This window comes from Microcaecilia unicolor, chromosome 4 (genome assembly GCF_901765095.1).
Source record: "Microcaecilia unicolor chromosome 4, aMicUni1.1, whole genome shotgun sequence".
In the NCBI taxonomy this organism is placed as follows: domain Eukaryota; kingdom Metazoa; phylum Chordata; class Amphibia; order Gymnophiona; family Siphonopidae; genus Microcaecilia; species Microcaecilia unicolor.
Window position 1 is genome coordinate 210894762 of NC_044034.1, and position 72089 is coordinate 210966850.

Consider the following 72089-nt stretch of genomic DNA (forward strand, 5'->3'; position numbering starts at 1 on the left):
GTACTGCAGTGCACTTCAGGCAGGCGGACCCAGCCCCATCCCCCCTACGTGTTATGTTTGTGGAGGAAACAGCAAGCCCTCCAAAACCCACCACAAACCCACTGTACCCATATCTAGGTGCCCCCCTTCACCCATAAGGGCTATGGTAGTGGTGTACAGTTGTAGGGAGTGGGTTTTGGGGGGCTCAGCACACAAGGTAAGGGAGCTATGTTCCTGGGAGCAATTTATGAAATCCACTGCAGTGCCTCCTAGGGTGCCTGGTTGGTGTCCTGGTATGTCAGGGGGACCAGTGCACTACGAATGCTAGCTCCTCCCATGACCAAATGGCTTGGATTTGATCATTTCTGAGATGGATGTCCTTGGTTTCCATTATCGCTGAAAATCAGAAACGACCAAATCCAGGGATGACCAAATTTCATGATTTGGACGTCCCTGATCATATTATCGAAACAAAAGATGGACGGCCATCTTGTTTCGATAATACGGGTTTCCCCGCCCCTGGATTGGGGACGTTCTGCGAGGACGTCCTCAAGAAAACTTGGACGTCCCTTTCGATTGTGCCCCTCTTTGTCTCTTTGCAACAATTACAGGGAATGACCTCTTGTAAAATTCCTTTCTATCAATATTTCCAGCTGCAGGACCAACTCCTAGGATCGGATGCCACATGTTACAAGACGTATGAGGAGAGACTTGCTGAACTAAACATGTATACTCTGGAGGAAAGGAGAAACAGGGGTGATATGATACAGACGTTCAAATATTTGAAAGGTATTAATCCGCAAACGAACCTTTTCCGGAGATGGGAAGGTGGTAGAACGAGAGGACATGAAATGAGATTGAAGGGGGGCAGACTCAAGAAAAATGTCAGGAAGTATTTTTTCACGGAGAGAGTAGTGGATGCTTGGAATGCCCTCCCGCGGGAGGTGGTGGAAATGAAAACGGTAACGGAATTCAAACATGCGTGGGATAAGCATAAAGGAATCCTGTGCCGAAGGAATGGATCCTCAGGAGCTTAGTCAGGATCGGGAGGCGGGGCTGGTGGTTGGGAGGCGGGGATAGTGCTGGACAGACTTGTACGGTCTGTGCCAGGGCCAGTGGTGGGCAGCGGGACTGGTGGTTGGGAGGCGGGGATAGTGCTGGACAGACTTGTACGGTCTGTGCCGGAGCCGGGGTTGGGAGGCGGGGCTGGTGGTTGGGAGGTGGGGATGGTGCTGGGCAGACTTGTGCAGTCTGTGCCGGAGCTGGTGGTTGGGAGGCGGGGATAGTGCTGGGCAGACTTATACGGTCTGTGCCCTGAAGAGCACAGGTACAAATCAAAGTAGGGTATACACAAAAAGCAGCAAATATGAGTTATCTTGTTGGGCAGACTGGATGGACCGTGCAGGTCTTTTTCTGCCGTCATCTACTATGTTACTATGTTACCTACATAGAAAACCTATTAGAGTGGAACTTGCTTTATTTAAAGGTGATCTGCAAAAATGATCCCCTAGGTATACACTGCTTTAGGCGAGAGCAGCGTATTTTTTCTAGCAAAAAAGGTGCCAGTACTCAAATGCCAGTCCACCCTTTAGGGGTGGGGTGTATCACTGAGGGATCCACCCCACAATAGCCAGCCCCCCTGCAACCAGTTATAGAATCTATGACAAGGCAGAACTGGTGTGTAGAGCCTCAGCTCTTTCATTAAAACTTGGGGACTATGGGTCAGTTTTAGCATACAATAGAAAAGGTGCCGGTACTCAGTACCCCCCAAGTACCCCCTCAAAAAAGCCCTAGGTGAGAGTAAGCCCTCACTCTTCACAGGGCATATTTTTTCTTGGGACAAATGGCTAGAAGTCCATGGCGGAGAGTTGTTTTTGGAGAATGCATATGTACATCCACATAAATGATCAGCAGTTACCTTAAACTGTAAGTAAAATGATAATAATAATAAAGGATTTTTTTGTATTAAAGAATTCAAAATATACATAACCATAATATGCAAAGAAAATACACCTTTCTAAGGGGCCCTTTTACTAAAATGCAGTCAAAACAGACCTTAGCATGTGCTTAGTGGGTCATTCCTGGTGGGTCACACCAAGGCCATTTTTACCACATGGATAAAATGGCTGATTTTTCTATTTCTAGCATTAATGGCCATGTGCTAATTTCTTCATTAGCGCACGGCCATTATTATTCATGTGAGCCCTTAACTACACCTATTTTGTGGATGATAAGTGCTCACACACTAATCAGTTAGCATGCGGCAATGTAGCTGCACTATAGGAGTTAGGCGCACTGACTTATAGAATAGCATGCAGCCAAATGGCCAATCACATTAAGCCAGTCATAAGTTTGGTATCCTTATTGCTCAGGACTAAAACAAGTAGGGAAAGCATGCAGAATAGCCTATTACAGGTCTTGACAAATTTAAGCAAGACAGCTGAAGCCTTGTATTTATATCTAACTTTCCGTAGTTTGCTTAGAATGTCCATATTGGAAGGGGATGATTGGTGAGTTTTTTCAAGATTGGATGAATATTGGTCTCAAATAGAGAAAACAATTTCTCTTATACTAAATTTAAAGATTTCTTTAACTTACAAAACGATAATAGCAGGAGATTTCGGCATTAACAATATATTATCACCACATATAATTAAACTACTATGTATATTGATCCAAGTGGCTATAAAATTGATATGTCAAAACTGGAAATATTTTACAAAGTTAACCTATGAAATGTGGTGGAACTCAGTATGTCTAACAGCTAAATACGAAAAAATAGCAGAGAAATGTGGTTCCTTTATGGCATATAATAAAATTTGGTCTCCGGTGATTAAATATTCATCCAGCTAAGTAATTAATGTACAGGTACTTTTCAAACATTGGCATTAATACTATAACATCTGATATGCATGCATACTTCATACGAATATACATATATGTATATATATATAGTCAGAGTACATTGACCTTTCTGTTAACTGTTATTGTCATTGGTACTAAATTTACAATATGTTATAAAATCAATAAAAAACTGATTGAACTAAAAAAAAAAGACAGCTGAAGCCTGGCTTTTAGGCATTAGGTGTGTTTGGCTGTTTTTCACTTCACATGAGTTGTGCCTGCAAATTCGGTGTGTTATTTAATTATTAGAGGGCATTACTGTTTGCTTGAATAGGAAATGTGTATTCATTTTATGATATGTATACCATGGATAATCTTACCAAGGTGACAATATAAAAAAATAATGGTAAATACTCCAGTCAATTTTTTAAATCATGATGTATAAAAAAAGAGGGGAGGGATAGTTTACTGTGTCTTCATACTACCATGACTGTCTTTGACCTCTAGATCATGTTTAGAGAACTATTTAACCATTCCAGAAAGAGAACAGAAGTCTGTCCTGGTGATTCAGTAGCTGTGCCATGAAGAGATATGAAAGCTTAAGTGCCACAATTTTACTCCTTGGTCAGTAACACTGCAGTAGTAGCAGTCAAATCTTGGAAAGGGGAAAGAAGGTCACTGCACAACTGACAATTGCCAGATGTGGAAACCCAGAAGGAACACTATGCACGGCTTCTATCCAACAACCTCACTGGTTGGATTAAAAGGAGAGGGAACGAAATATAAAATCAGGGAGAATTCCCCAGGTAGTTGGAATGAGGGTTTAAGGGACCAAATCTCAGCTTTAATTCTATTTACATGGAAGCTGACAGGTAAATGCAGGAGGCACTAATCTTCGCAACTTATGCTGCTGCAGAATCCCTGGGTACTTTTTACACACATTCAATCAGAATTTCAAAAGGCAAATTTCATATGCTCAAAATGACAGGTGTAAAGCATGGGTATTTTCAATGTAACCAGCACAATAATTTACAGTCCCACCTTCTAAATACCCACATGCAACTGAAAATGTGCATACTATGTTAACACCTTAGGGAAGGACAACTTTCAGCAAGTCACCCTTTTACAGATTAGTAATTTACCTGCATAAATAGCTTTGACTAGTCCTAATGAGAAAGATCTGAATGACCATCTAATCTGCTCAGTCAGGACCCATTTACACGTTATGGATGCAATTCTATAAGTGGGTGTCTCTATTTAAGCACCCCAAGGCTGTGTAATGGAACATAGGTACCTACTAGCATAACTCAGAATCTGCATCTTAAACATTTAGGGGCTGTTTTACTAAGTGGCAGTAAGTCCACCACGGACTTACCATTCAGCAATCCAAACTACTGCAGACCCAACATGGGTGCCTGTGGTAGTTCCACCCCCATCACATGACATTTCTGGTGCTAGCAGAAATCTTTGAAAAACATTTCCGCATGGGGTTACCCAGAGGTAATCGCTGCCCTTAGAACTGGTGTAAGCGCTGGCGCCTCAATGAGGCAGGAATGCAAGTAACTTACAATATTCTATAAGTCACATATAAGTGGGAGCCCCACCTAAGTCCCTCCCCCTTTCAAACATAAGCTATGTAAGTTAAGTGGGTATTTGGAGAACAGCACTTAGGTGCCCCGCTTGCACTTATACAGGTGCTTGCATCCATACACATCATAAGTGTTAATATTTACCTGTGCAATGAGCATGTAGAAAATATAGACTTGCCCTTTAAATATTTTTCTAGTTGAAAAGCCTAACAGTCAATGTGCTCTACCACATGTGAGCAGAGTGGTGTCATACAAAAAGAGCAGGTCTACCATTTCCTGCATTCATTTAGCATGTCCTGCAAGTCACTTAACCCTCCATTGCCCCAGGTACAAATAAGTACCTGTATACAATATGTACGCCGCATTGAGCCTGCCACGAGTGGGAAAGCGGGGGGTACAAATGTAACAAAAATAAAATAAAAAAAATATTATGGACAACAAAACAGCAGATCGATGGTGCAAAGAAGGATCCAAGTTTATTCACCATGTAAAAACAAATAAAATAAATCATTAAAAGCCCAACACGGACATGTTCCACCCTTTCCAAGAGTTGCTGCTTTGGAGTTAAGCTTTTACCAATTAGGTGATACTTTTGGAACACACCAGCTCTTGGGCTTTATAGCCCTTGACGCAGCCCTTGGAAAGGGCGAAACATGGCCGTGTCAGGTTTTTAATTATTTATGTTTTTATATCGGTCTGCTGTTTTGTTGTCCATCTTGGATCTTGTAGATTGCTTGCCTGTCTGATTTTTGGGTACCCTGCAGGTATATTATCCATCTCTTTCCCTAGTCTTTCTTTCCTTGGAACCTGCTTATGAGCAACTACTAGGATATGATACCCCTCACATCCATAATACAATCATAGAATCAAACTCAAATTCATATCCCTTCACCCAATTTAGAGCTATTTAGAGCTATTTAACTGATCTTTGTCAAATAATTTATAAGTAACAATTACTTTTGGGTTGAATAGAAACATTATTGAATAGTCTGCAGACATCTTGATTCTCCTAATAGGGCTCCATCCTGTAAGCCACTTCATCTTGACTCCCATAAATACATTTATCTTATGTTGGTCAAACAATAGTAATTAGATAAAAGTTGTAAACATCTTATGATACATATTAACTATTTTACAGTTGACTTAAAATTGTACTTTGCCTTGATCTCAGGTGGAAAAAAAGGTAATGAATAAAAGATTGAAATAAGCTAGAGGCAGAATATACGAGTGAACATTTATTTCAATTTCAAGTCACCAACAACTTGTACAATAATCCTCCACAAGAAAGCATTGCATGAACATAGGAAGCACCCCCCCCCCCAAAAAAAAGCTAATTATAAGTGTAGGCCATCTAGCAAGGACTTAACACAAGCATGAAAGCAAAGGATGCCAAAGTGTTTGAATGATCCAGTACTAGTGCCACATCAGCTGATACATCACTGCCTCACAGAGAAATGTATATGAAGAACCCAATTCACAAAGCACCTATTCTACTGACAGAATGAGAGAAAAGCTTTAGCTGACACCAGCCTACTCACAGAAGCTGGACATTCAGTATCTAACAAGTTTGTAATTGCTCTGTTGTGGCCATCCTGTGTACCCCTTGTTGGTTTTCTTGTGTAGTAAGTCTGAAATTCTAGCAGCCAGAGGAGGTATGCAGACAGAAGTAACACTGGTTCTCCAGGATCAGAAACACCCTTATACAAAGATTCAAAATGTGAACAGGGCTTCAGGGAACAGTGGACTGAATTGTTGGCTCTTCCATTCATGCCAATGTACAAAAGTCTAGTAGTGCAAAAAGCAACTAAAAAGACTCCTTACATTCAGGTGATCAAGGACAGGCTCACAGCATTAGTACATGGAGCGCCCATGTATGTCTCAATGTTCTTCATAGTAGAGGCAACTGTCCCATTCCAAGGTATTGTACTACTAAATCCTATAGTGCAGTATTTCATTACAACAAGGCATCTCTAAAAGTTATTCTTACAGATGGATGAAACTGAGTGCAACAGGCTTCATGATTGGTTACTTCTCTCCATAACTGCTTCTGTATGTGACATGAACTAAGAGGTTTTCTATATATGGGCCCAGATATTATGTATACAAATGAATAACCATGTGGGGGGTTATGCAAACAGATGTGTTCTGTAGGACAAGTGCCAGATATGATAGGTTGTACAGCTTAAGCATATCTCTGTCGAGAAGTATGTTTACTACAAGCTAGCAGATACAAGACCAAATATTTCCAATGACATGGGAAGTCACTTCAATGTGCTGACATCTGCATTCAGATCTCAGGAGCATGTTACTTTCCATTCCCATATATAAAACTGCTTCTCAAAGAAAAGATTCCAGTGGTAAATAGTATGACGAACAAAATAACGAGGAGCATAGTCAGCACCAGGGCTGCGATGTTCAGCGATCTGGAAGTAGAGGCATAGCCAATCGCACCATTCATATCTCCCACATCTTTACGTTCTCTTGCCTGTGAAAAGGAGAAAGTTAACACATGAATACATATGCTCATTTCACATCTCCCAGCAAAAATACCCAAGGTATGTTTAATTTACAACAGTCCAGTGGCTGACAATACAATTTGTTTGAACACCCAAGTATCAGCTTCCATTCACAAATAAATCCTCCAAGCCATAAACCCACTCAAAAAGGGAACGGGATTTAATATACTGCCTTTCTGTGGTTACAATCATATTATATATAGGTGCTTATTTTGCACTTGGGGGAAATGGAGGGTTAAGTAACTTGCCCAGAATGACAAGAAGCTGCAGTGGAAATTCAACCAAGTTGCCCAGGTTTTCAGGGCACACACTAACCATTAGGCTACTCCTACACAACATTCCCTCCTTGAACCCAAACAGCTCTTCAGTGTCCCCATTCCTTCCTAACATTCAACATCCTGACAACTGAAAACAGAACTAAAACTTGTGTCACAAAAAGGAGTACTATACATGGTTACAAAATTAGCTTGTTTAAAACAGCTTTTATGTAAGCTTACTGCAGAGGCACAGAGCAGGAGAATGCTTTCTAGTTAAAGAACGTGGCCTAACAGAACAGCCACCAATAGAACATTACAACCTTGAAATATATAGAGAGAGAATGGCGCAGGTTTTTGGAGGTAGAAGAGAGAACCAACACAAAGCAGTTGTTAAATGAAGCCAGCTTAATGCCTTTAAATAGTGCCCAATGCTCCAACAACCAAAATCCAGCCAGCCGCATTCTGACCCACCTGCAAACCCTCTACTAGAGCCCCAAGCAGTCCCACATACAGTGTTGATGTAATCAACTCAGACCATTACTGTAGCATGAAATATAGCTAGATCACATTTTTCAGAAAGGTCAAACTTTCACACCAAGCAAAATAGCCAATCACCTTAGCTGTCTACATATATATACCGAAAGCTAAACCCAGACAGACCTTTAGGCTACAAATTGCAGAAGAACCATGGGAGGCTGAAGATGGGGCATCCAAATGGCAGGTGAAAATTAACATGAACAAGTGCAATGTGATGCACATTGGGAAGAAGTACCCAAGTTATAACTACATGATGCTAGGTTCCACATTAGGAGTCACCACCAAAGACAAGAATTTAGGTGTCATTGTGGACACTATCCTGCTTATTTTCGAAGGAGAAGGGCGGCCATCTTCCGACAGAAATCGGGAGATGGCCGGCCTTCTCCTAAAGCCGGCCAAATTGGTATAATCGAAAGCTGATTTTGGCCGGCTTCAACTGCTTTCTGTCGCAGGGCCAGCCAAAGTTCAAGGGGGCGTGTCGGCAGTGTACCGAAGGCGGGACGGGGGCATGGTTAAGAGATGGCCAGCCTAGGCCAATAATGGAAAAAAGAAGGCCGGCTCTGACGAGCATTTGGCCGACTTTACTTGGTCCCTTTTTGTTCATGACCAAGCCTTGAAAAGGTGCCCAAACTGACCAGATGACCACCGGAGGGAATCGGGGATCACCTCCCCTTACTCCCCCAGTGGTCACCAACCCCCCTCCCACCCAAAAAATAAAAAACTTTTGCCAGCCTCTATGCCAGCCTCAAAGGTCATACCCAGCTCCATCACAGCACTATGCAGGTCCCTGGAGCAGTTTTTAGTGGGTACTGCAGTGCACTTCAGGCAGGCGGACCCAGGCCCACCCCACCCTACCTGTTACACTTGTGATGGTAAATGGGAGCCCTCCAAAACCCACCCAAAACCTACTGTACCCACATCTAGGTGCCCCCCGATACCCTTTAAGGGCTATGGTAGTGGTGTACAGTTGTGGGGCGTGGGTTTGGGGTGGGTGGGGGGGGGGGGCTCAGCACACAAGGTAAGGGAGCTATGTACCTGGGAGCAATTTATGAAGTCCACTGCAGTGCCCCCTAGGGTGCCCGGTTGGTGTCCTGGCATGTGAGGGGGACCAGTGCACTACAAATGCTGGCTCCTCCCACAACCAAATGGCTTGGATTTGGCCAGTTTTGAGATGGCTGCCATTAGTTTCCATTATCGGCAAAAACCAATGTTGGCCATCTCGGCCGGCCCAAATGTTGAGATTTGGCAGGCCCCGACCGTATTATTGAAACAAAAGATGGCCGGCCATCTTGTTTTGATAATACGGTCAGGGACGCTGCTTTACAGGGCCGTCCTTAAAGATGGCCGCCCTTATAGATGGGTGTCCCCGTTTGATTATGCCCCTCTACATTGAAATATTTTCAGTGTGTAGCGGCAGCCAAAGATGCAAAAAATATTAGAAATTGTTAGGGAAGGAATAAAGAATAAAACAGAAAATACCATAATGTTTCTTTATTGTTTCCATGGTGAGACCAAATCTTCAATGCTGTGTGTAATTTTGGTCGCCCCCATCTCAAAAAAGATGTAGTGGAACTTGAAAAAGGTACAAAAGGAGGGTGACCAAAATGATTAAGGGGATGGAACGATGCTCATATGAGGAAAGGATAGAGAGGTTAGGGCTCTTCAGTTTAGACAAGCAATGGTTGAGGGGAGATTATAGAGGTCTATAAAATCCTGAATGGAATGGAATGGGTAAACACAAATCGATTATTTACTCTTTCAAAAAAGTATAAAGAATAGGGGACACTTCATGAAATTACACAGTAGAATATTTAAACAAATGGAGAAAATATTTCACTCAATGAATGGTTAAGTACTGGAACTCAAATACTGATACTGGAGCAAGTGGTAAAAGTATTAATATAGCTGGATTAAAAAAATGTTTTGTCAAATTCCTGGAAGAAAGTTCATAAACCATTAAGGTAGACCTGGGGGAAAGTTAATGCTTATCCCTGGGGTTAAGTAGCATGGAATTTTACTACTCTTTGGGGTTCTACATGGAATCTAGCTACTCTTTAGGATTCCGGAATCTTACTACTCTTTGGGACTCTACATGGAATCTAGCTACTCTTTAGGATTCTAGAATCTTACTACTCTTTTTTTTTTGTTACATTTGTACCCCGCGCTTTCCCACTTATGGCAGGCTCAATGCGGCTTACATATTATATACAGGTACTTATTTGTACCTGGGGCAATGGAGGGTTAAGTGATGGAATCTAGCTATTCTTTAGGATTCTGGCATCTTTGGGATTCTACCAGGTACTTGTGACCTGGATTGGCCACTGTTGGAAACAGGATTCTGGGCTAGATGGACCCTTGGTCTTATGTTCTTATTCTATAACTGTGCACATCAAACATATAAATTGCGAGTGACCATACTCACCCGCAAATTCGCAGTAGAGACTTTCCCTCTCTGTCCTGTCCCCACGTCAATACGTGATGACGGGGCGGGACAGAGAGGGAAACCGCGAAGGGGAGGGAGGGAACCGCCGAGGTTGCTACCGCTCCCCCCCCCCCGAGGTCTCCGCTACCGCTCCCCCCACCCGGAGTCGCCGCCGCCGCCCCCCCTCCACCCGACCCGGGCCCTCTCTTCGCAATTGAATTTACAGCACCAAAAACGCAGCAGGCAGATCAGCTGAGCTCCCGTCGGCCTTCCTTCCCTGCCTGTGTCCCGCCCTCGCCGACATTACGTCACACGAGGGCAGGACACAGGCAGGGAAGGAAGGCCGACGGGAGCTCAGCTGATCTGCCTGCTGCGGTTTCGGCGCTCTAAGTTCAGTGGCGAACAGAGCGCCCGGCCCGGGTGGAGGGGGGGCGGTGGTGGCGGCGGCGGCAGTGACGACTCCGGAGGTAGGGGCGGCGGCGACCTGGCGAGGAGGGTAGCTGGAAATCTCGCCCGTTTTAATGGGCATAATGGCTATTATCTCTATATATGTAAAAGGCACCTCCAACGTTCTAATTGAAGCCTCCAGCCGGAAACTTGAGGTGGCATAGATATCCGGTTTAGCAAGTAGCACTAAAACACGCAGAGAGAAATAGCGGAGGGAGATAATTGTTTTCTCAAGCACCTGGAGTGGTTGCACTGGGTGATTAACAAGGTCAGCTGGAGGGCACAGCTCCTTGCAAGTAAACAGCTCCTTGCAAAGCAATTAACTCCTCCCAGAGTCTTGTCCTCAGTGACCACACCCACCGCCCCCCCCCCCTAGGAACGCCACTGCCTGATAGTTAGATTGCAATAGAGACCATAGTAGACCAGATGTCTTTAAATAAAAAGTAGACTGATTTTCGACATTGCAAATTATCACTGTCAACTGCTGAGCAAGATGTAAATAGGAACAACAAAAATAGTTTGAAATGTTTATATACAAATACCAGAAGCCTAAGAAATAAGATGGGAGAGCTAGAATATATTGCACTAAATGAAAAAATAGATATAATAGGCATCTGTGAGACCTGGTGGAAGGAGGATAACCAGTGGGACACTGTCACACCAGGGTACAAATCAGATTTGATATCAGTTCTGGAGTAAGTACAGACAGGAAGTCCAATATGTTCGCATTTAACTTTCAAAAAGGTGACTATGATAAAATGAGAAGAACAGTGAAAAAAGAAACTTAGAGGAGCAGCTGCAAAGGTCAAAAATTTAAATTAGGCATGAACTGTTCAAAAATACCATCCTGGAAGCCCAGGCCAGTTATATTCCATGTATTAAAAAGGAAGGAAAGAAGGCGAAACAGCCAGCATGGTTACGAACTTCCGCTCATTACTGAAGACCCATCTCTTTAATAAAGCGTACCGCAAAGACCAACCAATGTGAATATGCACAACTCGCCCACCTATATTCAGAACTGTCTCTTAATATCTGCCTTTACACTATTACTTTGTTTTATTATCATCATGTCGACCAAAACCCTGCAATACTAAATGTTCATTTAATAACATTCTTCCACTACTTATGATGTATTGTAAGCCACTTTGAGCCTGCAAAGAGGTGGGATAAGGTGGGATACAAATGCAACAAATAAAATAAATAAATAAAAAGTGAAGTGAAGGAAGCTAGTAGAGCTAAAAGAAAATCCTTCAGAAAATGGAAGAAGAAACCAACTGATAATATGAAACAGCAAAAGGAATGGCAATTCAAATGCAAAGTGCTGATAAGGAAGGCAAAGAGACGTTAAAAAAAAATTGCAATAGAGGCAAAAAACATAGCAAAAACTTTTTTTAGGTATATTATTTATTTTATTTTTATTTTTGTTACATTTGTACCCCGCGCTTTCCCACTCATGACAGGCTCAATGCGGCTTACATGGGGCAATGGAGGGTTAAGTGACTTGCCCAGAGTCACAAGGAGCTGCCTGCGCCTGAAGTGAGAATCAAACTCAGTTCCTCAGGACCAAAACAAGAAGCCAGCAAAATGATCAGTTGGACCACTAGATGACCAAGGGGTAAAAGGGGCACTCAAGAGAAAGCCACAGCAGAAGATGAAATGAATTCTTTGCTTCGGTCTTCACCAAGGAGAGATAACGGTGCCAGAAATGGTATTCAAAGCTGATGAGTCAGAGAAACTGAATCAAATCTCTGTAAGCCTGGAAGATGTAATGGGGCAATTTGACAAATTGAAGAGTAGCAAATCTTCTGGTCCAGATGGCATTCATCCCAGAGTACTGATAGAACTGAAAAATTAGCTTGCGGAGTTAGTAATATGTATCCTGTTTCTAACAGTGGCCAACCCAGGTCATGTGGATAAAGGTGAGCCAGTTATTATTGTGTATTTGGATTTTCAAAAGGCATTTGACAAAGTAGCTCATGAAAGACTCCTGAGGAAATTGGAGAGTCATGGGATAGGAGGTAGTGTTCTATTGTGGATTAAAAACTGGTTAAAAGATAGAAAAACAGAGTAGTTTTAAAAGGTCAGTATTCTCAATAGTGGGGTTCTTCAGGGGTCTGTGCTGGGACCACTGCTTTTTAACATATTTATAAATGATCTAGAGATGGGAGTAACTAGTGAGGTAATTAAATTTGCTGACGACACAAAATTATTCAAAGATGTTAAATTGCAAGAGGATTGTGAAAGATTTACAAGAGGTACGAGACTGGGCATTCAAATGGCAGGTGATGTTTAATGTGAGCAAGTGCAAAGTGATGCATGTGGGAATGAGGAACCTGAACTGTAGTTACGTGATGCAAGGTTATATATTAGGAGTCACCGAACAGGAAAAGGGATCTAGATGTCACTCTGCTCAGTGTGCGGTGGCGGCTAAGAAAGCAAATAGAATGTTAGGTATTATTAGGAAAGGACTGGAAAACAAAAATGAGGATGTTATATTGCCTTTGTATCGCTCCATGGTGAGACTACACCTCAAATACTGTGTGTAATTCTGGTTACCACATCTCAAAAAAGATATACTGAAATTAGAAAAGGTACAGAGAAGGGTGATGATAATGAGGATGGGATGACTTCCCTATGAGGAAAGGCTAAGGCAGCTTAGAGAAAAGATGGCTGAGGGGAGATATGATAGAGGTCTATAAAATAATGAGTGGAGTGAACGGGTAAATGTAATTCACTTGTTTACTCTTTCCAAAACACTAAGACTAGGGTACATACAATGAAGCTACAAAGTAGTAAATTTAAAACAAACCAGAGAAAATATTTCTTCACTTAACGTGTAATTAAACTCTGGAATTTGTTGCCAAAGAATGTGGGAAAAGTAGTTGGCCTAGCAGGGTTTAAAAAAGGTTTGGATAATTTCCTAAAGCAAAAGTCCATAGGCCATTATTAAGATGAACTTGGAGAAAATCCACTGCTTATTTCTTGCCAGGTAGTTGTAACCTGGACTGTTGGAAACAGGATGCTGGGCTTGATGGACCTTTGGTCTGTCCCAGTATGGCAATGCTTATATTCTAATATATGACCAGTTCTGCTGTTTTAACACTGCTCCTCATCAGGGCCAGTGTTGAACATACAGGGTCCCAAGGCAGAAATTAAGGAGGGGACCCTCCCAATCCCCTCTCCTCCCTGTCTCCTCCTTTGATCTTCCCACCTGCCTGTACCACCTACATAAAGCAACTTTACAGGACTTCACGCCAAAAACACAGACAGATCTTCACCAAATACAGAACAAGGGATCTCAATTAGGAATAGAAATTTGAAGACCAAAATTGAACTGGAAACCCCAAGCAGTTAAACTCAGCAAGTACTGCAAAACTGGAGAAATAAAAACAGAAGTGCACTTCCTTTGATACAATACATATTCATCTGTGATGCACATTTACTGAAGCTAACATGTTCCAGTTAATAAATTTTATTTAAAATATTTATATTCGTCTTTTAACTTTCTACCTACCCATAAACTTTCCATCTCATCTCACCCCCTAGCTCTCCCATCTCACTCCTTCAACCTCCTATTACCACATTTCTACCCTCTGCACCTGTTGTTCTTTCACTCATCTCCCTCTCCCTCCCAATCCCCTTTATCCTCATGGCTTGACATTCCTGTCCCTTTCACTCCAGCATCTTCTTGTCCCCCCCCCCTCTTTTTCTTCCTGCTCTCCATGGTCCAGCATGTCTGCTCCCCCCCAACAAAAATGGTACAGTATTTCTAACTCTTTCCTGTTGTCCTTCCTCCCCCCAGTCTAGCATCTCTCCCCCTTCCCTTCTTCCTTTCCTCTTTGGTTCAACATCTCTCCCTCTCTTCCTTCCCTCCTTTTGTCCTGCATCTCTCCCTCACTCCCTCATGTTTCTGGGTCCAACATCTCTCCCTCTCTTCCTTCTCCATTCATCCCTGGGTCTAATGTCTCTCCCTCTCTTCCTTCCCTCCTTCCCATTGTCCCCCATCTCTCTCTCCCTCTCCACTCTACTCCTGGATCCAGCAATAGCCCCTTCCCTCCTGTTGTCCAGCATCTCTTCCCCAGCTGTCCAGCATTTTTTTCTACCCCCAGTTCTCCCATTTCCCAGGGTCTGGCATATCTCCGCCTCTCGCCATCCACCTCTGTAAGCCCTATAATAAAGGCATGGTGGGGGAGGAAGTGGGATGTCAAATCACAAGGGTCCAGTTTGCCTTTGACCAATGCCAGTCCTGACAAAAAGGTACACTACTGCTGGGTGGGCCTGAACCCAATGTGGATGGGCCCCTGCTAATCATAGAGCAAAGGATTAAATAAAAAAGACAGAACGTAAATAAGATCATGTAGAACTAATGGAGCACTCTCTAGAACATGACACATCCATATGATCATATACAGATGTGTACAAAAATTTAGGCATCCCTAATCAAAGTATGTTTCAGTGTAGAGGCTGACAGAATTTCTGTTTCAGTTGCCATGCCAAAACTGGCCCAAAATCCTTTTTCTGCCCGTTTCAGTCAAAAAGCTACGGTGATGGTTTCGGCCTAACTGGCTGTGGTTTTTTTTTTTGGTGGAAGTCAAAAATTAGCGCTTTGTCTCCCTCCCTCACCTCCAAACAGAAGTTGCATTTCTCCCCTACCCATTTGTAGGTGTCCCCATCAGGCCTATCTTACAATCCCTGCCAGTCTAGGGGTGTAGTCAGGGCAGGAGTAATCCCCAAGTTGCTCCTGCCCATGCTGGCTCTGCTCTCAAAATGGCTGCCATTACCTCTAGTGGCAATCTCACAAGACTGATGAAAGATATTACAGCAACAATTTAGAGAATAGAGCCAACATGGGCAACAATGAATGGGGATCACTCCTGCCCTGACTACACCACTTGATTGTAAGGTAGTCTAGGGGGAGCTACTTTTTGCAGTCTTTTTTTTTTTTTCTGTAATGCGATTGCAAGATCTTGCATAGTAGTTTATATGGTAAATAGAGTGCTCCAAATAAATGCTTTTGATACAAAAGTTTAGCAGGAATTTAAGTCTCTAAATTTGGGATGATAAACTCCTTAAGAATTAGCCTGTCTGTGGAGATACCACATCATCTGTCACTACTACTACTACTACTTATTTCTAAAGTGCTACTAGACATACACAGCGCTGTACACTTGAACATGAAGAGACAGTCCCTGCTCGACAGAGCTTACCATCTAATTAGGACAGACAAACAGGACAAACAAGAGCTAAGGGAATATTAAAGTGAGGATGATAAATTAAGGGTTCTGAACAAGTGAATACGGGTTAGGAGTTAAAAGCAGCATTAAAAAGGTGATCACTCCAAACATGGCACAAAGTCAGCCATTGTAAAAGCACTGACTTGTTTGTTTTCATTAGCTGAAGTTCACGTGTTTGAAGGTTATTTTTCTTGGAGATAAACCATGGTCTTTCATTATTAATTTGTATATATTGTGGCTTGGATACTATTTAGGTAATTCTAGAGGTTCTATTTGGGTATGGTGAATATGCAGTGTTTTAATCAAACTTGCGACATGCAGAGACTAGATTCTGTGAGAGGAACCTGCAGTGATTGTTTTCAAGCACAAGTACTGGTCAGGTTACAGTGTTAGTATGGAAATATTACAATGAAATGAAGTTTATATATTAGAAAATAATTTGAGAAATGTATTGCTCTTGTTTGTAATTTTTCAGAGCATATAGATCTTGCATTCAGTAACATCAATGGACTTTTTTTTTTAATTCTGGATTGTGCATCAGTCTAGTATAATGTCCGCAGTTGCAGTATAGACTAGTGTCTGGACTCCTTTACCATATCTTACTAAGAATCCATATCATGCTTGTCCTTAATTGGTTTTATAACTGAATACAAAATGGGAAACCACCTCAATGCTACTTTCTCCTGTTACTTGGGCAGTTCGGGTAAGCATAAAAAACTGGTAATCAAGTGGGGTTTTTTTTTTATAAACATGTTCTCACAAAGGTCCTGTCTCAGAGAATATTTAACTACATCTGCATTGACTTGGGAACCCAAACATGCCAGACTTCTTGTGAAGTCCTTATTAAAATGGCTATGCCAGTTGTTAGCCTGTGCATGTAATTCCTGGGACTGAAGGCTGCTAACTGCAAGCTCTGACTATACCCAGTAGGCCTCATTGGTTCACATTCATGCAAATCAAACTTTAGTAATGGGCGAGAGCTATCTCCAAGTCAAGCCTGTGGTCTAGCAGGTTCAAGACTGAAAGCTTGCAGCTGAAACGTGGAAACCGCTTTCTTCTCTGGCCTCTCCAGTGACTTCAGGTCTTAAGCTACATGGAGGGTACTGGCCATCCACAGGGCCGCCGAGAGCGAGAGCCGGGCCTGGGACAAGGCCACCCCTGGGCCCCCCACCACCCGAGGTCGTCGTCATCGCCGGACCCCCCCACCCGAGGTCGCCGCCCCCCCCCTCTACCTGCACTAACCTTAAACGCCTCCTTTCAGCACGTTTGCAGCAAGCAGCAGCTGGGCAGACCTCTCCTTCCTTCTGTGCCCCGCCCTCGCGGATGTTACATCAGGCGAGGGTGGGACACGGAAGGAAGGAGTGGCCTGCCCTGCTGCTGCTTGCTGCAAACGTGCTGAAAGGAGGCGTTTAAGGTTAGTGCTGGGAGCGACGGAGGGAGGGCGGGTCGGACTGCGGTGTCGCCGGGCCCCCTCCAGAGGCCTGGGCCCGGGGACTTTTGTCCCCCCTGTCCCCCCCTCTCGGCAGCCCTGGCCATCCAGGAGGAACACTTGCTCCTGCTGAGAGAAGCTCCATGGGACCTCTATTAGACTTGCTTCATCAAACCAACCCTCGTGTGCCAAGGGCTGGGGCTGCAGAGGGGAACCAATCCCCTCCCTCAAGCTCACTAAGAGCAAAGTTCCTTAGACAGGCTCCTGAGAGAGAGAGAGAAAGATCTAAAAAATGGTCAGGGACTCAATCATGGGGTCCGAAGGAGTCAGACCTCTGCTACAGAATCCTGCTGCACTAATCCAACCTGCACCATCTGCTGGAAGTAGAGAAATACTAATGAGTTCCAGTGCTACAGTACTTTTTATACCGGTGAAATCGGTGTTCTCTGCCTTCATTTGCTTGTTAGGAATAAAACCAGTGGTGTGCTGGAAGCTGGTTGTTAGTTTTTTGGAAATTTTGTGAGCCGATTTTTGAGCCAGGTCAGCTGGGGCAGAGGCGATCCTCCTATGCTTCTGCCTATGCAGTCTCCACTCTGCGTAGCTATTGGGGGCAGGGGCTTGGGAGCCTAGCCCCCCCATTCCAGCCTCAGGACCCCCCCAACCCTGGTGGCCAGTCCACTGCTTATATTTTGAGCACTACTGGCTGCCCTCCCACTCCATGCACCGCTGTCCTTCAATCTTTCGGGCCACCGGCAGCATCAGTGGAAGCTCTCCCTCTGCTACATTTTCCTGTTGGCGGGTCACAACACAGGGAGAATGTCCAGGGCCTCAAAAGGCAGTTGCTTACCTCACTGACGCTGCCGGTGGCCTGGAAAATTGAAGGGCATCAGTGCAGGGAGCGGAAAGGGAGTGAGTAGGAGAGAGCTGACCGAGGTTAGAGTGAGAACAGGAGATGGCATGATGGCTGAAGCCCATGAGGTTAGTCTCCCTTCCCCTCTCCTCTCAGCCATCATCACCCAAAACAAAGCAAGCAAACCTATGTTTCTCTATCCACGTCGTTGTTCTTTATTGTTGGTAGAATTTTCATTTGCTTTCACTTATATATTTTTTAAACATTTTGTAGAAGTCTTTGAGTATTGAGAAACATAACATACAAGAGATACAAATTTATGAAAATGCATGTCAAATTACAAAAGAATGATTTAAGAACATAAACGCACTATTCCTATAACAACCTGAGCGTTTTCTTAGCTAACGTTGTAATACAACCTAACATGTACTTCTAACATTTTTGAAAATGATTTTTTTTCCCCTTTAGTTCCTCCCCACGTGTGGCCTGACTCCACCCACCAACCCTCCCATTTAAAAAAAAGGAAAGGGGGGTTCCGGATAGAGTGCCAAATGCCAGCAGCCCCCTAACAAGAGAAGGGTTCCAAGAAAGGCTCCCAAATTGCTTCCCATTTAGCTTGAGTGTGGCAACATATAGCCCAAAGTTTTTCCAAGCATTCTGCGAAAATCAATTGGCCATTTGGAATTTACAGTAAAGAATATTGTGTTTAAAATTGTAAATTGGTTGCTGCCTGTGCACTTTTCTGGATGGTCTTAGCAGTATAAGAAAACCTTGATAAGCTTAAAACTTTGGAACAGTGTTTTTGAATTGATAGTCAGATCAGATCTGAATTGTTCAACTACAATCACACAAAAGATACTGTAATCCATGGGTCAGGAACCTGTGGCACGCCAAGAGGATTTGTGTGGCATGTATGGTTTGTGTTGCAGACTGAACATGTTCTCTGCCTGAGCCCTCTATGCTGTCTGAGCATCAGGGAAGTCAGCATCATGTTTCCAGCTGTTGATGCTGGACTTCTGCACATGCTCAGTTCATAAACTGATCTTATGTGGGGACTGCCGGTGTCAGCAGCTAGAAGTGCGCCACTGACGCCCCTGCTGCTCAGACAGCAAGGGGGGCTCAGGCAAAGAACATCTTCAGCTGGTGGTTCTTGGAAATCCCCACCAGCCAGGTATTAATTGTAGTGAGATGGCGGTGGCCGACGGGACAAAGAGGAAATGCGTGGTGGCAAGTGATCGTTCATTGTCATTAAATCTGAAAAAAAAGTGTCACACTGTGTACAATAGGTTGCTAACCTGCTCTAACCTTTGTCTTGGCAGGTGAGGGCTGCCAGAGAGTACACAAAAATACGAGGAAACTCAAAAAGAGTTCTAGTGGGCAGTGAGGTGGTGTCCAAGGCCCTCGCCGACTCAAAGGAAGAAAAAAAATTCGAAACATGCTCAGAAAGATTTAAAAAGAAAACAAAATACTCAGTTCACTCCAGGAGAATGTTTTGTTTAAAAAGAGCTTTTTTAAAAAAAAATTTAAGTTTTCGATTCACAATCACAAAAAAAAACAAACCGTACAATTTTCACAATTCTAGGAAAAAAAGCAAAGCAGCACAGGAAAATTCAATCTCACAAATTGTCCACAATGAAAGGAAATAAAGGAGCCAAGAAACAGGAAATTTGAGCTAAACAAAAATCAAATTAAGTAAGAACAAATCCTCCACCGAATCCCCCCAGCCAGCCCTCAACAGCTGATATTAAACCTTATCCTTCAACTCTTCTTTTGCCACTATAAAGTTCAAGAGTGATTTAGGATCTAGAAAGAAATAACTTTTACCCTCAAATAACAAAACCACATTGATTTTAACATAATTCACAACTAGAGCCAAGGCTCTGGGTCATAACGCCAAAACTTTCTGGTGTCTCTTTTGCGTATCTCTAGATAAATTAGGAAAACATGTACTTTGGATCCCAAAAACAACTCATTCATAAAGCAAAAATACAAGCAAAGAATATTATTTCCATCTGGTTCTAAAACAAAAGTCACCAACAAGGTTGTTCTTTGGGTAACAACTTGAGACGAGTCAAGAAACTCCATCAGGTTCATTTGATCTTTCTGACGACTCCCTGCACACTCCTCACTCCCCAGCATTAAGTATCGGGCCTGCACAAGTGGTGGTACTGTGGAGAAATTTTTAGGATCTCAGTAAAGTACTTCTCTACCATATCATATGGTGAGATCAGAGGAGATTTGTGAAAATTCATAAATGCAAGGTTTTTCCTTCTTATTTGATTCTCCAGGTATTCTATCTTCTTAAAAGAGAGCTTTAACAGAGCCAGAAACATGAAGGTCAGCCAACTTGGCCTCCAAAGATCCAGTCTGTTTGGAATGTTGCTCAAGAGTCTTATGAGCAGCAATAGCTCCAAAAGTCTCAATAACCTTAAGAGAAGAATTATTGAGAGTCTGTAAGGCCTCCCAAATGGACTCAGTGGCATTAGGTCTTAACAACTCCAGCAGCTTCGAAGGCATAGGCAGCAATGACTCCCCTACTGGGGGCTGTACCTTCACAGCTTGTTGTATCCATTGCATTTTCTCCTGTCTTGATGGCCAAGCTTGTGAAGTAGAAACCGCCACAGGGGATCCCTCTGAGTCAGGAAAAGGCCCACTTCCAGCCGACACCTGACTGTCCACCAGCATCATGCCTGCATGATGGGGCTCAAAGAAGTTCCGTCACTGCTGTCGCCGCCGAACGAGTCTGGAAGCAGAGCCAAAGGGGGAACTGAAGTGGAAGCCGCTTTAGTGCCAAAGCTCTCCACGTTTGTCTATCACAATCTGGAGGAGGAAGCAGGAGCAGAGGGAACCCATCGCTCAACCACTTTCTTTCTCCCCATACCGCCCAAGCATCCAGGGATCGGAGCACGTCTAGGCACAGAAACAGCCTCGGTATGCAATAGCATCCGGCCGATGTGACTTACACTGCTACCATCTTGGCTCCCAGCCTAAAACACATTTAATAGGTTAACCACCCCCTCCCAATCAAGTATTTACAAGAGAATGAACACACACACACAAAAAGTTGTGTGCTATTAGATATAGTCTTCAACTCTCATTTAGAGGTACTGATTGGATCCTGTCCTTAGGATTCAGTTTTTCTTCTTCAGGGTTCCAGACTGGGTATCTTTGATTTCTCAGACTTCTGATCTCTTGCAAGACACAAACACTTCCTCAAAATCATAATTCCTTCCTTAGCACTTCAAGACATTTACTGTTAGTGTCACTGCTCCTCAATTTGCAGTCAAATACTCAATAAACTCCTTTAGGGCACTACAGGCTAGGGAAAACTTTACTCGTCCCCAAAAGACAGAGTCTCTTATGATTTCCGATCTACTTCCCCCTTGGTATTAGAGATGCACCTTGGTTTAGTCCCTCACTTGGTTGCAAGAGCATGGTTGTGCACATCCCCCTAAAGCTGAGGGCTGTGGGAGAGAGATAAGCAAAGACAGTTCATCTCCGCATTTGCTTTGGATACATGCATCTTGTTCACTTGTCAAGCATTTCTTATATGTTGTAAAACATGTGTCCGGTTAGTGTTCTTTGTTCTTTTCTGGGCAGCAAGGATCTTACAAGTTGTAAGATATGTAGGGAAGTGATTGCTGACTACTTCCTCTCCAGTTATAAAAAAAATGTTGTCACTAAATTCTTTATTCCAAAATAAAAGGAAAAGGAAATCAGCCTTCCTGTACTCCCATGTATTCTACTTATACCTTTTCCTGGCCGAACCACCCCAATTCTAAACAGTGGCAGTTTCCTCCCTTAGTTCCCATCACTACTGGCCCAGACAGTAATGTTACACTCACATGAGTAGAAGTAGCAATGAATTCTGCCACCCTCCCATGGTCCTTATCTACTGCAATACTTCTGGGCAACAGAAATGATAAAGAACAGGTTAGGTTTCTTCAGCTTTGAGACTACCGAGACGGGATACGATGGAGGATTATAAAATCAGGAGCTGGGTAGAGGAGGTTAACAGGAACAGTTATTTACTCTTTCAAGTAGTACTAATACATTCCCATTTAAAATGATTCAAAAATGATTTTTTCCTCTCAGCACACATCAAGCGGTGCAAATAAAGATGTATGCAGGGGATCTAGCATAGCTCGTTTTAAAGGGGGTTTGAACAATTCCCTGGGGCAAGTGTTCATAAACCATTACATAGGTACACACAGTTTGCCTACTTTTTTTGGAGAGGGCTCTTAAAAGGTTACAGAAATCATCCTGGCCTTGGGGGTGGTGGTGGTGGTGGTGGTGGTGGGGGGGGGGGGGGGGGGGGGGGGGGGGGGAAGAGTATTACCATCATTAGCACATTAGTGAGGGTGCTATTCCTATGCCCATACCAAGCTATACCTATGCGCTATCAAGAGTGGAGGAGTGGCCTAGTGGTTAGGGTGGTGGACTTTGGTCCTGAGGAACTGAGTTCAATTCCCACCTCAGGCACAGGCAGCTCCTTGTGACTCTGGGCAAGTCACTTAACCCTCCATTGCCCCATGTAAGCTGCATTGAGCCTGCTATGAGTGGGAAAGCGTGGGGTACAAATGTAACAAAAATAAATATCAGCCAGGTAGACTTGTAGAAAACCACCAAATATCTGGTGGAGTGAGCAACAAGGAATGGATCTAGTTTTTGGGATACGATCAGTGGCGTAGCTAGGTGGGGCGCAGGGGCAGCGGTCGCTCCCCCAAATGGATTTTCTCAATAAATGGTGCCTATGCGCATGTGCGCTGCTGCTGCCTTCCCGCATGGAGTCCGTGAGTGCCTGCTGCTGCTCTGCGCCGTGAACGGGAAGGGAACAGACTTCTGAGGCTGAGCTGCTGCTGCTGCTAAGCCAAGTTACCCGTGCATTCTCATCAGAGCTCTTGACGACATTCCTGTGTGTCCTCTTTTTTCTCTGACGTGACTCCACTGCAGCACAGCACTGTGGGGCAGGCAGAGCCAGAGCCAGGCCCACCGCCTGCCCCAGGGGTCCTCCTCTCCTCCTCAGACACAGTGCTGTGGTCGGCGCGGTGTTAGGCACCAGTGCAGCTGCTGCAGCCCATGCTGGCCACCCATGCCCAGCTGTTCGGCACTTGGATGATGCGGAGCCTCTTGGCCTCGGCTTCAGCTTCAGCTGAGCTCTTCTCTGGGGTAAGTTAAGGCCAAGGGACCACGTGCGCTGTGCTGGCAGTTCGCAGGCTGGCTGACTGACTGTGTGTGTGGGATGGAAATTGGAAGGGTTCCTCGGGCACTAGCTGTTCCAGCTAAAAATGAAATATAATTCTTAGGGCCCTGGGGGGGGGGGGGGGGGGTTGGTTTACGTTACGTTACAGAAGGCGATTGATGGACGGGGGGGTTGGGTTACAGGAGGCAATCAATGGACAGTAGGGGAAAGGGTACACATAGCCTTTTTTTAGCCCATAAAATTAAAAAAAAAGAAAGGGGAGGGATGGGGTGGTGATAGTCAAAACAGGAGGGGTCACCAAGGGAAGCAAGAGGGAGATTTCAGAGGGGGAGGGAGCAAGGGAGATCCAGAGAGGAGGAGGGCCAGGGAAGCAAGGGGTGATGTCCAAGGATATTGAAGAAAACAGGAGATGGGGTGTTCCTATCTAGTCCTTTATACGGACTTTAGTTCACGCAAAACAATAGCAAATGCTAAAGCAATGGCAAAAGATTATTTAAAGCTGTTCCAGTTGGATAGGCAGTGCCTTAAAAGGTGGAGGATAAATGGTTTTGTTTTCTTTTTTACTTATTTGATAGCTTTTTAATTTATTTGAAAGCTTCCCATATCTAGATATAAATATCATGAAATAAAAATTGAACATCACTAAAATAGCTTAAAAATTATTATAGCTGGGTGAAACCGCAGTTATAATCTCTGTATTTTGTGCTCATTTTTCTACACTGTTCTATACAATACAAATGGCAAAATTTCAGTGAGAACATCTTGTTTCTTGACCTTAACTGTTGCTGTAATCTGCCTTTGGGAAGCCTGGTGTTATAATGATGGAATATGCTGAAATTAAATGGAAGTAAAATTAAACTTCTTTCATTGGGACACATGGAACCACATCTGCATCTGATGTCTGTTTTGGTGACCCCTTTACTAGGTGAAAGCATCTCTGCACGAATACAGGAGGGTGAGGGGGAGTCCCTATAGCCAGAGTATTTTGTAGAGTACAGGAGAAAATGCATTTCTGTTTCTCGTGTACTGATACTGCACTGCTTATAGAGCCTAGCTTTCTTGGATAGAGGGGAGGGGGGGGGGGGGGTCACCATTTCAGTTTTTATGAATGTTTTTTGTGGTCTCCCTATTTTGTACCAGGTGTGTTTCTGCATGTGCCTAGACCAGTCATTCTTAACCAAGGAAGTGTGTTGTGGACCAGCAACATGCATTGCTCTCTGTGCCTTCTGAGTTCCGACACAAGCTTCTTGTTGGTGTGGGTATCAGAACTGTAGTGCACATGAGGTCCAAGAAGACCCTGCACTTCTTTTCCCTTGAAGCATATCATATGTGGATTTATTTAAAGAAATTGTTATAGGGATCTGTACTGGTTGGTTTGGGATTCAACTTTATCATTCTTGAGTTTCCTTTTTTAAGGACTTTGAGTCGCACTGTTCTATCTTTTTGGTTAACTATTTTCTGCTATTTTGTTTGGAGATTAGTTCTTCCTTCTCTGCTGTGGGATGCTATGGCCGGCCTACCCTTCTGGTGTCTTTTTAACAAAAGTCTGCTCCCCCAGACGTCAAAACCTAGCTACACCTCTGGATACGATGTGTGCTTTCAAGAGACCTGGCTTGGCAACTGTAGGACAGACTGCTGGGTTCTATAGGTCTGTCTTCAGACACAATATGGCAATACCTTGGCGAGACCAAAAAGAAGTGCAGTGGAACTAACGTGGATCGTGTTTCAGCAACATATCTCTGCTTCAGGGGTCATATGGCGGTCTCAAAGATGCATAAAAGCTTCCAGAGTAATTCAGCAATGACATTCCAAATCAGAACAGAGCAGCCTTTTTTTTAAAGTTTCACTATTGTGATGACAGCAATATTTATATATTCCACATATATATATGGAATAAAAATAACATAGTAACATAGTAAATGACGGCAGATAAAGACCTGAACAGTCCATCCAGTCTGCCCAACAAGATAAACAAGATTTAGTTACTGCATTAAGTTGCAAAATGTGTGTCATACTTGCATTAGGAAGCCATGTGTGAACATTAGCACAGGGCTATAATTCAAGCTTACACTATCAGCCCCTCAGAAGATAAACTCTTTGGGTTAAAGACTAATTGAACCTTTAAAAAAATGCTATGAAGGGATTCCAAGATGGCCGCTGGCTTCTGCGACTAGCTGCACCACTATTCCTTGCTCATGCCTAAAAGAAGAGGAAGGGCTGCTGCCCACGCCCCCCCAGACTCCTTCCCAGATACCTGGACCGATAGATCGGTTTCTTGTGTTGCAGAGGGCTGGTGGAAGTGAACCCGGGACTCCCCCGAACTTAGACGCTGGCGATAGTGAGGAGCCTTCGGCGTCTTACGGGCTCGAAACAACTCTGAGAGAGCTCCGCCCCCGCAACCAGTAGCAACGAGTTCCCCGCTCTTGGGGGCGACAGCGTCCTCCCGCAGGGGTTTTTCGACGTCGGAATCGCCGGGGACCCAAGAACAACTTGCAACAGCAGGAGATAAGAGGTTTATTCCTCTTGAAGATCCTTGTTTGCCTGGAGAGACTTTGCGGGGAATGGAAGCGATGGGCGAGAAGAAAGCTGGACAAGGATTCCCTTTTCCTGCTGACTTGATTACCAAACCGAAGGAGGTAACATTAGATTCATTGTGGGACCTTATGTCCCAGCTGGGACAAATGTTTCTTTCCCATGTAACTACACAAACTCAGCAAATAATAGATATTGAACAGAAGATTGAAAAACATGGAAATGATTTAGAAAAAATCTCTTCTAGACTAGATACAATGGAACAAAAAATTCAAAAGACTGAGAATATACAACTGACTATTGTTAAAGATGTATCTAGCCTAAGAATTAAGACTGAAAATTTTGAAAACTATACCAGGAATCAAAACCTTCGCTTTGTAAATTTCCCTCAAGTACCTATGATAAAGCCTGGGGATATGTTAAGAAGATATTTACTTGAAAATCTTTGTATACCAGAAAATAATCTACCACCATTTTCAAAGGTTTTCTATCTTCCTCAAAAATTGGCTCAACAGAGTTTAAATGTAACAGCTCTTCTTGAGACATCGGATACTCAACAGGCTATGGCGGCAACATTGGTTGCAACCGTGGCCTTAGTTCCTGACAAGGCATGGTTGTTCCAGATGTTTTTTTAAGCATAGGGAGAAACCATTTCTTGGTTTTTGAATTTCCTTATTTCCGGATTTCTCAAGAGAGACTCAAAAGAAAAGGAAACAATTTCTCGCAATGAAAATAGCAGTAACTCAAGCAGGAGGTACCTTTTTTTTTTTTTTTTTAGATACCCCTGCAAGTGTATAATAAGGTTTGATAATGTTAAATATGTGTTCACGGATCCGCCTCAGCTCTCAAAATTTATCGCTTCCAAGATGACATCTGGAGTATTATAAATTTTGAATCACCAATCCCTTTGTGAAAGCTTTTTTCTTTAATTTAAATTTTCCTTTGATTTATCTCCTCTTTTTTCTTAAGATCTTGGAATCTTGTTTGTGGACTTGAGTGATAAAATTGGTAATGATGATTATGTTCTGAATTATGTAAAAAAAATTTTCCTTTAATTCTATCACTTTCTTTTCAAGAGGTTGTACTTGATTATAAATATTGTAAAGCAATAAAATAAAATAAAAAAAAAATGCTATGAATTCCATTTGGGCTAGATTTGGAAGAGCAATCTAGAAATACAAAATTATTATGACTACTGTTTATGCACTAAATATGGCAGAGGCTGGCAAGAGGCATGCTAAGTAAAAGGCAGGGAGAGATGCAAAGAATGAAAATAAAAAAGACTGATGCCTTTAAATCTAAGTATTCCAAGAAAAAAAAAAGGCACCTGCTCCCACAGGAAAGAGGAAACACTGTCTGAAGTAGTCAGCCCTTCTCCGGGATCATTATACCCCAATAGGAAAAGCAAAAACTGGGACTTTTTCCCATTGACTTCTGCAAGTGACACACCTTATTCATTCTGCCCCTCCCCCACCCCGATATTCAAAACTAACTGGCCAGGAACGACTCCTGACTAGCTAAATAGCATTAAAGCACCTCTTCTCAGATATTCAGTAGGAGATAAACTAATCTCCTGCTGAATATTGCATGACACAGCCGGTTAGGTACAGATATTCAGCACCAAACTGGCTATGTTGAGCGCTCAAATTAAGCCACTTAAACAGCAGGCCTCTCGTTGACCATTAAAATAGTTAACTGGATAGTGATGAATATCAACATAGCTGGCTAACGTTTTAGCGGCCAAAATAAACCTGGATATTCAATGTTGGTTGCTGGATATAGCCCAGCATTGAATATCCGGGTTTAACGCCAGCGGCAGACAGCAAACGCGCTGCCCGCCACCGGCTAATATCAGGCCCATCATACTCAGCCAAAGATCCGATGGCTGTTATATAAAGCAATATTTTGTTTAAGCAGCACTTCCTCAAGTAAAATATTTACTGCTTTTGCTACTGTATAACTCTAATGAAAGTCATAACTTACATAAAGCTATTCCAGTGAGTGAAATGACCACATTACATTTTATTTCATACTAGTAAAAAAGGCCTGTATCTGACACAAATGAAACGGGCGCTAGCAAGGTTTTCCTCGGAGTGTGTATGTTTGAGAGAGAGTGTGTGTGTGAGAGAGAGAGTGAATGTGCGAGTGTGTGTGTGTGTGACAGAGAGAGAGAGACTGGTTTGCGAGTGTGTCTGTGAGAGAGAGTGTGTGTGAGAATGAGAGTGTGTGCGACTGCGTAACTGAGACACAGTGAGTGTGAGAGTCCAATAGTCCATGTAAAGAACAGCTTGTATATTTCCCCAGAGTATGCCATTCACTTGTTTTTGTAAGGAACATGTTTTTCATGCATTCATCTAGCACCTCTGGTTGTAGATGGAGGTAAAATTGCTGCTCTTCAGGGTTCCTAGCAGGCTAGAGGTCTCTGTGCAACTAATTGCAAACATAAGGCCCATTTTTCTTTCCCTAACTTCTATACTATCATTTGCCCTACTCTTTCTCCCGACCCTCATCTGTATCGGGCATTGTCACAATGGCTGCCCCTTGGTTATAAGGCACATAAGAGGTCATGGTGCCCTTTACAATCTACTGTGTGAAACTTCCAGAGCAGATGAGCACATTGCAATTGTTCTTGCTTCATCCAAATTAAGGCTCTTGCCCAGGTTTGGCTCAAGGTCTCTAAGAGGCCAATCTCAGTGTTGGTGCCAGTGAGGTATACATTTTATTAATCCCCCTTACCAAACAGAAGGTGATGTATAAAAATCATCTAGACAAATTACATAAAAAAAAATTTAGTATAGCATACACAAGTTAAATATACAGATGCAGCATAACTGAACAATATAAAAGGGACTGAAAGTAATACAGTTGTTACCCAATTTGGCTGGGGAAAGGTGGGGCTCTTATTATCCTTTCCCACCCGGTTTATTTTTCTTTCAAGTATCAGAAAACGCAAAGCTAGGTCCCACGTCATGCATTAAAAAACGCTAACTTGTGCTCCTCTGATCTGGATGCTATCCCGTTTCTCTGCTGATCTCAAGAAAGGAAAACAGACAGCTTAACTTTACTAAATTGCTCGTAATAGTCCATCACAGACATATAGGATTCAGCTCCGTGGGTGCTTGAGTACCACCAATATTGAGCGAACTCTTTGCATCCACGGAGCGGTCATTTGCATTGGGTTTAGCACTCGGGGGGGGGGGGGGGTGTCGTTTACTAAAGTTTAGCTCCAGTTATCTGCAGCAGGGCGCACAGGACTGCTGCAGATAACTTAAGCTAAGCTTTAGTAAACAACCCCCGTTCGTTTAGAAAACTTGTACACACGCACCAGACAAGGCGAGGGAGAGAGCGCGCAAAACAAGCAGATGCTCGAAGGGAACGAGATCGGGGTTAGGGGTGCGGCAGCAAATAAAGAAAAGCAGAACGTCCAGTCTTACCTTTAGAGAGTACAAGAGAGCCACAAATCCCAAGCAGCAAGTGTTCAAGTAGAGGGTGCTGAAGACAGACCAGGGGATGTGGTCCTGGGGCTGGGGGCTGGCAGGTGTTATGGTGATGACGGAGGAATGCATGCCAGCCGGGGCACCGGAGCCGGTCAGAGCTCTCTGATCTACCTCTGCCATTTGGTAGCTGGGGGGTGACTGGTAGGTGTTGGGAGCTGCTGTATGCTGGAATGTAGTTTTATCCATCTAGCACCGCTTTTGTAAAAACCTGCGTTTTGTCACACTTTTTCCCCGAAACCACCTGTGGCACCACTGAAGAGGCTGTTTGTTGAGTAGTAGTAGACTGGCAAACTTTTATAAGTAGGGACAGGGGGTGGAGCTGATTGGTCTTCCTCCTCCCTCTGCTTCTTCTTACGGCAGCGGGGAAATGATTAATGCGTACTATAGCCGACTCATCATCGAACACCTCATCGATTGCCAATAAACCATAGAAACTTAACTAACAATAAAATGGTAGCAGTTTCAGATCGGAAGTTTAGTGGCCTAGTAGCGGACTAGCGGGGCTTGTATCCTCTTCAGCTGTAGCCGGTACTTGACTTACAGCGGAGGATAACTAACGGATAACAACAGTACAACTGGCTGAAAGGGCAGGGCTCCTGCTCAGTGCTGTTACACTGGCCATCTGCCCTTTTGCAGCTATTTATAGTAGAAAGAAGGTAATCAATAGAAATAAAACATGGAAAAGAAAATAAGATGATACCTTTTTTATTGGACATAACTTAATACATTTCTTGATTAGCTTTCCAAGGTTGCCCTTCTTCGTCAGATCGGAAATAAGCAAATGCTGGTATATCTGAGTGAAACATCAAAGCATTTCAGTGACAGTCTAACAGGATGAGGGTGGGTTAGGTGACAGACAGGGAGAGTCGGGTGGATGAGGGACAGGGAGATATGCATGCAGATAAGAGGGTGACAAAGCAGTATAATTTTATGGTTTATAATGGGCTAGAAAACCCAGATCTTTGTTAAGGCCTGTCTAGTGGGTGTCAAAATATTTAAACTAGTAAAAAAGGCCCGTTTCTGACACAAATGAAACGGGCGCTAGCAAGGCTTTCCTCGGCTCCCCTGCGACCCTCCTCTCTCCCCTGCCCCCACTGCAGCCACCCATGTCCAGCAACCCTCCTCTCTCCCCTGCCCCCCTCCAGCCACCCATGTCCAGCGACCCTCCTCTCTTCCCTGCCCCCCCTTCAGCCACCCATGTCCAGCGCCCCTCCTCTCTCCCCTGCCCCCCTCTAGCCACCCATGTCCAACACCCTCCTCTGGACATGGATCAGCTGTGAAGTATGTTTTTTATCCCTCCGGGTTCTGAAGTTGACATCATAATGGCTACGGTGATGTCAGCCTGATCTACAGAGCCATCCTGACCAACTCGGAATGAGCCATGGTCCCAGGCAGCAAGTCAGAACGTTGGAGGTGAGAATTATTATATAGGATTCTGACTTCAAAGGTCTTACAATCTTGTATTGTTTTAAAGTTCCCTTTTAGGATTCTTACCATAAAATCACTGGTACAGTGTTCTGGTTTTGTAAAGTGTTGCCCCACAGAGGTGACATCCTGGTTGGTACTAGCATTTTTCATAGGGTGTCTATGTAAATTAAATCTCTTCTTTAGCATCCGACTTGTTTCTCCAATGTAGCACCCTTCATCACATTTTTTACACTGAATGATATATACCATGTTGGAAAATGAGCATGTGATAGATTCCTTAATGTTGTGTTTTAGGTTGGGTGGCTGTCGGAAGGCCAGCACTGGCGGGGATGGGAATATCTCTTTCAGTAATTAATCCTCCTGGTTGTATATCACTATAAGGGGAATTCTGTCTGCTAAAATTGTGATTTGCATGTCCCAATCCTTAGAGCTGTACACCTGGACATTTTTTATGGTACATTTAAGTGCAGCTCTACAGATAGATTACAGCAGACACATTCCTAAGGTCTTAAGCTTTCCTAGAAAAAAGAAAAAAAAACCTGTATATCTGCTCTGCTAATATTGTGATTTACTTGCTGTGTTTTAAACCAGTGGCGTAGCCAGACAGGCAATTTAGGGCGGGCCTGAGATCAAAGTGGGTGGGCAAAAAATTTCATCACTGCCCCTCCCCCAACTAAAGCAAAACCCTCACTGTGCGTTAACTGTGTAGATGCCCATAATATTCCTATGGGCATCTACATGGTTAGCGTATAGGATTTGTAAAAACATTAGCGTGCCTTTGTAAATGGGGCCCCAAGATTTTAAAATAACTTCAAAAAGATTATTATCTAGTTTCCTGTTTAGCTTCCCAGGATTGAGGGTTCCAACTGATGAGATACAAAAACTAAACTTAAATAAAGCCTTACTTTAGGAATGTTTACAATTAAAAAAAAACGTTTTCAAACTTCTACAAAAAAAAAACCACATAGCTGGTGATTGATCTCATTTCACTGGGTAGAGGATTCCAACTTTTTGCAATCTGGCAGGAAAGTGAATAGTAAACATTAGCTTCCGTTCACACCTCTTAGGGAGAGGGAAAGTGAAACAGCCAATAGTTTTATTGTTTAGAACTGTGCCTTGAGAAGGAAAGGCAATTAATTTATTTAGATAGCCAGGGGTGAGACCAAATGCTGTCCTACCTTTCAGTGTGCAAACCTTGAGCCAAACTTCTGAGCAAAGCTGCACGGCACCGGGTCCGTCCTGCCGCTACGCTGCTGCCCTCCGCTCCATTGTCATTATCTTTGTCTGAAAGAGTTGTTACTAGTTCTTCTGCAGTGGATCCGCGTGCTGCCAGGGCTGTCTGCTGCTGTGACTGCTTCCTCTGCGCTGGCCCCGCCTCTTCAGAAAGCGTATCGGAGGTGAGGCCGGCTGGAAGGAAGCAGTCGCAGCAGCAGACAGCCCTGGCAGCGTGCGGTTCCGCTGCAGAAGAACTAGTAACAACTCTTTCAGACAAAGATGATGACAATGGAGCGGAGGGCAGCAGCATAGCGGCAGGACGGACCCGGTGCCGTGCAGCTTTGCTGTAGGCTCCGGCGCTGCCCGAAGGGGAGGGAGGGCCCGAGGGAAAGAAGCGTGCACCACTGCTGGGTGGGCCTGAGCCCAAAGTGGGTGGGCCCAGGCCCACCCGTGGCTACGCCCCTGTTTTAAACTGGTTTGATATCTGTTTAATCTGAAAACTACCAAAAGAATTAGATCTTTTGTTTGCTCCCTAAAAGTGTACCCTTCCCCCATCTGGCTTGTAAATCTGTAGGTTAAGGTGAGGCTGATAGCTTGTGTTGGAGGAGGAGCAGTTAAACCACATGGTCTTTTACTGACTCCTGCCTAAAGGATACTCACAGATAAGAATTGCTCTGGCTTAATTCTGGCTTAATTCTGCATTTATATCTTTCCTGTTTTTGTTACATACTCTGCTAAAATTGTGATTTGCATGTCCCAGTCCTTAGAGCTGTACACCTGGACATTTCTTCTGGTACATTTAAGTGCAGCTCTATAGATAGGTTACAGCAGACACATTCCTAAATTCTTAAGCTTAAGCCCACCCACCCTGCCCCTCAACCCACCCACCCCAAGACGGACACTTCATAAATAACTTCCCCAAATACACTACTTATCACAAATTAACTCCACCCATATTACAACTGTATCTGAAAAGAAAACCCCTCATTATCACAGGAATCCCCAGTCTTCTACTCACCAGCTAAGGATTACTGCTCTAATAATAAGAATCTCAGCCAACAGATCCATAGGCTGCTGTTCTCACTATATCACACTTGTTCATACCCATTTCAACCAATCAGGATGACTTTTATTTTCTGTAATAATTGTGGTGCTTTAGTTTCAAGACCAATTATCTGTAGACTTAAGGCTTGTCCTATCTGTCTGCAGCTCACTAGATTAAAACACGAGCTCAGTAAAGTAAAACAGGAACTAGATGCACTTAAAGCAGCATCTAGGACCGCACAATATCAAACTGCACAGAATCATACCAAATTATCACCACTACCACAAAGGATAAAACCACCTAAGAATAGATGGATCACTGTAGGCTCAGGTAGACTTCGTTATGTGACAAGAAAGCATCCGACCTCACAAGTGTTGCCCCTACAAAATTCTTTTACTCCATTACAGCACTGTGATGTTCTTGAAAACAGAACGGAAGCCAAAGAAAAAACAATAAAAGTGGAACAAAAAGATATGAAGGTACCCAAAGAGAAAAGAAACCCCCAAATCACTAATGTTGAAACGCATACCAGGAAATGTAGATGGAAAGCGATGACCACAAATGCTCACAGTCTAAGCAATAAAGTTCATGACCTTCAGGCCCTGATGTTGGAGGCAAACTTGGATGTTGTTGCAATCACGGAGACGTGGCTCAATGGTTCCCATGAATGAGATGCAAACATACCAGGCTATAATCTATTTAGGAAGGATAGAGGGGGTCGTAAAGGTGGAGGAGTAGCTCTGTATGTGAGGAATGATATCACTGCGACTGAAATGACAGGGACCTGGGGAAAGGAAGAAGCGATATGGATCACCTTAAAATGAGATGATAGAACCTCTGTCCACATGGGTGTTGTCTACAGACCTCCGACACAATTGGAGGAATTAGATAAAGACCTGATCGCAGATATTCAAAAGTTGGGATGCAAGAGAGAGGTGCTGTTGCTGGGAGATTTCAATCTGCCAGATGTAGATTGGAAGGTTCCGTCTGCAGAATCAGAAAGAAGTAGAGGGATCGTGGATGCTTTCCAAAGTGTTTTGCTCAGACAAATAGTGATGGAACCCACGAGGGAGGGAGCGACACTGGATCTGGTGCTCACAAATGGGGATAGCGTGTCAAATATCCGAGTGGGTGCCCACCTGGGCAGCAGTGACCATCAAACGGTTTGGTTTGATATAACAGCTAAAGTGAAGAGCGGCCACTCAAAACTCAAAGTCCTGGATTTCAAGCGTGCTGACTTTAGTAAAATGGGCTGGGAGGAAGTACGAGAAGTGGAAGGACAGTGGTTCAGGCTGAAAGAACCTATAAATAGGGCCACAAACCTTTATGTAAGGAAAGTAAATAAAAGCAAGAGAAAAAGGAAACTGATATGGTTCACCAAGCAAGTGGTTGAGAAAATAAAGGCTAAAGAGTTGGCGTTCCAGAAATACAGAAAAACTCAAGAAAAGGAACACATGGAGGAATACTGGATGAAACTGAAAGAAGCCAAGAGAGAGATACGACTGGCAAAAGCGCAAGCGGAAGAACAAATGGCTAGAAATGTAAGAAGGGGTGACAAAAATTTCTTCAGGTATATTAGTGAAAGGAGAATGACTAAAAAGGGAATTGTGAGACTAAAAGATACTGCGAACCGCTATGTGGATAATGATGAAGAAAAAGCAAATTTGCTAAATAGATACTTTTGTTCTGTTTTCACAGAAGAAAATCCTGGAGAAGGACCGCGATGGACTGGAAATAGTACAAATGAGAATGAAGTGGATAGAGCACCGTTCACAGAAGAAAGTGTGTATCAACAACTTGAAAAGCTAAAGGTGGACAAAGCCATGGGACCGGACGGGATCCACCCCAGGATATTGAGGGAGCTCAGAGAGGTTTTGGCGGGTCCTCTTAAAGATTTGTTTAATATATCCTTGCAGATGGGAAAGGTTCCGAGGGATAGGAGAACGGCAGAGATGGTCCCTCTTCACAAAAGTGGTGATAGGGAAGAAGCTGGAAACTACAGGCCGGTAAGCTTCACTTCAGTTATTGGAAAAGTAATGGAAGCGATGCTGAAGGAAAGGATAGTGAATTTCCTGGAAGCCAATAAGTTGCAAGATCCGAGACAACATGGTTTTACCAGAGGGAAATTGTGCCAAATGGATCTCATTGAGTTCTTTGATTGGGTGACAGGAGAATTCAGCAAAGCTTTTGACATGGTTCCCCACAGGAGGCTCTTAAATAAACTGGATGGGCTGAAGATAGGACCTGAAGGGGTGAACTGGATTAGGAACTGGTTGACGGACAGACACCAGAGGGTGGTGGTGAATGGAATTCGCTCGGAGGAGGGAAAGGTGAGTAGTGGAGTGCCTCAGGGATCGGTGCTGGGGCCAATTCTGTTCAATATATTTGTGAGTGACATTGCCGAAGGGTTAGAAGGTAAAGTTTGCCTATTTGCGGATGATACTAAGATCTGTAACAGAGTGGACACCCGGGAGGGAGTGGAAAACATGAAAAAGGATCTGAGGAAGCTAGAAGAATGGTCTAAGGTTTGGCAAATAAAATTCAATGCGAAGAAATGCAAAGTGATGCACTTAGGGAATAGAAATCCACGGGAGATGTATGTGTTAGGCGGGGAGAGTCTGATAGTTACGGGCGGAGAGAGGGATCTTGGGGTGATAGTATCTGAGGATTTGAAGGCGACGAAACAGTGTGAGAAGGCGGTGGCCATAGCTAGAAGGTTGTTAGGCTGTATAGAGAGAGGTGTGACCAGCAGAAGAAAGGGGGTGTTGATGCCCCTGTATAAGTCATTGGTGAGGCCCCACCTGGAGTATTGTGTTCAATTTTGGAGGCCGTATCTTGTTAACGATGTAAAAAGAATTGAAGCGGTGCAAAGAAAAGCTACGAGAATGGCATGGGATTTGCATTACAAGACGTATGAGGAGAGACTTGCTGAATTAAACATATATACTCTGGAGGAAAGGAGAAACAGGGGTGATATGATACAGACGTTCAAATATTTGAAAGGTATTAATCCGCAAATGAACCTTTTTCAGAGATGGGAAGGTGGTAGAACGAGAGGACATGAAATGAGATTGAAGGGGGGCAGACTCAAGAAAAATGTCAGGAAGTATTTTTTCACGGAGAGAGTAGTGGATGCTTGGAATGCCCTCCTGCGGGAGGTGGTGGAAATGAAAACGGTAACGGAATTCAAACATGCGTGGGATAAGCATAAAGGAATCCTGTGCAGAAGGAATGGATCCTCAGGAGCTTAGTCAAGATCAGGAGGTGGGGCTGGTGGTTGGGAGGCGGGGAAAGTGCTGGGCAGACTTATACGGTCTGTGCCAGAGCCGGTGGTTGGGAGGCGGGGCTGGTGGTTGGGAGGCGGGGATAGTGCTGGGCAGACTTATACGGTCTGTGCCCTGAAGAGCACAGGTACAAATCAAAGTAGGGTATACACAAAAAGTAGCACATATGAGTTATCTTGTTGGGCAGACTGGATGGACCGTGCAGGTCTTTTTCTGCCGTCATCTACTATGTTACTATGTTTTCTTTTCCTTGTATTGTAGCAGATTTTCCCTGGGTGTTTTGAGGGAGGAGGAAATATTCTTGGAGATTATTTTGGGGTTGTAACCTTTCTGTTCGATGGACGCAGTCAGGATTCCGATCGCTGAAGACTACGTGAGCCCAGCCTGCCACCGCTGCAACCTCAGGTAAGATAGATGGTTTACAGGCAGGGCGGCAGGAAGGACAGAGTCACTGGCCATGGAGTGGAGGGGAGGAGAGAATTGCTGGACATGAATGGGATGGGAGGGCAGGGCACAGGAGAATCGCTGCACATGGATGGGATGGGAGGGCAGGGCAGAAGCTAATCCCTGGATATCGATGGGATGGGAGGCAAGGGGAGAATCGTGGGACACGAATGGGATAGGAAGGCAGGGCAGAGGAGAATCGCTGGACATAGATGGGAGGGGAGGGAAGAATCGGTGGACATGGAAGGGAGGGCAGGGGAGAGAGGAGAAGCAGAGGGACAGAATGTACATCAATCACTGGACATGGATGGGATAGGAGGGCAGGGCACAGGAGAATCGCTGCACATGAATGGGAGGGCAGGGCAGAAACGAATCGCTGGATATTGATGGGTTGGGAGACGAGGGGAGAATCACGGGGATGGGAGGGCAGCACAGAGGAGAATCGGTGGATATGGATGGGATGGGAGGCGACAGGAGAATTGCGGTTCACTTAAAAACATAATTGCCATTAGATGATAGCCTTGCCAGCACCCGTTTCATTTTTTTTGAGAAACGGGCCTTTTTTGCTTGTATTCTATAAGTATATGCCTAGATGCCATGCCACCAGAGGCGTAGCCAGGTTTTGATCTCGGGGGGGGGGGGGGGGGGGGGGAGCAGACTTTTATAAAATAGGTGCCGGTTGGTGTCAGTTACACAGCAGTGTCTGTGTTGTTGCTCAGGGGCTGTAGCGGGCACTGATTAATACAGGCTGTCTCTGTTGCGTCCTGCCTACAAGGAAACAGCAAGTTACATCAAGAGGCAGGACGCAGAAGAGATCCCTGGACTGGCCAGAGCAGGTAACTTGTCTTCTTTACTACAAAGTAAAAATATTTAAATCATGACCATCACCTTAGGAATAGCACACACATTCCTTCCACTGCTAGACACCTTGTTTAAATCAGACGGGAGTTTGTGTGTTGATTCTACAGGATGTGAAGAACACTAGTCCTGAACATTTTTATTTTAGGTGACAAAGGCCCTTGCCCCAGAGCCTGCTTTCAAATAGGGCTAGACATTTTGTGAAATAACACAAACCCCTGCAAAAAGACACCCAAAACCTATACTGAAAACTTACAACACCATAACAGCCCTAATCCACCTACAAAAAGACAGTGCTATAAATATTACAGTGGTACCTAGAGAAATGTTTCCCTATTGGTCCTGGAGTACCCCCTTGCCATTCAGGTTATCCACAATGAATCTGCATGAAAAAGATTTGCATGTAATGGAGGCAATATATACAAATCAATGTCATGCATATTTACTGTGGATATCCTGAAATCCTGACTGGCAAGGGGGTACTCCAGGACCAACTTGGGAAACACTGCTCTAGAACACAAAACTTGCCACACCATAACAGCCCTAACCCACCTTTGAACAGACAGTGCTATATATATTACACTGGGCTCTAGAGCACCAATTAACCTACTATTGGGAAAGTGGAACAAGCTGCACTGTTACACATTCCTACACAGATGCTACGTGCTAGCAGAATCCTTCACCTCAGGCACACAAGCAGAACATGGACAGATCCTCATCTTTATAACATTAAGAGTAGTCATGCTGGGTCAAACCAATGGTCCATCTAGCCGAGTATCCTGTTTCTAACAGTGGCCAACCCAGGTCACAAGCACCTGGCAGAAACCCAAATTGTGACAATATTCCAATCTAATACAGAATAGGGAGCCACAAAAACAAACAAAAAAAACCAAAACAAAAGAAACCACCACCAGCAACAAAAATTGAAATAGAGAACCCCCTCCTCTCTGCCCAAGGAAGCCAGACTCTATAAATAGTAGAATACTGACTTAAGAAAATGCACTCAGACCCCTGCAGGGTTGCTAATTTGAAGGTATCGAAGATGTGCATTTTCAAATACTGTCATATTCCTAATATCAAATTGAAAATAAAATACCTTTTTCTACTGTTTTCTACTCTGTGATCCTGCCTCCTCCCCCTTTCCAGTAGTGCCTTCTCTGTGTCCCTATTACCTCCCCTTTCCAGTAGTGCCCTGTGTCCCTATCTCCTTCCCCCTTTCCAGTAGTGCCCCCTTGTCCCTATCCCCCTCCTTTTCAGTAGAGCACCTATCTCCCCCCTTTTCAGAAGTGCCCCTGTGTCCCCATTTCTTCTTTCTCCAGCACTGCCTCTTTGTGTTTCAATGCCCCTACCCTCTCCCTGTCCAGTATTGACTCTGTGTCCTTCTCCATCCCTGTCCAGCATTTACTATATCCTTCTCTCTCCCCATGTTAACCTTTTTCCCTTTCTCTTTCAGCACTCCCCAGTGTTTCATTTGGAGGGGCTGGTTATAGGGACACTCTAGCACGTGCCTGAAGAGGACAGTACAAATAAAAAAGTAGCACATATGAATTTATCTTCTTGGGCAGACTGGATGGACAGTGCAGGTCTTTTTCTGCCTTCATCTACTATGTTACTATGTTATATTTGTGCAGAGATTTTTTTTTCTCCTGGTCAAGGCCACTAAAACAGACATCATGTTATGAGAATCAGGTGGTCAACATTCAGAGTTTCTCTCTATTTATTTATTACATTTATACTCTGCATTAAACATGAATCTGGTTGAAACAAAACAGAATAATCCATGTGGACGGCGGCCACTCTAAACTCAAAGTCCTCGATTTCAAGCGAGCTGACTTTAACAAAATGGGAGAATACCTAAGGAAGGAGCTGATGGGCTGGGAGGACATACGAGAAGTGGAAGGACAGTGGTCCAGGCTAAAAGAAGTAATAAACAGGGCCACAGACCTTTATGTAAGGAGAGTAAATAAAAGCAGGAGAAAAAGGAAACCGATATGGTTCTCAAAGCAAGTGGCTGAGAAAATAAAGATTAAAGAGTTAGCGTTCCAGAAATATAGAAAATCTCAAGAGGAGGAACACAGGGAGGAATACCGGATGAAACTGAAAGAAGCCAAGAGAGAGGTACGTCTGGCGAAGGCGCAAGCGGAAGAACAAATGGCTAGAAATGTAAGGAGGGGAGACAAAAACTTCTTCAGGTATATTAGTGTAAGGAGAAAGACTATAAAGGGAATTGTGAGACTAAAAGATACAACAAAACGCTATGTAGAAAATGATGAAGAAAAAGCCAATTTGCTAAATAGATACTTTTGTTCTGTTTTCACTGAAGAAAACCCTGGGGAAGGACCGAGATGGACTGGCAAAAGTACACCTGAAAATGAGGTAGATAGAGCGCCGTTCAAGGAAGAGAGTGTGTATCAACAACTTGGAAAGCTAAAGGTGGACAAAGCCATGGGGCCGGACGGGATCCACCCCAGAATACTGAGGGAGCTCAGAGAGGTTCTGGCGGGTCCTCTTAAAGACTTGTTTAATAAATCCTTGGAGACGGGAGAGGTTCCGAGGGATTGGAGAATGGCGGAGGTGGTCCCTCTTCACAAAAGTGGGGATAGGGAAGAAGCTGGAAACTACAGGCCGGTAAGCCTCACTTCGGTTATTGGAAAAGTAATGGAAGCCATGCTGAAGGAAAGGATAGTGAATTTCCTGGAAGCCAATAAGTTGCAAGATCTGAGACAACATGGTTTCACCAAAGGGAAATCGTGCCAAATGAATCTCATTGAATTCTTTGACTGGGTGACGGGAGAATTAAATCAAGGACGTGCTATGGACGTCATCTACTTAGATTTCAGCAAGGCTTTCGACACGGTTCCCCACAGGAGGCTCTTAAATAAACTAGACGGCCTGAAAATAGGACCCGAAGTGGTGAACTGGATTAGGAACTGGTTGACGGACAGACGCCAGAGGGTGGTGGTGAATGGAGTTCGCTTGGAGGAAGGAAAGGTGAGTAGTGGAGTGCCTCAGGGATCGGTGCTGGGGCCGATTCTGTTCAATATATTTGTGAGTGACATTGCCGAAGGGTTACAAGGTAAAGTTTGCCTTTTTGCGGATGACACCAAGATTTCCAACAGAGTGGACACCCCGGAGGGTGTGGAAAACATGAAAAAAGATCTGAAGAAGCTAGAAGAATGGTCTAACGTTTGGCAATTAAAATTCAATGCGAAGAAATGCAAAATGATGCACTTAGGGAGTAGAAATCCAAGGGAGACGTATGTGTTAGGTGGGGAGAGTCTGATAGGCACGGACGGGGAGAGGGATCTTGGGGTGATAGTATCTGAGGACCTGAAGGCGACGAAACAGTGCGACAAGGCGGTGGCAGTAGCTAGAAGATTGCTAGGCTGTATAGAGAGAGGAGTGACCAGCAGAAGAAAGGAGGTTTTAATGCCCCTGTATAAGACGTTGGTGAGGCCCCACCTGGAGTATTGTGTTCAGTTTTGGAGGCCGTATCTTGCGAAGGATGTTAAAAAAATGGAAGCGGTGCAAAGAAAAGCTACGAGGATGGTATGGGATTTACATTCCAAGATGTATGAAGAGAGGCTTGCTGACCTGAACATGTACACCCTGGAGGAAAGGAGGAACAGGGGTGATATGATACAGACGTTCAAATATTTGAAAGGTATTAATCCGCAAACGAATCTTTCCGGAGATGGGAAGGCGGTAGAACGAGAGGACATGAAATGAGATTGAAGGGGGGGCAGACTCAGGAAAGATGTCAGGAAGTATTTTTTCACGGAGAGGGTGGTGGACGCTTGGAATGCCCTCCCGCGGGAGGTGGTGGAGATGAAAACGGTAACGGAGTTCAAACATGCGTGGGATATGCATAGAGGAATCCTGTGCAAAAGGAATGGATCCTCAGAAGCTTAGCTGAAATTGGGTGGCGGAGCAGTTGGGGGGAAGAGGGGGTGGTGGTTGGGAGGCGAGGATAGGGGAGGGCGGACTTATACGGTCTGTAACAGAGCCGGTGATGGGAGGCGGGACTGGTGGTTGGGAGGCGGGAAATACTGCTGGGCAGACTTATATGGTCTGTGCCCTGAAAAGGACAGGTACAAATTCAAGGTAAGGTATACACATATGAGTTTGTCATGGGCAGACTGGATGGACCGTGCAGGTCTTTTTCTGCCATCATCTACTATGTTACTATATTTGTGTACCTAAAAGGTAAACTACAAAATAGATGAAAATGTGATTTCATGTGCCCCAATGAAAGGAGAGTTTAATTCTACCTCCATTTAATTTCAATATATTCTATCTTACCATGGCAGATTACAACAACAGTTAAGATAATGAACCCATCAGAAAACAGAATATCCTCACTGAAATCTGGATATCTGTATTGCATAGAAGCACAGTAAAGAAAAATCAAACTATACAGTTTATAATTGCAGTTTCTACCAGCTACTATAATTTTTGAAGCTGTTTTAGTGCTTTTAAGGCACTGCCTATCCAACTAAAACAACTTTAGACTTGTTACAGACATGGACCAACAATAAAGAACGACCACATAGTAACATAGTAGATGACGGCAGAAAAAGACCTGCACGGTCCATCCAGTCTGCCCAACAAGACAATTCATGTGTGCTACTTTTGTGTATACCCTACTTTGATTTGTACCTGTGCTCTTCAGGGCACAGACCGTATAAGTCTGCCCAGCACTATCCCCGCCTCCCAACCACCGGCTCTGGCACAGACCGTATAAGTCTGCCCAGCACTATCCCCGCCTCCCACCACCGGCTCTGGCACAGACCGTATAAGTCTGCCCCGCACTATCCTCGCCTCCCAACCTCCAGCCCCGCCTCCCACTACTGGCTCTGCTATCCAATCTCGGTTGGATACACTGCTGCTCATACCTTTGTGAACGGCAGTGAAGGCTGAGCGGGGGAGTATAAACAAACCAAACTGGGTTCCATGCTTACAGTGGACTAGATGACTCACTTCCACTGCTATTAAGCTTTTTCTAACTTCTCCACCCCCTATCTCCCTCTCTTCAGCCAGCTCTCTCCTGTCTGCATAGTTATTTTTACTTCCCTGAAGCCTTTTCCCTCCTGCTGCACCGGCGATTCTCAGTCAGCTGTTTGCCAGCGTAGGGGCTTCTCCTCAGACGCGTCCCCGCCTACTCTAAGCAAGGTCCTGTTTTCCGCAGAGGTGGGACGCGTTTGAGAAGCCCCGACGCTGGCAAACAGCTGACTGAGAATCACCGGTGCAGCAGGAAGGAAAAGGCTTCAGGGAAGTAAAAACGACTACGGACGGGAGAGAGCGGGCAGGAGAAGAGACAAGAGAACAGATGACTCGTGCGGGAGATTTTCCATGTGGTGTGTAGGCGCCATTTTTTCAAAATATCTGTTTAGGGGAGCGACCGCTCCCCCTTCACCCCACCTAGCTACGCCACTGCATGCCACGTATCTTTTGAGTAGGCATTCACATGAGTGCTCCCCTCCTCCCAAAATGGCCAAGTAAGCAAATGGTTCAGTTACCACATAGCCATTTCTATTCCAGAAAAAGACAGCCTTTTACCCGCTGCAATAAAAGGGGGCCTCAGCGTGTGTAAAAAACGCACACTAATGCTAGTTCCAGCCCCCTTTTACCGCACTTAGTAAAAGGAACCCTGGATGTTGCAAGTTTGTTAGAAACTTCAGATTCTGAACAAACTATTTCAGCAACTTTAATAGTGATGCTGGCCTTATTTTCTGACAGAAAACAGCTACTAAGTTGATTTTCAAAAATCATTAAAAAGTTATTCTTGAACTTTATAATTCCAATGTTTCTGGATGTGGCATAAGAGACTCAGATGAGGCAGAAACACTTTCTTTTATTGCAACCTGGGGTTTTGCAATTTCCTTTTAAATGTATTATTAATTAACAATTGCAAAATATGTCTTTTTTTATCCTACTCATTTACCTGCCCATGTAGTTCTCCTTATCTAAATGAATGCTTTGGTTTATGATTTATGTTCTATGCGTGAGCAATGTATCTTAGGGCCTCTTTTATCTTTCTTTTTAATATATTTGCTTTTTTATATAATGTATTCATTCATTTCAGTATTTGTGTACCACTCAGACCTAAGTGGTTTACAGTTTAATTTTACAGGTACTGGGTCTGTCCCTAATGGGCTCACAATCTAAGTAGTACATTGTACTACTGTTGTACCTGAAGCAACAGGAGGTTAAGTGACTTGCCCAAGGTCACATGGAGCTGCAGAGGGAATTGAAGCTCCCCAGGGTCTCAGCCCACTGCAGACCATCAGGCAGCAGTGGGAATTGAACCCAGCTCTCTAGGTTCATAACCTGCTGCACTAACCATTAGGCCACTCCTCCACTCCAAATAGTTTCTGTACAAGTTGTTTGCTTGATTGTTTATTTGTAATTGTTAAAAAAAAACAAAAAAGGTGAGTAGCAGAGTATCTCATAGATTTGTACTGGGACCAGGGCCGCCGAGAGACAGGGCCGGGCCTAGGACAAGGCCGCCCCCGGGCCCCTGGGCCCCGCCCCCACTGCCACCCCCCCAGGTTGTCGACGCCCCCCCTGAGGGGGGCCCAGCGCCACAGTCCCACCCGCCTCCGCCACCGGGCCCCTTCCACCCGAACCCCCGCCAGCAGAAGTGCTGTCTTCTGACTCCGGTGTGCGCAGCCCACTCAGACGCGCTCCTCTCAGCTGATCTTTGCTGATCTTTGCCGGATTGGAAGGTTAAGAAGAACACGAAGGTTTGAAGCATTACCGCGGAGTGTTCGTTTGTACTGCCCTGCCTGTACCGCCTTTGGACTTTCCTGTGAACATTAGTGGGACCAAGAGTGATAACGTTCCTACACTGCGGTAAGTGGAGTTTTTTTCCTATGATGGTGAGCTGTGCCCATACCTTAAAAGCATTGCAAGTGGGGTCGCTTTACTGAGGTTTTTCTCCACGGATAGGTGTGTAGTGAACTTCTGGGGTGTCCCAGTGCCTTGAAACCCAACAATATAATTTTGTGAATTTTTGAGATTTTCTTGTATTTAAACTTTTGAGCTTGAGTGTTATTTTTGCCTTTTTACTTAAGCCATAGTAAAATGTGGCCTGAGCTAGTTTTGGCATGTGAAATTGGTGCATCCTGGGCCATTTTTTACTGCGGTGGGGAAAAGGCCTTTTTAAAAATGGGGCAGTAAATGGCCGTGCACTAATATTAAAATTAGCACAAAGCTATTTACTTCCTGAGCCCTTACCGCCTCCTATTTAGAAGGTGGTAAGGGCTCACGCACTACTTGTGTGGTAATCAGGTGGCGTGTGTCAATGTGGCCGCGCTGCCAATTACCGCCAGTATGTCCCCCACAGTAGACAATAGAAAATGATTTTCTACTGCGGGAAACTGTGTGCGCCAACTTCAGAACTACTGCCAAGTGCCCACGATACCCCAGTGGTAGGGACGATTTGGTGCGTGCTACCCACGTGGTAGCTCTACTGCAGCTTAGTAAAAGGGCCCCTATATTTATGCTTCCAAATCTTTTTTATTCAGTTTTTAATAGGTACAGCTCTCTGAGACAAGAACATTACATAACATAAACTGTAAAAAGAACAGAAAATGAGATTATATCTAAAAGGAAAGAAGGCAGAAATCAGATCCAAAATAAGAGCTACATATTTGTTGTTCCGATTTATGTCGAAAGATGGGCGTCCTTCTCTTTCGAAAATGAGCCCAATAGCCTATGGAACTGTGTAAGTCTAAATGCTTTGAAAATGAGCCCCTTAGTAACATAAGGCTCAAATTAGATGGTACAGTGATTCTTGTAATTTGTGTAAAAAGGACTGAATTTGCTTCCATAAATGTTGAATAGGACATTCCCACCAAAGATGTGAAAAGGTCCAAATAGTTCATAGTTCATCCAGCTAAGGTCAGAATCTTCTAAGTCCCAATAATTAAGACATTTAGGGGTGATATAATCCCTAAACAAAAGTTGTACCTGTGTAGTTAAAAAAGCGGTGGCGATTCAGCATTTAAGAAGAAGAAGAAGAAACAAAACAGCAAAGATGACCAACAAAAGCAAAAAACAAAAAATATAAAAATAAAAATAAAAAATATATATATATAAAAACGTCAAAATTTAAAATTAATCATAAAATATGTATTTAAAAGATGAATCCATCAAAATCAAAAAATTACATAAAAAAGACGACACTTTGGATGTAAAAATGAAGAATCAACTTTATTAGCCAAACTGTTGCAGGGAGAAAGGGACTCGACACAGCTGTGTTTCAGCCGTAATGGCCTGCGTCAGGAGTCAATAAACTGAAGCTATAGTGCTCAATTGTACTGGAAACAAAGTTGTTTAAAGAAACATAGAACAATGTTATGGACCAAGAAATGGATCTGGGAGTCATTGTGGATAGGACGTTGAAATCTTCAGCTCAATGTGCTGCGGCGACTAATAAGGCGAACCGAATGTTGAGTATTATTAGAAAAGGGATGGAAAACAAACATGAGGATGTTATAATGCCGTTATATCGCTCCATGGTGCGACCGCACCTGGAGTATTGTGTTCAGTTCTGGTTGCCTCATCTCAAAAAAGATATAAATGAACTGGAGAAGGTGCAGAGAAGGGCGACAAAAATGATAAAAGGGATGGGACGACTACCCTATGAGGAGAGGTTAAGACGGCTAGGACTCTTTAGCCTGGAAAAAAGGCGGCTGAGGGGTGATATGATAGAGGTTTACAAGATAATGAGTGGGGTGGAGCGGACAGATGTGAAGCGTTTGTTTACACTTTCTAACAATAATAGAACCAGGGGACACAAGATGAAATTAGAATGTGGTAGGTTTAAAACAAATTGGAGAAAGTTTTTCTTTACTCAGCGCGTAGTTAGACTCTGGAACTCATTGCCGGAGAAGGTAGTGACGGCAACTGGCCTTGCTGAGTTTAAAGGGGGTCTGGATAGATTCCTGAAGGAAAAGTCCATTGATCGTTATTAAATTTTGGATTTTTGCCAGGTTCTTGGGGCCTGGATTGGCCGCTGTCGGAGACGGAGTGCTGGGCTTGATGGACCTTTGGTCTTTTCCCAACGTGGGGGTGCTTATGTGCTTATGGCCTATTCTTGCATATCAGTTTCTATATCTCTAGTATTTCTGTATACAAAAGTCTGACTTCTTGAGGTTTCCAGTTCATTTTTTTTTTTGCCTTCCTATCTCTATCATTGATGTTTGGTTCCTTGTTTCTTATTTGTTCAGGGTCTGTTAGTGTTTGCGCATGTGACAAAGGTGCGGTATTCTACTAGCATGTAGTTTCTGTGAGGTATTCTGCTTTGTAGGGATCTGTAGCAGTGTGACTTGGACTGGAAGTATACTGGTATTCAAGGGTGCTGTCTTCATAGGCACAATTGGTGATATTTGACTCCTGGACATTAGTGTGCTTTATTATGACAGGTGTTTCTATATAGTTTAGAATTTGTTTTGTTTTGCAGGATTTGGTTACTGGAGCTGTTTCTATTATGTAAATTTTGTGAAATAATCATATAACATACATACATATGTCAGTTCTTTCTCCTGAAATGGCAATTTTAGTGCAGCTAGTTAATTATACAGGAGTGGGGTGGTGAAGGGTCCAACATTAGACGTGGGGCATGGGGTGGGTCTTGGGATGGGACAAGGGAGGGGCATGGAGCAGGGCAGGTATTGGGGTTTTCTTCATCAGAAAGTTGGCAACCCTACCACCATGTAAAATTCTGGCATTTGCTGTCAGTTCTTTTCCTTGGCTGACAGCAGACCCATCACACTTCCCTGTTCTTCAGTCTTACTCTTTTTCAACCATCTCATTCCCCCCACCCACCCAGAATGCTCACTAGTTCCACTGATTTTCTCAAAGACCCTCTGCAGAGCTCAGCTTCTTCCACTGCTTTTGCAGTTTAGTCACTCCTTCCTATGACTAGAAGCTTTTCCACTGGCTGGATCCGACCATAATCTGCACTGGAAGGGGGAGAATTGGCTGTAGTGGGTTAAACTCTGAAAAAGATCCACATGCTTAGCCATCCTTCTGGCTTTGAGACAGGTATTGTATAAATTGTTAGAATCCTGAAAAAATCCAGATAATGGGCAATCCTGAATCCTGAGCACATCTGACATTGCCCCATTAAACTTTTGGGCACAAGTGCATGCCTAGTTTTAATCCGACTCTGCTTGCTTAGTCATTTCCTGGTGAAAAATACTGCAGGAATGAACCAACATTTATTTATTTATTAGGATTTATTTACTGCCTTTTTGAAGGAATTCACACAAGGCGGTGTACAGTAAGAATAGATCAAACATGAGCAGTAGGCAATTCGAGCAGTAAAAATATTCGAACAACAATACAAAGTATGGCATGGTATACTGCTTACAATGACAACAAAATCCTGCTTATAATCGAAAGAGAAAAACGCCTATAGTGCGACCCAAATCAGGAGATAAGATGTTTATCTCACAAAAACGAATAAGTCAGTATAATGGAAACAAAACTTTCAGTGCGTCCTTTTTGCTCGTACGCTCAGATACAAACACACAAATAAGGGGCGTGTTAGCGGCGGTGTTACGAGGTGGTCATCTACAATGTATAACGGATAGCGAAATGGCTCTGGTTGGGCGGGAACATAGGCATCATTGGTTGGACCCGAAATAAAAGCGTCCACAGCAAGGGGGAAATCGTCTTTAGACCCAGTAGCGATTGTGTGGAGTTGGAGAGTGGCGAGATCGGTGTTGGGAGAGCTGAGTTGTTGGTTGCAGAGAAAGCTGAGTGTGTTGAGTACCTGTTACGTTCGTCTGTCTGCCCTAGTCGGAACGTTTTCACCCTCACCTGCCTCTTTTGTGTCTTACCTTTTGACCTTTCCCTACTCCTTGCTCTATCGGTCCCGTCCCCTTCCCCTCCCCCTATCCCTCTCCATTCACTGTTCCCACATGTATATTGTATTCCCTGACCTCTGTTTGTCTCTGTGTTGCCTGTACTGTTTGGCGAGTGAGTGGCCAGAGGGCGTGGTGGCTGGCAGTGAGAGATCTGTGTGCTGTTCTTGTTTTACTACTAGTACTAATACTTGCACTGGTGGGGATATGGATGCAGTTAATGCACTGGTGTCTGGCATGGTAGAGGAAGAGGCCACACACCGCAGGAGGTATTGACGGCCCCGAGTGTTCAGGCCCTGCACCACCTTCCTACACCTCACTGACCAGCAGTGTCTAACAAGTTCAGGTTTGATAAGGCGACCATTGTGCAGCTTTGTGAGCAGCTGAAACCCCTCCTTCAGCCCCAGACCCGTAGGAATAACCCCATCCCTGTCCACCTCAAAATCACTGCCTCTCTCTCTGTCCTGGCCACTGGGAGTTTTCAATCTGTATTAGCTGCTAACACAGGGCTCACCCAGGCTTCTATTTCACACTGCCTCACCCAGTTCCTGGATGCCTTTCTAAATCACACATCTCACTACATCACTTTCCCCACCACCCCCCTGGCCCTGCACAACAACATGGCTGCCTTCTATGCTGTTGCTAGATTCCCCTCGGTCATAGGTGTGATTGACTGCACACACGTCCCACTCAGACCCCCCCCCCCCCCCCCCCCGGGCACACGAAGCCACCTACAGAAACAGGAAGGCATTTCATTCTATGAACATGCAAGTTGTGTGTGATGCTCAGGGTGAGATATTAGACGTGTGTGCCAGGTACCCCAGTTCCACCCAAGATGCCTACATCCTACAGCACTCGGGCATCTTCCGCAGGTTTGAGCGACGGGAGTTCACTGGTGGATGGCTACTAGGTAAGTGCAACATGGATGGACCCTTACTATACCTCCTCCACTGGGCAACCCTCCTCCCTGGCTTCCTTCACCTCACTCCACAACCCACTATCCTAATCCCCCCCCCCCCCCCCCCCCCCGGACCTGCTCCAAGCAATACACACTCATCTATCTCATTCTGCTTTTCTCCAAAGGTGACCGAGGGTACCCGCAGAGGATGTGGCTCATGACCCCCGTGGTGCACCCACAACCAGGGGCACAAGAAACCTACAACAGGAGGCATCGGAGCACCCGGGGGGATCATTGAGCGGACCTTTGGCTTGTTGAAAAAATGGTTCCGCTGTCTGGACAGGTCTGGAGGAGAGCTGCTCTACAGTCCAGAAAAGGTGGCCAAGATCTTTGTGGCGTGCTGCATGTTGCACAATTTGGCCCAGCGCAGAGGACAGGCCCTCCCAGAGGAGCCACAGCCACCAGAGGAGGCCCCAGATGAGCAGGAAGAGGAGCCCCCTCCACCCCCAACCCACAGAGCAGAGCTCACTGCTTACCAGCTTGGTGTCAGATCCAGACAACGACTCATTGAAACAAGTTTTGTGTGAAAGTAAGTGCACATTTGTATTAATTGCATAAGTGTTAACATCACACCCATCACCACCACCCACCAACCCTCACCCTCCAGCATGTGCCATCACTTTTCCTGTCCCCTCCCCCGTCCCCTCTTACCCCTCCCACGGAGTTCCTTTGCAGCTGGTGCTGCAGGGGAAGTCTGTTCAGACTCTTCTGATAGGCTGCTCCCACTGTCCTCCTCCGTATCCACACAGCAGCCTGCGGCTTCGGCTGAGCTGTGGAAATCCGGCCACCTTGTTGGCTGTAGCCTGGCCACAGGACCCAGAAGGGGAGCTGGTTTGGTGGGTGCTGCACTAGTGGCTGCAGAGGCGGACGATCTCAACGCCCACCTCTTAGCTGGTGGTTGCTGCCCACTGGAGGAGATGGATGGCAGGTCTTGCTGCACTAGCACCGCTGGAGTAGGTGCTGTGACCTGAGGGCGCAGGCCTTCAATGCTGTGCTGCAGCTGTTGGAGTTGCTGGAGCACCTCTTGGTGGGCTTGGCGCTGCACCTGGAGCAGTTCCTGGTGGGCTTGGCGATGCGCCTGCAGTGCTTCCCGCTGCAGCTCTAATTTTTGCTGCCGGTACTCCTCCAAGCGCACATTGTGCCGCAGCAAATCAGTAGCCAGCCACAGTAGTTGCCTCCTTTGGCTGGATGGCCTCTGGCGAGGAGCTGGCCCCCTATATGCATCCTCCGCATCAGAAAACTCAACCGGTGGTGGAGGTCCCGCCTCTGCCGGTGGTGCTGGTAGAGGTTGGGTTTCTAGTACTGGTTCTGCTGCTGCAGGTGGTGGAGGTAGAGGCTGGACTGCTGCTGCAGGTGGTGGTGGTAGAGGCTGGACTGCTGCTGCAGGTGGTGGAGGTTGAGGCTGTACTGCTGGTGTAGGCCTTTGTTGGAGGCCACTAGGGCCAACCTCATCAGAGTCATCACCTGTATAGCACAAGGGTGAGGAAGTGTGTTGGTGAAAATAACCCACTTTTGTCTTTCAGCATTCATATACATTGCCCCACACTTGATGACCCAGCAAAGAGAGATGGTGAGGAGGAATGGAATTGACAGCGATGTGAAAGAGAGCACCACACATAGGCGCCCCGTATAAGAGGTTTGGGGAGGCTAAGCCTCTCCAGCCCAATCGTGGACTTAGAGGCGTAGCTAGGTGGGGCGCAGGGGGAGCGGTTGCTCCCCCAAACAGATCTTTAGAAGAGATGCTGCAGTGACCAGTCTCTTGCCTCCTCCCCCCCCCATGAGTCTTGCACCTCCCCCACCCCCCCCGCCCACTCTCACCCATCCGCGTGGTGGTCACTCTGGCCAGCTGAGGCGTTCTCCCTCCGATGCCGGCAATTCACATAGCCAGCCTTAATCTGCCTGCGTCGGAGCCTCTCCCTCAGACATGTCCCGCCTACTCTAATGCAACTTCCTGTCTTACACAGAGGTGGGACGCGTCTGAGGGAGAGGCACCGACGCAAGCAGATTAAGGCTGGCTATGTGAATCGCCGGCGTTGGAGGGAGTACGTCTGAAGCACTCGTGCAACCCAAAGAAGAATGAGAAACCACCGTGGAAGGGGGGCTCCCTGAAGAAGAGCTCAAACTCAGCCGGCTCCCGCTGCCGTCCACCTTTCCAATAGCTGTGTAGGCCATGGTGAACTGCTAGAGATCGGTAAGTACTAAGCAGCGTTGGGACACCCCGCTCCATGCTACCAGTTCCAACTTCCAACGCCACCTTTCTTGGTGTGGAAAAACCTGCTCATAAGGTTTACTTAAGTTAAATCTTTTTTGTTAAAATAAAAAATAGGAAACAAAATTTTGTACAACTGTCATTTGTATATTACAAATGTAGATAACTACACTAGCTGCAAATAATACAGAACAATATCAACGATCTCCCCCTCATCTCCCCTCCATTCTTCCCCCCTCCCCCTATACTCTCTGACCCACCAGGCTCTTAAAGTTTACTTCAAAATAAGTTACAATCCGTTTACTCGAGATCCGGCACAGAGGCAGGAAGAAGAAAAATTAAATCTTGTTGGTTCCTAGATTGGAGGGTATAGGGAAAAGAGGGAGGATCTGGGAGCCCAAGGGAGTAGAGCCTGAGACAATTCAGTTCTGTGGTTCATTTTCTGCCCAGTCATAAGTACATAAGTAGTGCCATACAGGGATAGACCAAAGGTCTATCAAGCCCAGCATCCTGTTTCCAGTGGTGGCCAATCCAGGTCACAAATACCTGGCAAGATCCCAAAAAAGTACAAACATCTTATGCTGCTTATCTCAGAACTCCATTCACTGGGTAAATCTCTCTTATCTGCACCCTTAGCCTCCACTGCTAACTCCAGACTCTGTTTCTTTTATCTTGCTGCACCATATGCCTGGAATAGATGTCCTGAGCCGGTAGGTCAAGCTCCATCTCTGGCTGTCTTCAAATCAAAGCTAAAAGCCCACCTTTTTGATGCTGCTTTTAACTCCTAACCCTTATTCACTTGTTCAGAACCCTTATTTTATCATCCTCACTTTAATATTCCTTTATCTCTTGTTTGTCTGTCCTAATTAGATTGTAAGCTCTGTTGAGCAGGGACTGTCTCTTCATGTTCAAGTGTACAGTGCTGCGTATGTCTAGTACCACTATAGAAATGATAAGTAGTAGTAGTAGTAGAGAAGGAGCCAATGCCAGGTGTCAATCCTGTCTTTGAAGCGCTGCCCATCGACGCAGGGAGGAGGACTTGGTGTTTGTGGAAAATGGAGCTCGGCTCGCTGGTTGCTGCAGGAAAGGTTTTAGAAGAGCGGCTAGTTTTAACCCTGTGACTGGGATTTTTAATAAAGCACAAAAATGTATGTGCGATTAACGGGTGACAGTAGGGAGCTTTCTGTCTGATGTAAGCTTAGGAGCTGGGCAGGATTAGGCATCTAGTAGAGCCTAGGCAAGTTAGCCTTCGGGTCCCCTACCTATAGTGCTTTTTTTGTGCCGGTACGCGACGGTACGGCGTAACGGCACCTTTTTTCTGGGGCTCACCTGCTCGCTCCCTGCTGTTTGCACCCGGCCGATCCCTGCCTCTTAAAACTTTTATTTTTTCGCGAACTGGCAGACTGAAGAAAGAAAACAAACAGCATACAGGCTTGTCTCCTTCCATCGCGTCAGCCGCTTCGTTTCCCTGCATTCTCAGCGCGTCCCGCCCTCCTCTGATGCCATTTCCTTTCCTCGAGGGCGGGACGCGCTGAGAACGCAGGGAAACGAAGCGGCCGACGCGATGGAAGGAGGCAAGCCTGTCTGCTGTTTGTTTTCTTTCTTCAGTCTGCCGGTTCGTGAAAAAATAAAAGTTTTACGAGGCATGGATCGGCCGGGTGCAAACAGCAGGGAGCGAGCAGGGGTGTGTGGGCAAGTGGGGCTAGGGATGTGTGTGGGTAAGTGGGGCTGGGGGTGTGTGTGGGCAAGTAGGGCTGGGGGTATGTGTGTATGGGCAAGTAGGGCTGGGGGTATGTGTGTATGGGCAAGTGGGGCTGGGGGTGTGTATGGGCAAGTGGGGCTGGGGGTGTGTGTGGGCAAGTAGGGCTGGGGGTATGTGTGTATGAGCAAGTGGGGCTGGGGGGGTGTGGGCAAGTAGAGCTGGGGGTGTGTGTGTGTGGGCAAGTAGGGCTGGGGGTATGTGTATATGGGCAAGTGGGGCTGGGGTGTGTGTGTATGGGCAAATGGGATTGGGGGTGTGTGGGCAAGTGGGGTTGGGGGGGTGTGGGCAAGTGGGGCTGGGGGGTGTGTGGGCAAGTGGGGCTGGTGGTGTGTGTGTGTGGGCAAGTAGGGCTGGGGGTATGTGTGTATAGCAAGTGGGGCTGGGGGCTGGGCAAATGGGGCTGGGGTTTGAATGATCTCGGGGGCAAGTGGAGGCTCGGGCAAGTCACTGGACATTGAAGGGAGGGGGAGGATAGTGGCAAAAGAGAATCGCTGGACATGGAGGGGATGGGATAGTAGGGCAGGGGAGAGAGGAGAATGGAGAATTGCTGGACATGGATGGAAGGGGAAGGCAGGGAAGAGAGAATTGCTGGACTTGGATAGGAGAGGAGGGCAGGGGAGAGAGGAGAATCACTGGACATGGGAGGGGAGGGCAGGGCAGGAGAGAGAGGAGACATGCTGGACATGGATGGAGGGGAGGGAAGATAGGAAGGAGATCCACATGGATGGGGTGGCAGGGGAGGAAGGAGAAATGCTGGAAATGGATGGAGAGGAGAGCAGAGCAGGAGATAGAGGAGAATTGCTGGACATGGTTGGATGGAGGGGTTGGCGGGGAGAGAGGAGAAATGCTGGACATGAAAGAAGAAAGGAGGAAAGTAAAGAAATAAATGGAAAGGAAGCCCTGGAAACGGAGTTAAGAGAACCGATAGAGAGCAGCAGAAGCAGACACTTGGAGCAGTATGGTTAGAAAACAGTCACCAGACAACAAAGGTAGAACAAAATTATTTTATTTTCATTTTAGTGTTTGGAATTTGTCCAATTTGAGAATTTACATCTGTTGTCTTATTTTGCACTGGGTATACTGGAGCTGTAACATCTTACAGAAATGATTTATAATGAAAAAAACCCACAAGTTATTGTTTTTCTCCTATACTAGTATATTTTCAATGATGTCTGTTTATATGCGCCATGGCTGATATAAGGGGTGTGGCTAATGTGGGTGTGGCTATCACAGGGGTAGAGCCATATGTGGTGACCCCGCCCATAATGAGTACCGGCACCTTTTTTTCTACAAAAAATGCACTGCCTACCTAATGTAAATATATTTTAAAGCTCCCAGCCCCAGGGCCTTGCTTGATTCTGATTGCAGAAGAGCTTTGCCCAGGCTGTAGTAGACTTTTTACAAGGCAGTGTATGGATGGATGGGGGGAGGGCAGGGGAGAAGAGAGTTGTTGGATATGGGTGGATGGAGGGGAGAGGAGGGTTGCTGGACATGGGTGGATGGAGGGGAAGGCAGGGGGGAGAGGAGGGTTGCTGGACATGGGTGAAGGGGAGGGCAGGGGGGAGAGGAGGGTTGCTGGACATGGGTAGAGGGGAGGGCAGGGGGAGAGGAGGGTTGCTGGACATGGGTGGATGGAGGGGAGGGTTGCTGGGTGGGTGGGTGGGTGGATGGAGGGGAGGGCAGGGAAGAGAAGGGATGCTGGACATGGGTGGGTGGATGGAGAGGAGGGTTGCTGGACATGGATGGAGGAGAGGGAAGGGAGAGAAGAAATGCTGGACATGGATGGAGGGTGAGGGAGGAGTGAGGAAGGAGATGAGATGAGGGAAAAGGAAGAGAGTAGAAAAACTGCACATGGATGAAGAAAATAGGCAGAAGCTGGATCCACTGGACAGTCAAGTCTGCAGAGGACCCAGCTTTTACTTGCGGATGTAGGACAAGAAATGAAGAAGGCGGAAAGTAAAGAAATAAATGGAAAGGAAGCCCTGGAAACGGAGTTAAGAGGACAGATAGCAGCAGAATCGTATACTGGGCCAGCATGATCAGAAAAAGAAAGGTAGAAAAGATCATTTTATTTTCATTATAGTGTTTGGAATATGTCCACTTTGAGAATCAGGTGCTCAACATTAAAAGTTTATATTTATGTACTTATTTATGGCATTTTAGCCCACATTAACCATGAATTAGGGTGTTTTGTGGCTCTACATGAGAATTGTGAAATTATGATCCCTTGTTTCATATTGTTGACGGTCTGCATTTTCCGTATGGGTGGTACATTGGTGTATTAGGTTCTGCCCAGTGTAATATTTATGGTACAGTAAGGTTCAGAGTGTGTTTTTGCACAAAGTTGTGCATAGTGTTTTGCAGTTGAGCGATTGTGGTTAGTATATGCTTTGAGCAACCACTTTATTCTTTGACATATGATACATATCTAATATCTAAATTTAATAAAAGGTATTAATTGTGACTTTTTATTTATTTATTTTTTCTGTGTTATCAGACAATTATGGATTTAAGCTCCACCCCTGGCCCCACCCTAACCCCGCCCCCTTACCCTCCCCAAACAGTTGGGCCACCGACCGCCTATGGCACCACAGGCAGCTGGGTACAGGTGGTGGACGGACAGCCAAGAGAAGGACACCGCTCACAACTTTGTGGACAAGCTGTTTGTTGTATATTAGTTAAAGTCAAGGACATTTGAGCACGTCTTGTGTTACTACTGACTTGGTAGACTGCCTAGAACTGCTTTATGACCCCGATTACAGGCTCCTTAAGTTGCATGCATGTGGCCCACACGGACTAGAGCACAGAGGTGACAGAAGGAAATAGGCACAGTTTGATGATGGGAAAATAGGAGGGAGTAGGGAAGGAAGGGCCCCAAAGTTGTGCCACAGTAGTAACCTACACACACCCATAGGAGCCAAGTGTAAAGTATTATTGGGGGTGCTAAGCCCAGTGCAAATAACCTCTCCCTGGACACCTACATGATATTTCCTGAATATTGGGGGTGCTCAAACACCCACTGAGTCTGCTCTTATGACACACATTAATACTACCACTACTCAAATAGAGCTTACAATTTAATTAAGATGCACACACAGGACAAGTAAGAGGGAAGCCAGTGACTACGGTAGGGATAGGGAGTAAGGGTACAGAGCAACTGAGTAGAGGTTAGGAGGTCAGGACACCATCATAAAGGTGGGCGTTTATTCCATATATGAAGACAGCCTGAGACACACCCTGGTGAAACTCGTCCCCCACCTCCCTCCCCCTGGCCCCAACTTGTATAACACAGTGTAGTGCAGCACAACAGATACCCCAACTTCATAATGGACAACCTACCTGAGCCCTCAGGCTGGGCCGAGGTGTCAAGGGACCCGATCCCGTGGATGCCCTCCTGGGGTAGGAGGGCATGAACCATCAGCTCCATGGGGGTGAGGTTGGCGGTGTCATGTGATGCGGAATTGGCCCCAGCCTTCCTCCTCAGCTTGCGCCACTTGCGCTTACAGTCCTCAATGTCTCTCGCACAGTGGAAGACTGCATTCAGCCTGTCACGTACCGCCTCCCATTCCCGCTGCTTTGTGGTCGCAGCCAGCCTCTGCCCTGTGGGAGCAAACAGGTTGGTGTGCCATTGCTCTATCTCCTGGACCAGGAGCTCCACCTCAACATCAGAAAAATTACCCTTCCGGGTTGGGGGCTGGCGTGGCGGCATTGTACCAATGGAGTTTCAAAAATACGGAGTGGGCGTTTAAATACTCGCCAGGAACGCCCATGTTGGACGGGGAATAGGCGTGCCGGATATGTGCGCATTTATTTTGATTATACACAAAATTCCTAAACGTGCCCAGCTGAGGTAGCGATTTGGAGCGCATGATTTCGATTATGGGTAGATAACTATGGGCGTTCCCACCTGCCTTCCCCTTCTTGATTGCCATTTAACCCGCAATTTTATGCGCTGGGACTTTTGCAGTTCTGATTCACTTGAGTTCACATGTCTTACCCTCATTTATATTAAGGTTTGTGTTTGGCAATGTATGCTTCGGTATACCTGTGTATTTGGGGGGGGGGGGGGGGTTGTTATTTGTGGTTTCCCTCAGCCAACAACGCTTCCGTTTCCATCCTTTGAGCCTCCCTTACTGTCTCCCATTCTCTCTGCCTGGTTGTAGCAGGCAGTCTGTGGGAGCTAAGAAATTGCTACAATCGCACCAAATCAAGCACCCCTCGGTAAGGGTCATTTCACTGAGACAGACGTCCAGCTAATGCTCCAGAAGATAGAAGGCGCACTACACATTCTTGAAACAGACGTTCATGGTAAGCTCTTGTTTCTCTGTCACCTCTTCTCTTTCTGCTCATCATCAAGGAGTGTCCATGCACTGTATGTAGTCTGCAGTCATGTCTTAGCTGTCTGTTCACCACAGGTTCCTGTGCACTGGTTGGAGGCCATCAGCCCCGTACTGTGTGGTTCTGCCAGGGCCTCAATGCTGTGGGCCAGCTGTTGCAGCTGCTGTATTGGTTCCTGGTAGGTTCAATCCTTGTTTATGTGCTGAACACCAGTCCCCATTTATGAAATGGCCACCCATTCTCACTTTTGATAGGAGAGGGAGAGGGAACAATATAGGCAATTCATGTTTTTAGCACAGTATTGAACACAGTCCTACAATCCTCCATAGTTCTGGAACAACAACATTTCTAACATGTAGGCTGCAAACTAGTTTCAAGGTGGCCACAGGTACTGCCTACTGAGCCCTTAAGACATGGTGAGGGAGAGGGTTTGTGGTTACAGGTCCAAACCCAAATTACCTGCAGGTAGCTACAACCTGGTGGCTGCCGTGGCCTAGTGGTTAGATCACCAGCCTTGTAATCACAAGGTTGCCAGTTCAATTCCCACTGCTGTGCCTTGTGATCTAGAGCAAGCCACTGCCTCAGGTACAAACTTACAGTCCTCCTGGGACAGGGAAAGACCTACTACTGAAAAAGGTGTGAGCAAACACCATATTTATTTGTGCCCTTCTGTAACTCTTGTATTATATTGCAACTGTGATGCAGTAAGCCTCCACCTAATGGTTTTCCCATTGTTTTCCCTTTTCTCCTCAGCACTATATACCATTGCAGATGCATTGAATGTGAAAAGATGAGACAGCTGTTTGTAGCTCCTTGGTGGGCCCCCCCACCAATTAGGTATGGTTGTGGGTAAGGGTGTCTGGTGATCACACTGAGACCACATCATATATGTGCTACCTGGGGTTATGTGCAAGAGTGTACTTGGCAGATCACAAGTGCTAGACAACAAATCTATTATTTATGCCACTCTGTGCTGTGGGGCTGTATGGTAAGGGGGAGGGAGAGAGCCTGGATGGCCATTTGTGTTCCTCAACAGTAATAGCCCTCTAGCCTCTGCGGCCCACCCCCCCTGCACATACGGCCATGCAGGTTGGAATGAACAGGCGGGCTTCTGTATGGGCAACATTATCACAGACATGCATCAACTTTCTCATTCACACTTCAAATTTCATGCAATGCATATTGCTGCCTCCTCTGACATCAACACCACCATTTGGTTATATGTAATGCACAAGGTAGAGACACACACCCCCCCTGTTAGATTAAATGAAGAAAATATATTTATGTACAAACCCCAACATATTCCCCCCCCCACCCCCACCCCACCTCTACAAATCCCCCCCACACACACAACAAATCCCCAGCACCCCTACATATCCCCCCAACCCCCCCCCAATCACAACAAATCCCCACAACCCGTACATATCCCCCCAATACCCCCCACACAAAATTCAACAATTCACCCAACCCCCCCAACTCCCCCCAACCCCTACATATCCCCCCCCCCCCCCAAAGTAGGTCAAGGCCGGCCACGGCCTCTGACCAGCGCCCTCTGTAGCAGGGTAATGAGCAGCAGCAACACCACCCTCAGTGGGCAGTGGAGCTGCTCATTACCCTGGCTTAGGGCTCTGACCTCCTGCAGCAGCTGGTTCTGGCCATCTACCACCTGCTGCAGGAGGCGCAGGACTGCAGCTTTCCCAAGGGCTGGAGGTGGCCCAGGGGATGGAGGTGGCCCAAGGGCTGGAGGTGGCCCAGGGGATGGAGGTGGGCCAGGCGATGGAGCTGCCTCAGGTGATGGAGCTGCCTCAGAGGATGGTGATGGCCGAGGGGAGGGAGATGGCTCAGATGGAGCTGCAGGTGGGAAGGGGTCCTCCAGAATGTCCTCATCAATGATGAGGACCCCCTCCTCCGAGTCCGACTCCTTCTCCTCGGCCGGCTTCTCCTCCTCCTCCTGCTGGTGGCCCTCCTGAGCTGGCTCCTCCTCCTCCAGGTGCCCCTCCTCGTCTGCCTGCTCCTCCTGCTGGTGCTGGAGCCCTGTGTATGTAAAAGGAGTGTGGTTGAGATCAGCACATGCAACATGGCTTGCATACTGCAGTAGCTGGGTGGCCTGAGGCGGGGGAAAGGTGTGGTGAGGCGTGGCCTATACCCATGGGGACCGAGATGCATCAGATGACATGACAGGGAACCCTGGAAGCTGCTCTGACAGAGCACACACACAGGATATGTTGGCAGACCACACTCATTGCTGACCAGCATGTTTGCATTGTGAGATGCGACGAAGGTTTGCTGACCTGTTTTTGTTGTTTTTATTGGGGGGGGGGGGGGGGGGCGGTGGGAAGGGTGTTTAGCACATAACTTTTATGTGAGGGAGGCCATGACATCCAGTAAAAGTAGCGCCTCAGGCAGGTCTACCAGGACACACTATCCACCCACCCCAGAAAGGGGGAGAGTAAAGTGAGGCATGTCATTTCATTCATCTCGGGGGGGATGGTCGTTGGAAGTTGCAGCCACAGTCATGGGAGGGCACCTGCAACTTGCGTCCTTGATCTGGGACAGATATGTTATTACTTACTAGTTGGCTATTAGCCACATGGAAATTTATATTGTACAGGACATTTGCATTATTCAATAAATATATTTACAAATCAGCACGGGTGTCCTGTTTTGAATACTTACGGCGAGCCCTGAGGTGCCGTCACACTGCCCTGATGAGCTCTGGGCTCTCCTGCCTCACACGGCGGAACCTCCTCCTCAGGGACTCGAGGTCCCTGTGAACCCCGAAGCGTCTGTAAGATATAAGTTTGTAGAGCAGGAGTCAGGGGATGGTCCTTCTTGCCCTCTGCACACACATTCATTTGTCAATCAAATAGCAGAGAGGGTCAACACTGTTGGGGGGGGGGGGGGGGAAACCACTTCCATTGGTACAGATTCATAGGAGCCATCTTTTTGAATTTTTTGAGGGTGCTAACCCCAGTGGAGATCACCCCTCCCTGGACACATACAAAGAATTTATTCAATATTGGGGGTGCTCAAGCACCCACAGCAGCCACCGAGTTGGCTCCTATGCAGATGATGCCATAGAGGTGGCCATGAGGCCAGAAAGTACCGTTTGTATGCATTATAATTTATGCTTGTTAAACTACTTTAAATGTGTTATCATTACCATGTTATCAAGTATGCTATACATTTATTTTGTAAAATGTTTCCACTATTCATGATTGTAAGCCACATAGAGCCTGCAAAGAGGGGTGGGAAAATGTGGGATACAAATGCAAGAAATAATTAAATAACGAAATACATTATTGTAGAGATGTGGGAATGGTTGTCCTTTCAAGTACATACATTTTATTAGTGATTGTGCTTGTACCCATATTACTCATTATCCTTGCATGCACACTCCAGTTACTGGTTACATTGATGACGGAGCTGTTATATGTGTAGTTACAGGAGGGGGGGGGGGGGGCAAACACTTCTCCAGCCTCTCCCTGATGCGGGACCAGGCTCTCATGGCCTGGAGCCTGGGGGGCAGGTGGTGGTGGTGGATGAACAGCCTGTGCCGGTGCCTAAGGCACAGCCGCACCAGCAGCAGGCTCTCCTCTTCACTGAAATTAGGCTCCCTTCTCAGGTGCGCCATTTTTTCAGTGAGAATAGGTGTTGGAAAACAAGTGCCTTATATGGATGCCCTTGCGTGACGGACGTCGTTTCGTGCACAGCTCCATATATGGATTACCATCCCATATATGGCCCTATCAGCACGTGGACGCCGGCGTAATCATAGATGTCTTTGACGTGCATGAATGGTTGTTATGCGTGTGCAGACCCTTCCTGCGTGCAAAACTTGCCTTATGTAGATGAGTATGAAGCACGCGACCCTTTTCACATATACACAATATGCATATAGCTGCATGTTCAGTAGATACAGTGCATGCAGTTCCGGACATCCAGATAGGGCATATATGAGGAATATTGGGTGGAGCAGCATGATCTTCCTGTATTTGACGCGTATGAACGTCCCTCATATTTCCCGTACCTGGATGTCCAGAACAGCATGCACTGTACTTGCAGTACAACTATGTACATTCTTTTACACACTTTCTGATTTGGTCGTTTTCAGCTGCGATAATCGAACGTGTTAGGGCGCCCTATTTAGTCACATTTATGCGCTTCTCATTTGCTCGTTTTGCAACAGGGATAATCGATTGTTGGAAAACGCTCATACTATTTTTCGATTATGCATGCCTGATTTTTGATGTTTTCTTAAGCACGTCCTAATTCGTACTTGGACGACCTTTCGATTATGCCCCTCAATATGTGCTAGAACATTATAATTGGTAGTGATGGGTAAGGCAAAGTTGTAACATATAGATGAGTAAGAAAGTAGGAAGAATTAGAAAGTAAGGTGATTGATTTGCAGAAAGTTGCACGTGAGGTCAGAGAGATGGTTAAATATTATCTCAGCTAGGGTAGGAGTGGATAAACATGTCCCGCTGCAGTATGTGCATTACAATTTTACAACAAGCAAACATATAAAAAAGAACAATTTAGTCTTGAGTAATGTCACAAAGATCTGTGCCAAGCCCATATATATGGCACTTATCTTATCGTTAGCTGTGCTGATTTACATGCATCTCTTTCCCTCATGATGACTCAAACCATAAAAAACATCACCTTCACACCTTGCACAACATGGCGTTAATATCCTGCTACTTTAGCTTACCATAGGAAAAATAGAAACAACATAGAAACAGAAACCTCAGTAAAGAGAGCTTTTGGTAGCATCCCATACTCCTGGATGATACACTGCCTTGAAATATACCAAGTGAACCATGGATTGATTGAGTACATCAAGTTTACTATGAAAATGTGGCAAACTACATCATATAGTCCAACCCCAGCCTAAATTGCCAGAGATCCTACAATCCAAGGACTCAAAACTGGGAATCTTTTCAACCACTAACAGTTGAGGATGTAAGATCACTGCTTTTGAAATGCTCTTGAGCCAACTGCTCCCTGGATCAATGCCCAAATACCTACTCAAATCCATCCCTGAGCTGGTACGTCATGCTCCATCTCTGGCTGTGTTCAAATCTAGGCTAAAAGCCCCCTTTTTGATGCTGCTTTAAACTCCTAACCCTTACTCATTTGTTCAGTACCCATATTTTATCACATTCCCACCTTAATTATTCCCGTATCTCTTATTTGTCCTGTTTGTCTATCCTAATTAGATTGTAAGCTCTGTCGAGCAGGGACTGTCTCTTTATGTTCAAGTGTACAGCACTGCATATGTCTTGTAGCACTATAGAAATGATAAGTAGTAGTAGTAGTAGTAAGCAGTAAACTGGTTACTCGATGATCTCAATGAGCTGTTAAAATTATGGCTCTCTTCCTCCTGATATGGGCAATATTGTTCTTACTCTGCTCTTGAAGAGATCTGGGCCATATGTAACATCGCCTGCAAACTACTGTCCAGTGGCAAGCATACCCGTTTTTACTAAAGTATTAGAAACCTACATCAGTAAACAAGAAAATTTTCTGTATTACACTGGTTACAATTTGGCTTCAGATCGTCACATAGTATGGAAACTTTGCTGCTAGTTCTAACTACATATGTCATAAGTACATAAGTAATGCCACATTGGGATAAGACCAAGGGTCCATCGAGCCCAGCATCCTGTCCATGACAGCGGCCAATCCAGGCCAAGGGCATCTGGCAAGCTTCCCAAACGTACAAACATTCTATACATGTTATTCCTGGAATTGTGGATTTTTCCCAAGTCCATTTAGTAGTGGTTTATGGACTTGTCCTTTGGGAAACCATCTAACCCCTTTTTAAACTCTGCTAAGCTAACTGCCTTCACCACGTTCTCCGGCAACGAATTCCAGAGTATAATTATGCGTTGGGTGAAGAAACATTTTCTCTGATTTGTTTTAAATTTACTACACTGTAGTTTCATCGCATGCCCCCTAGTCCTAGTATTTTTGGAAAGCGTAAACAGACGCTTCACATCCACCTGTTCCACTCCACTCATTATTTTATATACCTCTATCATGTCTCCTCTCAGCCGTCTCTTCTCCAAGCTGAAAAGTCCTAGCCTCCTTAGTCTTTCTTCATAGGGAAGTCGTCCCATCCCCACTATCATTTTAGTCGCCCTTCGCTGCACCTTTTCCAATTCTACTATATCTTTCTTGAGATGCGGCGACCAGAATTGAACACAATACTCAAGGTGCGGTCGCACCACGGAGCGATACAATGGCATTATAACATCCTCACACCTGCTTTCCATACCTTACCTAATAATACCCAACATTCTATTCACTTTCCTAGCCGCAGCTGCACACTGAGCAGAAGGTTTCAGTGTATTATCGACAACGACACCCAGATCCCTTTCTTGGTCTGTAACTCCTAACAACCTTGCATGACGTAGCTATAATTCGGGTTCTTTTTTCCCAAGTAATTCTTCTCCAATTCGATATATTGGTGGTGTTCAATGCGGTTGACCACACATTGCTACTTGAACGCCTGGATCAGATAGGAATAACAGGGACTGTGATCAAATGGTTCAGTGAATTCCTTTCAAATTGAAGCTATTCTGTCAAGCAAAAGAATCAACTTTCCAACTACTGGTCTTCTATGCGTGATCCTGCAGGGATCTCCCCTCTCACCTATCCTGTTCAATCTCTTTATGTCATCCCTTGCCGCAATACACCTGGATCTTAATGAACTACTATTATCCTACATGGATGACATCCTGCTTCTCTTACCAGTGACAGCATCAAACAAAGATATAACTCAGTCTATAGTGAATGGTATGACTGCTGTTAGCATCTGGGCTCTAACCAATAAACTGAAATTGAATGCGCAAAAAACCAAGGTCCTGTGGTTCTGAAATCAGGGAGTTGAGGTCCCATCATCAATATCTTTGTCCAGTGATCAAAGCTTTACAGTCGCATCTGAAACCAGAGTACTAGTGGTCTTGCTTGATTCTTCACTCACCTTCTCTTCCCATATTAACCAGCTATGGAAGAAAACACTATTTAAAATGAGACATTTACATCTAATCAGATCATTCTTCGACCAAAAAGCCTTTGCAATACTAGTCCAAATATTAGTCCTACCTCACTTGGATTACTGTAGCGTTATATTTCTTGGTATTGTCAATATCAGAAAAAAACTGCAAATCATATAGAATACAGCTGCCTGACTAATATACAGATTGAATAGATATACTAGTGCTTCAACTCATCTAAACAAACTGCACTGGCTTTCCATAGCAGAAAGACTCAGGTTCAAAGCTACTTGTGTAGTTTTTCAAATCTTACAGGGTTTCACCTCTGAACTGCTGACTAAGGCAGCTTCACTATGTTTGGTCCAGTCTAACAGACTGAAAGAACAACTGATGCTAGTGCCAGTGTTTCAAAAGATAAATCAGAATCAGATGTTCTTTATTCCCTGGAGTTAAAATATGGAACTCTCTTACCTATTGCCCTCAGAACAGAAAACAGCTCCCTTAGCTTCAGGAAGAGGTTAAAAACCTTTCTCTTCTCAAAGACTGCTTCATCAGTGGTGCTCCTTGGTTGGCTGCCACCTGGGGTGGATCACCGCTGCGTCCTCCCTCCCCCCGGGTGCAGCATGACCCCCCCGGGGTGCAGCACATTACCCCCCGGCACATCAGTGTCCCCCCCTCCCGGCGTTTCACCTACAAGCCCCCCACCAGTGCATTCTTACCTGCTGGGGTGCTGGGAGAAGCCGTGCGGCTGTAGGCTCCGCTGGTTCCCTGCTCCCTCTGCCCTGGAACAGAAAGTAACAGCAGAGGGAGCAGGGAACCAGCGGAGCCTACAGCCACACAGCTGCTCCCTGCACCTCTCCAGCAGCGTACACCCGGGGTGGACCACCCCCACCGCCCCGCCCTTGGTACTCCTTTGTGATTCATAATAATCCATTGACGTCTACCTCCTAGTGAAAAATAGATTTACTTTCACTTGTTGTACTCCACTCAGGATTTTGTAGACCTCAATCATATTACCTCTCAGTCACCACTTTCCCAAGATGAAGAGGCCTAACTTCTTTAGCCTTTCCTCATATGGGAGAAGTTCCTTCCCCTTTATCATTTTGGTAACTCCTCTTTGAACCTTTTCTAATTCCACTTTATTTTTTCTGAAATATGGTGACTAGAACTGAACGCAATACTCAAGGTGAGGTTGCACCATGGAGCAATACAGAGGCATTAAAATATTCTTGGTCTTATTTTGCATCCCTTTCCTAATAATTCCTAGCAACCTGTTAGCTTTTCCCAATGTACATCACTTTGCATTTGTCCACATTAAATTTAATCTGCCATTTGGATTCCAGTCTTCCAGCTTCCTAAGGTCTTCCTGCAATTTTTCACAATCCACATGTGTTTTGACAACTTTGAATAGTTTTATGTCATCTGCAAATTTAATCACTTTTATAAAATACTGAATGGAGTGGAATGGGTAGATGTGAATTAGTTGTTCATTCTTTCCAAAATTACAAGGACTAGTGAAGCTATTAAGTAGTAAATTTGAAACAAACCAGAGAAAATATTTTTTTCACTCAACGTGTAATTGCTTATTTATAGGATAAGCAGCAAAAAAAATTTGTTTTACTGTTTTGAGATCTTGCCAGATACTTGTGTCCTGGATTGGCCATTGTTGAAAACAGGATACTGGGCTTCACAGATGTTCAATCTGTCCCAGTATAGCAACACTTATGTTCTTATGAGATAGCCGGTTATCTCCGTTGAATATTAGCAATAAGCAGCTAGCTGATACCCAGCTATGTCGCACAACTTAGCCAGCTATCTGTGAATATCCAAGCTCTGACCGACTAAGTGTAGTGGGCAAATTGGACCACATAATTAGCAGTTCTATCTTTGATCGCTTTACCCCCCCCCCCCCCCCCTCCCCGATATTCAGCCGGCAGCAGGCAGTGTGGTTAACTGCCTCCAGATATTCAATGCCGGGCCATATCCGGCGACCAGCATTGAATATCCAGTTTCAGTTTTGGCCACGGCAATTTAACCAGGTAAGCAAATATTCAGTACTAGCCAGTTAAGTTAATAGTGGTTAAAGATAGGCTTGCTATTTCAGCGGCTCAACTTAGCCAGTTTAGTGCTGAATATTTGCACTTACCTGGCTAAGTTGTATAATATGGTTAGCAGCTAGCTACTAAGAACAGATATTCAGCAGAGATAACCAGCTATCTTGCGCTGAATATTAATTGATCATGAACTAGACAAAACCGAATTCTTATCACTTGACTGACCTACCTCACTGGAATTAACGAACAAGCATTACCACTTTAATCCTATGACGAAAATGATTTCTCTATAATTAATGACCTAACATATGTTAAAATCCAATCTATCACTCAGGAACCTATAGACAATACCATAATGTTTTCTTCTTTACCATGTTTGAATGTACCTTAATGCAATACCACCTTCATCCTTATGTCGAAAAATATTTCTCTATAATTGATGTATTCTGCTTTACCATGTATGTATGCACCTTAATGCAATACCATTGTAACTCTGCTAACCGGAAATGGCAATCGTCACTACGGCAAATGTAAGCCTCATTGAGCCTGCAAATTGGTGGGAAAATGTGGGATACAAATGCTACAAATAAAATAAAAATAAAATATTAGCGCTTAGCTAGCTAAGCTCTATTTAACCATACTTTATATCAGGCCCTACATCTTTTGTTTTATGAATTTGTCACTGGACAGAAGAATTGCAAGAGCAGCACAAGATAAGTACATTTTTTTGTATATTGGACTTTTTATGATATAACCCTTTATTGAGGACGATTCATCATAAACTTGTATTGGTTGTGCTGTGATGTAGCAAGATATCACCTGCTCTATTTACACTTGGGTGAAGTTCTATACTGAGCACAATCACATATTTATATTTTACTTTAAACAATTTTTTATTGAACAAATGAATACAAATACAATAATTCAAACAGAAACACGTGCAGTTCAATACTTTTAACAAGTTTCATTCCTAATCCTAACTCCCCACCTCCCACCCAACCCTTCATATTCATCTTAAGTTCAACGATTGTTTATTGATGATAATCAAAGAAACCAGTATCAACCATACAAAACCAAGATATAACCATATAAACAGTCATCAAGCTTTGAGCATTTATCTCCCGCCCACCCTTACCCCTACAGTAACAACACAATTAGAAATTAATAAACCCTTAACCATTAAAAAAAACCCTTTAAGAATATGTAAACCTTATAATAATATCTACCAAAGGGATATGTTCTTATCCCCTCTGGCTACATTGCAAAAACTTAATTTAAAAAAAAAGAGAGGGGGGGGGGCATTCTGGTGCATGCAGTATGGAACACCTCTCCCACCATAGCTTCCAACCCCTACTCAAAATTTATTCAAAATCAAACTTCTGGACCTATGTGGGAGAGATTGTATATATACTTCCCATATGGCCAAGAACATCTTCCTACCCTTAGGGGAACAGTGAAACTGTCTTTGTTCCAGCAGCATTAATGCATTCAACCTATTCCTCCAGGCCCAAAAGGAAGGTGCGGCTTCGCCTATCCAGGCCCCTAATATAATTCGCTTACCCAACACTGTCGCTTTTCGAAGATGAAAAACATTGTTACGATTAGCAACATGAAAAGCTTCATATTTATCTAAAAGCAGACCCGCAGGCGTGAATGGCAGAGAGCATTCCCAAAGCCCCTCAAAATAAGGCAAAATGGCCTTCCAAAACAGCCTTATCTTCGAGCATTCCCAAAATGCATGATAAAAAGAAATGTTGTCTTGCTTGCACTTCGAGCAGACTGGTGTTCCCACCCACCCAATCTTGAATACTTGTTCCTGAGTAAAGTAAACCCTGTGCAACACTCGAAACTGACATTCTCTCAATTCTGCGTTCACCAAAATTTCAGGTATGCGTTTAATTAACTTACTATAGTCTAAAGCGGAAACAGGCAAACCCATATCCCAGCTCCACCTATGAATCAAGCCCTCCCTAGACCCAGCAGAATGAAGATGTTGCAATTCTCTATGAAGAAAAGAAATGGACAAATTACCATCTCAAAATTTTTCAAACAAATTTTGCAAATGACTACTCAAAGGGAAGACCAGACTACTGGCATCCAAGGATTGTATATAATGTCGCAATTGTCTATATGCTAAGAAATCCTTAGTGTCCACTACTCCTCCATTCCACAATTGCTCCCACGACAACATCTTACCTCCCTCTTCCAACACATGGTGCAAAAAACAAATACCTCTTGATGCCCATCTCCGAAAACTAATATGATCATGACTTGGTAAAAATTGAATATTTCCTTTAATAGGGAGTTGATCAGATACTTCCGGGTTCCCCCACAAAAGAAGCACTAAGTATTGCCAAACCTCTCGCAATAGACAAAGTAACACACTTCTACGAAGACAAGATGGTAAAAATCCCAATGGGCAATGCAGTAGAGAATTGATATGCCATGGGGAATAGAGTGCAGTTTCATATTCCACTGGGGTGAATCCCTGTTCCCCAAGAAGCCAGTCCCCCAAATGGAGTAACAAACACGCTCAGTTATATACAGTATGCGTAAATTCGGAAGTCCCATCCCTCCATACTTTCACGCTCCCAACAAATATCCAAATGCCATTTTTGGTTTCTTGCCTGCCCAACAAAATTTAGCCAAAAGTTTGCGTAGAGAGTGCAAATCTCGTTTCAGCAGTCTGAACGGTAACTACTGCATTACATATAGCCATTTAGGAAAAACAACCATGCACTGATAAAGGAAGATGCATCCACCGCTCCAAACACAATTTGGTAACATCCAGCAGCACCGTTAAATTTCTATCATACATCTGTGAAGTTGTATTTGGCAGTTGAATCCCTAGATATCAGAAAGAACCCTTCGCCCAACGCAAGGGAAATGATCCTTCCCACTGCCGACGTAGCACCTCGTCTGTGGGTAACGCCAAGGATTTTTCTAAATTTATTTATTGCATTTGTATCCCACATTTTCCCACCTCTTTGCAGGCTCAATGTGGCTTACAATACATCATGAGTGGTGGTAATATATTAGAAAGTAGACATATAGTGTTATAGAAGGATCTTGGGCAACATGATAATGAAAAAACATAATAGTAGTATAACAAGAAGGATTTTGGGCAACATGATAATGATAAAACATGATAGTAGTATAGCAAGCAGATATTATAAGACAGATCTGTATGTATGTGGAGGAGCTGTGCATATTCACATTGGTTGATCTTTGTGGTATGCCTTGTTAAAGAGATGGGTCTTCAGTAGTTGCGGAAGTTCGTTAGCTCGTAGATGGTTTTTAAATTCAACTTAAAACCCGAAAATTCACCGTATTCAGTGAAACTTTCCATAAGAACTTCAAGGGACCTCTTGGGATCCATCAGATGCACCAGTATGTCATCTGCAAAAGCAGACAATTTGAATTCCTTTGAGCCAATCTTTAATGTCTGGGTTACCTATACTGTCTATAATCAAGGGGTCTAAAGATAATAACAAATAATAAAGGAGACAGTGGGCAACCTTACCGTGTACCTCTATGTATGCTAAAGGAAGAAGAAAAAACATTATTAACCCAAATCTTTGCTTGTGGAAAGGTAGAGTGCCTGAACTGCATTAAAAAAAAATTCCTAACACCATACTTCCACATGGTAGCAAATAAAAAATTCCAGGCCACGCGATCGAAAGCTTTCTCTGTGTCAAAGCTGATCAACAGAGAAGCAAGGCGAGTCTGCTCTACCTGCTCGAGGGAGACAAGAATCTTCCTCATATTCCGGGTAATCGTACATTCCCGAACAAAGCCAACCTGCGGGTCAGCTATCAATGAGGGCAACACCTGCGCCAATCAATTAGCCAAAAACTTAGCAAACAATTTTGTTTCTACATTCAAAAGCAAGATGGGTCTATATGAAGAAGGTTGAGTAGGATCTTTCCCTGGCTTCAACAATAAAATAATCTGCGCCATCTGCAGAGAACTAGGCAATTTGCCCTCCTCTACAAATTGGGTAAAAAAAGCCCGCAGAGTAGGAACAACAAAAGGTGACAAAATCTTGTAAAATTCTGCTTTAAAGCCATCTGGTCCTGGTGCCTTACCCAAGGCACTTTGTTGAATTTCTAGGGCCACTTCATCTTCCGTTATAGGGGCCTCAAGCTTACCTTTAGAATCCTCAGAAAGCCGTGGCAGATCTAAACTTTCCAAATACAGTTCTCCCTCCATTTCTCCCTCCAAGGGATGTGCATATAAATGCTGATAATATTCTTGAAACACAGACACTATCTCCTGATCAGTTCTCACCAACACTCCATCTCCTCGATCCATATGGGTGATTGTAGAAGGTCCCCTAGCAAGTCAAGCCAATAGTTTCCCAGATTTATTACCATAACGATGTAATTGATATTTGTAATACTGCATTGACTTCAATGCTCTTGCATGAAGGAGCTCTCCCAAAGAGGTTTGAAGCACCAACAATAGGTTACGACGAGACGGAGAGGGATGCGCACCATATTGGACACGTGCCTGACGCAGCTGTTTCTCAAGCCTCAGGATCTCCAGATCTTGTGCTTTCCGTTTAAAGGAAGTGTACGCTAAAATTTCCCCTTGTAAAACTGCTTTAGCAGCTTCCTAAAAGAGCACAGGTGTATGCACATTCTTCACATTAGTAGCCTGATATTCCGCCCATTTATGCAATATATATTCATGAAATTCCTGATCCCCATAAAGAGAAGGCGAAAACCGCCATTGAAATGTGTCCTCTCCTGTGGCCCCAAAAGTGAAGGTACACCACACTAAAGTATGATCAGATACGTTATAAGGACCTATACCCGCTGCAAGAACTGCCAAAAAAAGCGCAGTGGAAACAAGGCAACAATTGATTCTAGATTGGGATCCATGTGCTCTGGACATATGTGTGTAGTTGCGTTCCAAAGGGTGTAAGGCCCTCCATACATCCAAGAGCTCCAAAGTGGAGCACAGCAATAGGATACCTTTAAAAGCAGCCCCTTCACCTGCTGAACTGGGAGATCTATCCAAAGTTGAGTCATGTACCATATTACAATCTCCGCCTATAAGAACAGGGATATTTGGCAAACTTAAAACCCGATGAGTAAGCGCCTTTAAGAAATTTCGGTCATACACATTAGGGCCATAAACATTACACAGGAGCAAGAATTTTCCCTTAACAGTACCTTTAACAAAAATGAATCTACTATTGGGATCTTTCCAAATCTGATGTACTCTAATATCCGGTCCCTTCCGAAAGAGAATCAAGAGTCCTGCTTT

General features: G+C 44.9%; 1 protein-coding gene across 1 annotated transcript; it reads right to left on the reverse strand.

Moving 5' to 3' along the window:
• Positions 1-5629: 5629 nt before the first annotated feature.
• LOC115468007 (dispanin subfamily A member 2b-like) lies at positions 5630-29621 on the reverse strand. Its single transcript, XM_030199516.1, has 2 exons — positions 29274-29621; positions 5630-6897 (listed from the first exon to the last, which is right to left on the reverse strand). The coding sequence occupies exons 1-2, from the start codon at positions 29520-29522 to the stop codon at positions 6718-6720; spliced, it is 429 nt and encodes a 142-aa protein (XP_030055376.1). The 5' UTR covers positions 29523-29621; the 3' UTR covers positions 5630-6717.
• Positions 29622-72089: the final 42468 nt, after the last annotated feature.

Excerpts from the sequence above, each read along its gene's own strand:
- LOC115468007 (XM_030199516.1), bottom strand. The coding sequence starts at position 29,522 with ATGGATAAAACTACATTCCAGCATACAGCAGCTCCCAACACCTACCAG. Across the intron at positions 6,898-29,273 it reads CTCTCTTGTACTCTCTAAAG|GCAAGAGAACGTAAAGATGT; the intron begins GTAAGACTGGAC and ends TCCTTTTCACAG.